The sequence below is a fragment of the Amblyomma mixtum genome, chromosome 2 (genome assembly GCF_055824585.1).
Source record: "Amblyomma mixtum isolate Tamu chromosome 2, ASM5582458v1, whole genome shotgun sequence".
NCBI classification, from domain to species: domain Eukaryota; kingdom Metazoa; phylum Arthropoda; class Arachnida; order Ixodida; family Ixodidae; genus Amblyomma; species Amblyomma mixtum.
The window spans coordinates 117,542,621-117,608,145 of NC_143013.1; the positions used below are offsets into that span (position 1 = coordinate 117,542,621).

Below are 65,525 nucleotides of genomic sequence, written 5' to 3' on the forward strand. Positions count from 1 at the left end.
CGTCAGCTGAAACAATGTGCCCGAGGTATTTCACCTCGTTTTTGAGGAATTGGCACTTAGAAGGCTTCAGCTTGAGACCAGCTCCTCTTAGTCGCACCAAAACCTGCTCAATATCGCGCAAGTGGTTCTCAAAACTGTCACTGTATATGATTATGTCATCCATATACACGAAGCACAGCTTCCCCAGAAGACCCGCCAGGATAACATCAGCGGTTCTCTGCCAGACAGCAGGGCTGTTGACCAGACCCATCGGCATTCTTTTCCATTCATAGTGCCCTGAGGGCGTGTTGAATGCCGTTTTCTCAGCATCTGCCGGATCCATTGCTATCTGCCAGAATCCCGCCGCCATGTCCACTACCGTGAAGTACCTGGCAGAGCCCAGCTGAGAAAGCGTCTCCTGTATATTGGGAATGGGGTATGGATCGATGCGAGTTACGGCATTTAGTTTGCGGTAGTCCACCACCAATCGATACGAGCCATCTGGCTTTTCCACCAATAGTGCCGGTGCTCCCCATGGTGACTTTGAGTGTTCGACAATGCCGCGATCAATAAGGTCCTGCACCTGCCGCTCCATCTCCTCACGTTGGGAGTAAGGAATCCTGTACGCACGTTGGTAAACGGGCGATGAAGTGCCGGTTTCTATCCTGTGCTTTATAACGCCACAGCAGCCCAAATCCAGGTTGGACGCGGCGAATACCTCTGAGTAGTCGTTCAGCAAACCAGCCAGAAACAAAGCGGTCATTTCCTCTTTAAGTAGTTCCTCCGCGTATTTCTTCTTTAGCTGGTCTCCTTCCTCCTCCCTACTCAGCGTATCGTGCGCTAGGCGCTGAAGCCGCGACGCAAACGTTCGCACGTCCTCCCCTACCATCTGTCCGGCGTCACGGAACCTCTGTACCCGCACATGACGTGGTTCAGTGTCGAAATGCTCGAACGCGAGCTTCTTAAATTCCGCAAATGATTTTGTGGATTTTACTTTTTCGTTTCGCCAAGCAAAATCATGAGCAGCTCCTGCCATCTTACACCTTGCCATTCCCAGCATTTGAGCATCGGACCACCCCCCCATTTTCCCAATCTCTTCTAGCATGGAAAAGAAATCGCAGACTGGAACCCCTGTCTTATCTCCCGTAAACGTCGGAATGACGCTTCCTAATGCCAGCATGCTTGCTCCGAGCGACGGCTGTGGAGTGGGAGCTCCGTCAGTTACAGACATTTTTTTTTTTTCGCTCCAGCCTTCCGGTGCCTCAAGCCTCTCAAATGGGGGTCAAAGTCCCACAATCAGTCCCGTGATTCCCCTTTCATTACAATTTTGAAGTCATGAATGTCGCAGCATTCAGAGGACATTTGCTTTTGAGACCCCACTTCTGACACCAGTGTGACGACCCCACATAATGCGCAGGTCCACACGGGACGGAGAGGCAAGAAGGCACCGTATGGCTCAGTTTAAACAAAATGATGTAATCAATAATTATACATGGTACATCAGAGGCTGGGGTGTCCGAGCTTACGTGGCGACGCCGTCATGGGGGCGATGGATGGTCTCCGGAGTTGCGATCCGTCGGTGGCTGGCAGAAGCTGCGCGCCGTCCGGCTTCGGCGCTGAAGGACCCTTTTTCGTGAACGATCTCGTCCTCTCCGTGCCTTTCGTCCGCACTCTCCAGCTATATCTGCTCCGCCGGCCACGCCCGATCTCCTGTCTTCCCGACTGGAATGTTTTTTTTTCTTCCTCCTTTCCACGGCGGCGCCCTGCGGCATCCCCGACATCCGTCGTTGGAATGTCGTTTGTCTCCCGCCGGCAGCTTTCTTCTCTTGTCCTTGTACGGCCAGGCCTGCCTAATTGGGCTGGCTTTCCCTCCGGCCGGCGCCTTTGTACCATTGTACCCCTTCAGTGGCTTGCCGCCACTGGGGGCTCCGTCTAGGCGGCGCCGCCGAACGCGGACCGTTTAAGGGGAGACAAGGGAGTAGGACGGTTGAGCACAAAGAAAATTCCGCCGAAGGTATGGGCCCTGGTATTTCACGCACGGAACGTCACACTAGGACGACGCTTGGTAGTTGGGCGTCGTCGTCGTCGTCGGTGCAGTGTGACTGGCTAGTCGGGGAACGACCAGATTGGCCGACGCGACCGTCGGCATCGGGGTCCCGTCGGCCTAGTGTGAACGCGCCTGAACTGCGCGCTGGTCCCAGGCTGCCCTAGTCGTCGCTAGGCCTAGGTGATTTCGCTTCGAAGCCGCAGTTGACGGCGCTTTGGAAGTCGACTGTGCTATAATAAAAGGCCTACTCTTCACATCGCTTTAGTGCGAACTCGAATAGAAGATAAGTTCGATTTCCACGACGCCTTCAGCAACGGAGCTAGCAGACGAGCAGCGCGCACGAAGCAGCAGCGTCGAGCTGTCGGGATAGGACAACGTCGGCGTGAGGTCGGCGCTGTTGTCGGCAGAGTGTGACACACGGGTCGGCCGACGGCTGCTATCTCGGCGACGCGACGGCGATGCGCTCGTCGGGCGACGACCGGCGCTCGGTCGGCGTCTTCGCAGTGTGACAGACGCGTCGACGGCACGAAAATCGCTGCCGCCGACCATCGTCAGACTGAAATCGGCCGATCGTCGGCCTAGTGTGAACGCGCCTTTACCATTTGACGTTGCCTGCACGCTTGGCGTTCGCTGGCACAATCTGAGCTACGTCGGGCCTGACGCCTGCCTCCTCTTCGGAATCGCTGGCCAGCGGATCAAAAATGAAGTGGTTGTCGGGATTCGAACCGCGGCGTCTCCTTCCTCGTCTGCGTCATCCTGCGATTCCTCATAATCGGTGTCTTCGCCGAAATAAAACTCTTCTTTCCGACTCGGAGCTATTCGGCATTGCGACTTCCCCTACGCCCGGCTCTCCGTGTTTACGCGCACCACGTGCGTGTCAGGCAGACGACATGCCTACACGACGTCACGGCTTTCCGGACCCACGTGACAACGCATTGTCTGGTTTTTGACGTCATGCAAGAGCCTGGCAAAACCTGGCAACTACGAACCGAAACCGAAACTGCTGGGTACAAATAATACGATTATTAATTATATAATGCGAGTTCATGCTTCTAAGATGGTGTTCCATGCTCACTGAATCGCTACGCATTATTTACAACCCAGAGGTACAACACAAACATGTGGTGTCTCTACCCCTTTAACACACCCGCCCCCTAGAAATTGACCCCCTCCCCCCCCTCCTAATTCAAATTCCGGGGAGAATCCCTGCTAAACAAGCAAAGGGGAGTACGACGGAACGAGATCGTAAAGCAGAAGGAACATCCAATCCGCCCTCTCCATTTCCGGAATGGGTGCAAAATCCAAGAACACTTCCGCCGAGCCACGACTGCGGCCTCAGCCACGTCAACTGCACTCGACGTAGACAACTACCTCCTCCACCTGTGGAAGGGCCGCAGGGGGCTCGTCAAATGCATCGTTCTGCGACCGGCTCCGGCTGCAAGGCACCCTCAGCACGTATCGCACGTGGTCGCTTCTCCACGTTTTACTGGACCCCCAAAAGCCAACTCCGAGACGAGTAGATTGGTCAGAACCTTCCTGCACACAGGACAGGGCGACGACACTGCTGTCTTGTTAGATATGCATTACATTAACTCCGGTTCGCGCACTCACTATATGGGGACTACCCCTACGAGGATGAGAGTACCTCCCTCGACGCCGTCATAACAGAAGTTTGTGCAGCTCTACAGGATGTCGCGAAGAGCACGGCGCCAGGGACGGACGGTATCCAACGACCAAGCGATTACTCGATTGGCGTCGTACTAAAATAAACCATGACAGACGGGAACCCTCCCTTGAGAGTAGAAGCGCGCATAAATTATGCTAATTTCCAAACCTGGCAAGCTCCTTGCACGCGGCACCCTCTGGACAATCTCGCTCACTTCGTGTATCGGGAAACTACCACAGTACATCGTATTAGTTCTGCTCCACACTCATCCGAAGCGCGAAGATTCTGACAGGCTATCGGATTTCGACGAAATTTCTGCGAGCAACACGTCGTGCTACAACTGAACGCAGAGGTAATTATGGCCGATCCCAGCAAAGTTTGACGAAAGTGGCCCTCGACTTAAAAGGTGTCTTTGATAAAAGTTCGAGAATTTGGCCTAGTTGGTTGCTCATCATGATGAAACGCGCTAAACATATCTGGAAACGTAACGAAGACACAACACAGCTGTAGGGCGCGAACTGACAACCGAGCCTGCAGAGCCCATTCCTGTACCATCAAGCACGAGACAAAACGTGTTGAATCTGACACAGTTGTCATGTGCTAGTGTGTATAGCGCTGTCCTGCGGAATGAAATACGTTGGACAAACCGGCCGCTGCATAAACCAAAGGTTAGGTGAGCGTGCTAACAACTGTCGGTCCGTCACTCATCTAGGAAAGCTGAGAGAGAGAGAGAGACTCTTTAATGAAATACAGAGCTGGCCTCGCATTTCTGCCACTGCAACAAATGCATGCCGCTGCTTGACAGATAACCGCTATCTTCTACATTAAAAAAAATAACAACGGAAAATTGTAGAAGCCTTCGAAATCAAAACTGCGGGGGGTGAAAAGTGCATCATCAACGTAACTTTGTCACTGTCACAAAAGGACTGAATCTGCTTAGTATGTCTAGATGAGTTTGTACCGCTGTGTAGACCTGTTTCTGACGATTGTCGATTCAGTTTTTCTGGTTTTTTTTTGTGGCACTTGTGTACCGCCTCCATAAGAGGAAACCTGGTCTATCCTGCTGTATCGCTAAGAAAGAGTTAGTGCTCGTAAATGCTTCATAATCAACTTTTGTTTTATATGTTCAACACATCCAATGTGAATGTGACAAGGCGTCCTTTGGTCGTTCTTTTTTTGGGCCGCACAATGTATATATTTTGCGAAGGCAAGATAACCGCTGGTCCTTAAGGGTAACGGAGTGGATTCCAAGAGAAGGCAAGCGTAGCAGGGGGCGGCAGAAAATTAGGTGGGCGGATGAGAATAAGAAGTTTGCGGGGATACGCTGGCCGCAATTGGCGAAGGACAGGGTTAATGGAGAGACATGGGAAAGGCTTTTGTCCTGCAGTAGGCCTAGTCAGGCCGATGATGATGATGATGTATATATTTTGACGTGCTTTCCAATAAATCTTGTTGAAAGTCAGTGCTAGTGCCGTCGTATTCCTCCCTCGTCATTGTCTTGCGTGCGCTGTTTTGTCACGATTAAAAATCAGTGGTCAGTTCGCCCTTTGTAGTGCGTCTTCGCTCTGTCTCTGTCCCTGTCTAGCGCTTTTCGCCGTGATGAAGCCTGTGATAACGTTGCGCATGAATGACGTCATCCTAAACAACATGGCTTCGTCCCACTGTGGAACTTGGAGACACAACTACACTATAGCATTCCTGGCGTACCACATGACCACAACAGGACTAGGCAAACTCCGCTTGTACACGATCACGGGCAGAAGGACGCCACAGGGGTCGGTTGTCTCTCCGACCCTCTTCAATGTGGCGATGATGAAGCTCTAGCCCTTATCCAACAGGCTTTATTAGGGAAACGGAGGCTGGGCCTCTGCAAGCTTAACGGGGTGCGACGCGGACGAGGCGAACAGACCGAGTACTATAGGGGCCATATTCTATAAGTTGTCCATTTTTCTTTGCCAGTTTCGCGTCCATTCGGTCCTCTGTCAGTGGCCACTGAGATTTACCCGTGGCTTTCAAGCATCTGGGGCGACCCGGCCATTGTGTGGTTGTTGACTGGACCTTACTATTGGCTGAAATTGGATGCAATATGCAGCCAATGGTGAGGCGCACCGCAGCGCTCTGTCAATTTCTGGCGACCGGATTTGACCGCTGGCTGCCATTGGCTGAAGCTCGGTCGCCAACCACAATGGCCAGGTGGGTTGTCCCAGAGCCTTCAAAGCCGTGGGAATATCTGAATGACCACTGACAGAAGACCGAGTGGACGTGAAATGGACAACGGAAAATGGACATCTCATAGAGTACGGCCCGAGGTGTCAACTTTATTCTATTTGGAGCGCCTCTTCAGCAGCCGGCGCCAGTGCGTCTCGAGAAAGGTGGTACAGCGCCGATGATGGCGATAGCGCCGCTCCATGGCTCCCCCCCCCCAAAAAAAACCAAAAAAAAACCAAAGAATTGCGATCAGCAGTACACCATGAGCCCTGGAACTCCTCTTCGAGGTCCTGCGGATATTCTAAACGTCCGCAGCACGTCTATCCATGGGAGTTTTAATGTTCATTGGGACGGTACCCGGGAGACATGTTTGCATCGAGTGAATCAGAGTCAAGCGAGTAACTCGGCGTTGACGTTCCTGGAGAGCCGGTTGAAAAAGAAACGAGCTCCATGTAGACTTGTTTCGCTCAGTCTACGGTGACGATGTCTTCTCGTCTGTTGATGGCCAGCTTCACAGTCTTCTCACGGCGCTGGAGGACCGAATAAGGTCCTCCATCTAAGGAGGAGTCATTGAAGGCCTGACGGTGTCTCGACGCACAAACGCATGAGTAGATGTGGCGAGTTCTCAGCTGACGAACACTTTGAGGGCCGATTGGCGCGTGGGGACACGTAGCAGGCTCCGCAAGAGCAGGCGTAGTTGCTCAATGTGTGCAGACGGAGAGATGCCCTCGCTTTGTGTCGAAATGAAGAACTCACCTGCCATACAAATGGTAGTGCTGTAGACCATCTAATCAGCCGTGCACTGAAGGTCTTTTTGATCCAAGGCTGAGGAGAACCAGAGGAGGGTCATCGGGCCAGGAAGTGCGAACTTCACGTGAGACAAGGGAGGCCTTCAGATGCGGTGTAGGCGTTCAACCATGCCGTCCGTGAGGGCCAACGATGTCGACGGGGACATATCAAAACGACAGTCGGAAGAGCGGAAAGGTTGGATAAGCGTGTATGGCGCGTCGTTTTCGGACGCTGGCAGTTCAAGATCTCGCGAGCCCAGCGACGAACATCTCGGTTGACGCTTGACAACACGTGTATTATCTGGACGCTGCCGGCCCACACAACGGTGGTGGCACATGGCCGCAGTAGTACACAACACAAACGCAGTTAGCGGGCTCACTTTCAAAGCCTACAGCGCAACACACGCGGAGGAGGTTGCCATTGCTCTGGCTCTCACTAATCCGAAGTCGAAACACATCATCACCGACTCGCGAGGCGCCTGTCGGAACTATGAGCTGGGATGGGCTCCCCCGCTTGCCCGGCGCATACTGCAATCTAGCTGCCGATCCAACTTCGCGTAACCTGATTTGGGCCCCGGACACCAGGGCCTCCAGGGAAACGAACAGGCCGATCAGGCTGCCTGCGCACTCTCTCCCCGTGCTGTGTTCCTGTCCTTGGAAGCCTACTCCCAATCAGACAATCTAGCCCTTACATTCAAACACATCACCCATTACTACAAGGAGGAGCACTGGCCCTACCCGGTTAATTTTGATGAGGAGGCGCTGACTAGCGCCTCCTCATCAAAATTATCACCAACACTGTACTTTGCCCGGCGGTGCTTAAGCATTTAAACCCATCCTTTGATGGCGCCTGCCAGTTCTGTGGGGAGGCAACTGACACCTTCCACATGGTTTCGGCGTGCCAATCAGACCAATCTACCTCTCTCCCCCCCCCCGCCCTATCCTCACCAGAGAATACTGGGAGGTGGCCCTGCTTGGCTGTCAATACCTTAGGACCCAAAAGGCCTTTGTTCAACGGACGCGGGCGGCGTTGCTTGCCAATAGGGCCCCGGATTAGGGGCTCCACTTAGTATTCTGAGGGGAAGGAGCCAATAGAGCCCTACCCCGATCACCTCTCTGTAACTATTTAATGGTTGATAAACGTTTTTCACCACCGCCACCAGAAAATCTGGACGTCACGAGCCGCTGCGTAGCATGAATGCCGAGATGGCGAGCGTTGTGCAGGGTGAGACAGGGTGGTACTCATGATTGCATATGCGCATGTACATTATAGATTTTGCGAGGAGAAAAACCGCAAAACAAGACGGGACAGAGGCAGCTGGCGACAACACAGGGCGGTCCCGTCCCGTCCTGTTTTGCGGTTTTGCTCCTCACGATATGTACTACCAACTGGCTTACAGCCACGTTCTTCTAGGTCACATTATAGATTGCCTGATATCCTATAGGAAATGAATAAATTAACTGATAAAAAAGCCGCCCGACTCCGCAGCAGCAGCAGCTGTCTAGCTCCAGCTTTCGCGCTCCGCTGTTAGGAAGCTTCGTGGTATCGGGACAGCAGACGGCTACGTGTATTTTATTCCTTAGGGTTGAAGGTTCGAAACGCTGCAACGCCAAGCACAATAGGTTGGTAAGTCGTGAATGTAATGCGATAGTCTCGGCACACTTTGCTGTTGCCGTTTGAAGAGCATGATTCACCCAGTCATGTTCTCGAGAGAATGTGGCCCTTTCTGGACATCTCTGGCGAGTCCAAAAAAAATATTTCCTACTAGCGAGTGCATTGATGGCTGATAACTTTCTTGGAGGAGATACGAGAACTCAAAACTTTTAACGCAACAGGGTTAAGTGTCCCGTTCAACGGAAAGCCCGGCGTTTTCATCGGCGGCGTCCTGAGCAAAAGTTCCCCAAATAAGCAATCTAGGGGGGAAGTGGGCCACCTAGATCACGTGGCCTTGTGACGTCATACAACCTGCCCACTTGATTGTGAGCAAAGTGCCCACGGTAGGTGGCAGTTAATTTAATGATTGGTCGTGTGACCAATCACCGAGTCTCACAACCCCATAGGTGACTGTGTTTTAAGCAGGCACCTGCCGGGGCAGTGATGCATCGCTTAACCGCTGCACCACTGTGCCAGTAGTGGTATGAAGACTCCCAGGGATCTGTAAATATAAAGTAATGATATATGGGCATTACCCCATTACGTACTGGTAAATTCTGGATAAGCTCACTTTTAAACGAAAAATTGTTTATGTGCACAATTTCTTTCTTCATATATCGCAAGTCTGCAAAGATCAATATATCCGCAAATCTTCACTCTTCAGGCTTGCATTTTTTTTTGCTATCTGCAATCTCTATAAACGCTCCCCATTGTTTTTTTATGACAGCCTTAACTACTCGATGCGAGCGATGGACAAATTTTTAAAGATTTTGCCATACATCAGAAGAATGGACCACCACGTTCAATAGTTGTATAACAGTGCTTTGCAATATTCCACCGTTGCTTCACAATTAAAATGTTGTCTTGGGAGGTGTAGGGCACGCTCGCGGCCCCACTCAAATCCCGCGCCGCTCACCGCGGGTACTCTCGACCACCCTTTCTCACGAGTGGGGCAGGAGCCTATTTAAGGAGGGTTCGACCGCCACAGCGCCCTCTTGATACCTGCCGCGAAGACCACCTGACCCTCTGCCTCAACGACACCCGAACCCCCCTGCCGCGACAGCAACCACGTGAGAGTAAATCGCTTTATTACGAAGAACTGGCACGAGTCACTGTCTGTGCGTCCTCGCGCAGAGGAATCGCCCACACATAAAGGCGCCCAACGTGCGGCTTTAATTAGCACCGATGTGGACGATTTCTCTGCCGATTTTGGGACGTGCAACCAGACTCGTGGCAGGCGCTCTTTGTTTGGGGCCACGACGGACCGCTAGGGTTAGGGAGCAGGTCAGGCGGAATGTTCGCGGGGTAGCGACGTGTACAGTGTTTTAAATTTGTTAGGTGTTTTGTGTTGCTTATGTAGTTTTCGGGCGTTTTCTGTTGTGCATTTCATGTTTGTAGATATATTTTCGTGTGTTTACAGATAGATTTTTTTGTACATGAATGCCTTTGTTCGTTTGGTTACCGTGGGCCGGTAGCCGGTGCGACTGGACAGCTGAAGCGGGCTTTCCTGAAACAGTTGCGCGTAGGGTAGACCCTCTCATTCCCCCTGTCAGTTTGAGCGAACTATGTCTCCCAAGAGGGATATTTCAGCTGCGGCCTTGGATGGCGGAGCAGCCGGGAGTGAGGCCAGGAACGCGGCAGAGCCTGCGCAAATTCCCGACGCGGCTGCCGTAATAGGGCAGGTAACGGAGATATTTGCCGCGTTAGCCCGTCAGCTCGGATCGGTGGCTAGCGCCAACCAAGCCGCAGCATCGGTGGCATCGGCGACAGCACCGCGCCCGTGGATAAATATGGAGGTCCCCTCCTTTTCCGGATATACGGACGAGAAATCAGACCACGAGTTTTTACAACTAGAGGAGTACCAGACGGCTCTGGGCGCCCCAGATGACGTGATGCTAGGGGAGGTCCTGCTTGTAGCACTCGTCGAGAGCGCGGCGCGATGGAGGCGCTGCCAGCCGACCTTCCAGTCGATGGCGGTCTTCAAAGACCGCTTCCGCGCCGAGTTCTTGCCGCCTGACTACGAGCGCCGGATGCTGGAAGAGCGGGACCAGTAGCCACCGGCCGAGTACAACGACGAGGAGCGGGCCGGTCTGTGCTCCATCTGCGGCACACTTGTTGTGCACCGGCTCAGCCATGAGGCCGGTGCGCTGCACAAAGCGCGCAAGGAGGCGGCGGAGAAATGCATGGCGGCTGCAGCAGCTTCCCCCGCTGCGCCACTGCGGCCTCTGCAGAGGGGCAGCCCGCAGGAGGCGGTCCTCCGCATCCTCCTGTCCAGCCGGCCAGAGCTGCTGTCCCCGGCGGCCGAGGAGCTCTGCAAGGCGCTGCCGCCAGGGCCCCCACTGGAGCCAACCCATATAAAAATGGTCTATAGATAGTCTATAGACTTATTGATTCTATTGACTTCCTATAGATATTGATTTTTGTCTATTCATACTCTATAGACAATCTACAGAAAGTCTACTAAAAGTGTGTGGCCGTAAATCTATAGATTGTCTATAGACTGTCTGTGGTATTTGTATTGCCTATAGACTGTTCTCTAGGATTTCTCTATAGACAGTCTATAGACTTTATAGACGGAAGTCTATAGACACTCTATAGACTGTCTCAAACTTTTTTGTAAGGGAAGCGCCCCGCTCCCGCAGCAGACAGGTGGTCAGCTGATCCAGCCTGTGGTGAGCGGCCCCCCGCCGAGTTCCTCTCCCCTCTTCCACGACACCATGGACGCCGACCCGGACCCGAAGGTCGTTGAGCGCCTACTGGCAGACCCTGGGACGGACGTTTGAGGGTGGGGGGATGTAGGGCCCTCTCGCGGCCCCACTCAAATCCCGCGCCGCTCACGGCGGGTACTCTCGACCACCCTTTCTCACGAGTGGGGCAGGAGGAGCCGGGCTACGCGGGGGAGCCTATTTAGAGAGGGTTCGACCACCACAGCGCCCGCTTGACACCTGCCGCGAAGACCACCTGACCCTCTGCCTCAACGACGCCCGTCCCCTCTGCCGCGACACCAACAATGTGAGAGCAAATCGCTTTATTACAGAGAACTGGCTCGAGTCACTGTCTGTGCGTCCTCGCGCAGAGGAATCGCCCACAGAGGGAAACGACACTGTAGCCGAGGTGTAAGAAGAACTCGGGTCTTATTATCAGCCGGCCGTCAGACCGCGCGTCCCGCTGGTCGACGACTGCCCGTGCACACAAGCACGCATGTGCTTATATCGAGATACAGACAGGCGATCGGCACGTGGCCGTGAGTTCGCGGTTTGCTTATCGTGATACAAACACTACATAAAATTATGTCCAAGAACCTTGGACTTGAACGCTATCACGTCATACCCTTAATTAAGACAGAGCTTAAGTGTCCCCTCCAATATTTCGCTGTCTGTTCCTGCCTACGCCTGCCACGGTTGCCACGCAGTTAAGCCGTTCTTCTGCTGGACACGATGTCGAAGGTCCGAAAACTGGGTCCGGCTGCTGCTGGTAGAGAAGGCCGAAAGGCACGAATGCCTTCACGCTGAGATTTCAGGGTTCGTTAAAGAACCCCCTGTCTATCCACCTCAAATCGATCCACTATCTGAAGTGTTGCCTTCTTCTACGGCAGGGGCCTCAAACATCTGATGCTACGCCAGTCGTACTGTTTGCTTTTTGTCTTCCGCGGGCCAGTATGCGTAAAGAGAAGGAAGGTGGAGAGAACCAAGGCTTAAAAAACTCAAAAAGTGAAGTAAAAAAAATGATGGTGGTGGTGGTAAAAACTTTATTGGATGCATTGGGGTGGGTTTTAGGGGAGGGTGGAGGGTTTCACTGCTCCCTTGCCTCTGTGGTAGTCCTTATTCGGGGACACCATTGGCGGTAGCCGCTGCCCGCGCTCTTTGAACCAGAGCCCTCGGGGATTCCAGGTCCAAGCAGGTGGACAGGGTCGCCCCCTAGCCTCATCTTGTTGGCTGATTTATTCTCTTTGTTCCCGTATTTTTCTGGCATGCATATATACCATATGAGCGCTAGCTGTTTTCACGGGTAACCAATAGGCCCAAATTCACGCCTTAACAAACGATATGAGTCTGCCCACGTGTCACAAAACTTACAGCACCCCAAGAAAGCTGGGTCTATGTGTTTTAAAATCACGGGGCTTAGAAATGGCCCCGTTTACAGCCTTCTGAGGTGTCGTTCTTCAGTTCTATCCAGGCTCTTAGTGGACTCTGGGAACGCCTTATCATAAGTTGGATAGCAGCATCCCACCGCTGCCCTTTAATTACGGCTCGGGTAGCGTGACCAGTTGTGATGCAGGGTAGAGTGGTTGGGCCGGGTAAGGGGCGAGGATGGATTGAAGTTGACATTTGGAACGAGAACAAAAACAGGTTTACTGACACTTTGAAGAAACTTAATTACACATTGTACAAAAGAGCAAACGGTGAAGAATTAAAAGTTCATAGCATCGACCGACTGGATGAGCCTTGTCGCCAAGGCCCAGAGCGTCCGTTCTCACTTAGGGTGCTGGTTAAATACCCTAAGGCTCCGCCCCTTCACCAGGCGGTGGCCAATTAAATACGTCGGCACAGCACAGCAAGCGGAGACACTCGTTGCAGAGTCCACGTGGGGGAACTGGCGAGGAGGAAACACAAGTCCGCAGCTTTTTCGCACTGTGGTGCAACATACGTGTCTCTCGAACAAAAACAGGTGGGGCGCGCTGGCGCCGCGGGCCGCCACTGTGGCTGGCTCTCTCCGATTCGAGCTGGCTCCTCTCAGACACGGTTTAATCCCTTCTTCCCCTGTCGTCTGTCTATCGTCGGTCGCTTCTCGCGGGGAACCAAAGGGAAGGTCGTTCGCACCGAGCCGAGTGTGGGAAGAACTCCACAGGCCACTTCCCAGCCAGTCATCCTTTATTTAGTGGGGTCATCGTGGGGTCAAACGACCTGTCGAAATTGCCGCTACTGCTGCCACCACCGTGATCATCCCGGTCGATGGAATCTGCGCCTAAATATCTCTTCGGCTGGTTTACATCCCGGTCATGACAGCCTACCTACTGAGGCGCGGATATGATTTGATGCGGATTCGGTACAGGAGTGCCGACAGAGTCCGGGAATTCACTGGAACTTCGCAGAGGAGAGACGCTCGGGGGGCTGTGTGCCCAGCCTCCTTCCTTTCTATTCCCTGGTGTCCGGACATCCCTACCGATTCCTTTGTTCTCTGAATTGAGCTATGTTGTTGCGTATTTGCTGAAACTTTGATGGAAGCGGCGCTCTTGTTCCCCATATATAATTTCCACAGTCGTGTTGAGAATCAGAGTGGCGTCGGAGTGAGTGGCTGCCAGCGCTAACGCCACTTCCTCGGATAACGCAACCTTACTAGTTTTCATCGAATCCATCCACTTGCTTTCCCTCGTGTAAGATCGCGACGGTGCTGATGCCCTATTTCGTAGGGCCCGGCTCGTTTACATAATACGTGCCATTTTTGCTGCCGTAATTCTTCTCTATAGCTCTAGCTCTGGCTTCTCTCCTGCCTTGATTGTGCTCGGGATGCATGTTTTTTGGTACTGACGTAACTGGCAGTTTGTTTCTCCGGTCCTTGGAAATACTCCTCTGTACTCTGTTGTGGGTGGCAGCGCTATTTGCAGATCCTCAAGGACTCGTCTTCCAACTTTGGTCGTTGATAGCTGCAAGATTTGGCTTGTTTAATGAGCTTCGAGTGGCGATCGTCCAGTGTGTTATGCATTCCTAGTTGGTGAAGGCGATCAAAGGACGTCTTGGAAGGGAGTACAAGCGCCTTCTTGATGGACGCTCTGAATATTGTCACGTTGTAGTGACGGCAGTCCAGCGGTCCGGAAGACACCAGAAAGACTTGCAAACGAAGCTCTTTATTTGGGCTGACTTGCGCCCGCAAAAGAACTGAATCACTCGGTGGCGGCGTAAGCAACAAGCGTGCTCGTCAATCGTCGAACTACGAATGCCCGCTAGCTGCTAGCGGCATCGTTCAATTTAAAGCCGGCAAGGAAACTTCGAGATAACAGGTCGAGATCATCTAGTGTAATCTGGAAACACGTAGATGCAGCTGTTCATGGCTGTGAACAATCGAGATTAGACCGGTCGCTTCTCGCGTCACGAACAAAAATGATAACACCCCTTTTCTGCGGCTTTGCGCGAACTAACGGACGCTACAATGATACGCGGCATTACCCCCCTCCCAAAGAAGCATCGTCTCGATGCTTTAAAATGAAAATAAACACGGAGAATGAAAACTTAGAGTCCTTTAGCGTTCATAATATGGCTTCAGGCGTACGACATGTACGACTTCCGGGAGTGTGCGGCGTCGCTGAGATGCTGTCGTGCCGTCGGGGATGACTTCATAGTCGAGGTCACCGATGCGACGGAGAACCCTGTACGGGCCAAAGTAGCGTCGCAGCAACTTTTCACTCAGTCCACGGCGGCGAACTGGCGTCCATATCCAAACACGATCAGCTGGTTTGTAATGCGTGTCTCGTCGGCGCAGATTGTAGCGTCGGGCGTCAGTGTGCTGCTGGTCTTGAATGCGAAGCCGCGCAAGTCTTCGGGCTTCCGGCTACCTTCCGATGAAGGTAGGCGGCGACGTCGAGGTTGTCTTCGTCGGAAACGTGCGGGAGCATTGCGTCGAGTGTTGTCGTGGGCTTCCTGCCGTATACCAGCTGGAATGGGGTAAACCTGGTTGTCTCCTGGACGGCAGTATTATAAGCGAAGATTACGTAGGGCAGAATGGAGTCCCACGTCTTGTGTTCGCCGTCGACGTACATGGAGAGCATGTCTGCGATGGTCTTGTTCAGACGCTCTGTGAGTCCGTTGGTTTGTGGATGATAGGCAGTTGTCCTCCGATGGCTTGTCTGGCTGTAGTTTAAAATGGCATGCGTCAGCTCCGCTGTAAATGCCGTTCCTCTGTCTGTGATGAGCACTCCGGGGGCACCGTGTCGCAGGAGAATTTGTTCGACAAAAAATTTTGCAAATTCTGTTGCGGTACCCCTAGGCAACGCTTTTGCTTCGGCGTAGCGGGCCATGTAGTCGGTGGCCACGATGATCCACTTGTTACCTGATGATGAAGTCGGAAAGGGGCCGAGGAGGTCCATCCCCATTTGCTGAAAGGGCTTAGTTGGCGGTGGTATGGGGTTCAGGAGTCCGGCTGGTCTAGTCGGAGGCGTTTTGCGTCGCTGACACTCACGGCAGGTTTTCACGTAATGGGAAACGTCGGTAGCTAGCCGCGGCCAATAGTACTTCTGCTGGATGCGGTGCAACGTGCGAGCAATCCCGAGATTCCCTGCAGTCGACTCATCATGATATGCCTGCATAATTTCTTGCCTGAGATTTTTGGGTACGACAAGAAGATGCACTGTCCTGTTGGGCGCGAAGTTCTTCTTCAGGAGGACATTATTGTGAAGGACGAAGGATGACAGTTGGCGCTTGAACCCCCGGGGAGGCGATGCGGTCTTGCCTTTCAAATAATCAACTAGGCTTTGCAACTCAGGATCCGAGCGCTGCTGCTGCGCGAAGCTGCTGGCGCTTACCAGTCCTAGGAAAGCGTCGTCGTCTTCCTCTTCCGGTGCTGCGTCTACGGGGGCTCGCGATAGGCAGTCTGCATCGGAATGCTTGCGGCCAGATTTGTAGGCTACAGTTATGTCGAATTCTTGAAGACGCAGGCTCCAACGAGCAAGGCGGCCGGAGGGATCTTTTAAATTGGCCAGCCAGCACAGAGCATGGTGATCGCTCACAACCTTGAATGGTCGTCCGTATAGGTAGGGGCGAAATTTGGACGTGGCCCAAATAATGGCGAGACATTCCTTCTCTGTCGTCGAATAGTTGGCTTCGGCTCTCGACAGTGAACGGCTAGCGTACGCGATAACTTTCTCCAGTCTGCCATTTTTCTGAACGAGTACCGCTCCTAAGCCCACACTGCTTGCATCGGTATGAACTTCGGTTTCGGCGTTTTCATCGAAGTGCCCGAGCACAGGAGGGGACTGTAAGCGGCGCTTCAGCTCGTTGAAAGCTTCCTCTTCCGGCCTGTCCCATTTAAAAGGCACGTCAGCCTTGATAAGTTGGGTCAAAGGTTCAGCGATGCGCGAAAAGTTCTTGACGAATCGCCGGTAATAAGCGCACAATCCAAGGAATCTGCGTATAGCTTTCTTGTCATTAGGCTGTGGAAACTCTGCGATCGCAGCCGTCTTCTGGGGGTCTGGGCGAACTCCATCCTTGCTTACGACGTGATCAAGGAACAGCAGCTCCTCATAGGCGAAGTGGCACTTCTCTGGTTTCAGGGTCAGGCCTGAAGACTTGATCGTTTCGAGCACTATCCGAAGCCTTCTGAGGTGGTCTTCAAAGCTTGAGGAGAAGACAACAACGTCATCTAAGTAGACTAGGCAAATCTGCCACTTCAAGCCTGTGAGCACCGTATCCATTACTCGCTGGAACGTCGCTGGGGCAGAGCAGAGGCCGAATGGCATCACCTTGAACTCGAAGAGTCCGTCTAGCGTGATGAACGCAGTCTTTTCGCGATCTCTTTCGTTGACTTCAATTTGCCAGTAGCCGCTCTTCAGGTCCATCGATGAGAAGTACTTAGCGTTGCACAGCCGGTCCAGTGTATCGTCGATGCGGGGGAGGGGGTAGACATCCTTCTTCGTAATGCTGTTCAAGCGGCGGTAATCGACGCAAAAGCGAAGGGTGCCGTCTTTCTTTTTCACTGGGACTACTGGTGCTGCCCAGGGGCTCCTTGATGGCTAGATAACGTCGTCACGAAGCATTTCCTCAACTTGCTTGCGGATAGCTTGGCGTTCTAGCGGCGATACGCGGTAGGGGCTCTGTCGCAGTGGTCGGGCGTGTTCGTCTGTGACAATGCGGTGCTTGGCAAGCCTCGTTCGTCGCACATTCGATGCTGATGAGAAGCAATCGCTGTACTTTTGAAGACGACTGCGTATTTGGTCTTGTCTGCTCAGTGGTAATGCTGGGTTGATATCAAACGTTTGTTGATGGCGTTGGTCAGATGGTTCTACGAGTTGGTCGGGTAGGGCAAATGTGTCTCTGATGTCTGCCAGCTCGTCGAGGAAAGCGATCGTCGTACCTTTGTTTAGATGCCGGTATTCTTTGGTGAAGTTGGTTTGCAACACCTGGGCTTGGCCATTTCGGATTTGGGCGACTCCCCTTGCGACGGCCAGTCCTCGATCCAGGAGTAGCTGGGCGTTCCCCTCGACGACGCCTTCGGCAGTTTCGATGTCTCCAGACGACGACACTTGATCGGGGCGGCACGCTCAATGCTTCGTCCAGGACGTTTAAGGCAACGTGATGAGTCGCTGTCGTCGCTGCAGATATGGCTTTGTCCGTGGAAAGCTTGACCGACTTAGATCGAAGGTCGATGATCGCTCGATGTTCATTCAGGAAGTCCATTCCCAAAATCACGTCTCGCGAGCATTGCTGTAGGATCAGGAAGGTTGTCGCATAGGTTCTCCCGTTTACACCAACTCTCGCGGTGCAGCGTCCTGACGGCGTAATCAGGTTGCCACCTGCGGTGCGGATCAGCGGGCCATCCCAAGTTGTTGTTACCTTCCTGAGTCGGACAGCGAGTGGGCCGCTCATGACAGAGTAGTCAGCTCCCGTGTCGACCAAGGCAATAACCGCGTGACCGTCGACCGTGACTTCAAGGTCACTTGTTCGCGTTCTCGTATTGTACGTTGTCTTCGGTGTCCGATCTCGGCTTCGTCGAGTAGTGAGGCTGCGGTGGGCGTACTCCGATGTTACTTCACTGGGCAGCGGTAAAAGCTTCAAGTCTGGCCGCGTCGTCGTCGTCGGTGTTGTCGTCGTAGTTGAGGCATGGTCTTGCGTTTTCGTCGGTGGAGGATCTTTGTCGTTGCGCTTAGAAGCAACCTCACCTCCAGAGGCTGCTTTATTCAGTTTAACCTTCGGGGGCTGGGGGAGCGTCCACGCACGGCGTAACCTCGGCTAGGAGATACTAAGCGCGGGGACGTACGATGGCGACGGGGAACGTGATAGGCGGCTCGGCGATGAGCATTCTTCCTGACGCTAAAACTCTTCGATTTCGGCTGGTCGCTGGCCGGGTCGGGGTCATGGGGCGTCGTAAGAGAACCCTCGGATGCCCAGTCTTCTGTATGGGCAGTGCCGGAGGACGTGACCGGCTTCGCCGCAGTGGAAGCATAGTGGGCGGCGCTGGTCGGGAGTTCTCCACTCGTCGCATTTCCTCGGCTGTGTGCGACGCTCGTAGGACGGGTGGGTTGGGGCGAGAGGGCGGCGGTCCAACGCAGCTGGCTGAGGGAGATAGGGGCTTGGGTCCCGTCGTCGAGGTGCAGGACGGCGCACAGCTGCGGCGTAAGTCATGGCTGGGGGCTCCATAGGCTGCGTGGTGGTCGGCGTCACACCCAAGGCCTGTTGAACTTCATCCCGGATGACGTCTGTGAGCGATGAAAGCTGGGGCTGCGTTCCCGTTGGCAGCAATCGTCGGATCTCCTCTCGAACAACTTGACGGATAACCTCCCGCAGGTTATCGTTGTCCAGGCAGTTTGCTGAGAAAATGCGCTGCTGGCGGTCATACTGGCGGGCTCGGGCATCAAGAGTTTTTTCCATAGTGGATGCCTCTTCTACAAATTCCGCGACGGTTTTCGGTGGGTTCCGTACGAGGCCCGCAAAGAGTTGCTCTTTAACTCCTCGCATAAGCAGCTTGACCTTTTCTTTTTACTTCATGCTCGAGTCGGCACGCCGGAAGAGACGCTTCATCTCCTCAGTGTATACTGCAACGGCCTCGTCTGGGTATTGTATGCGAGACTGTAGCAGCTGCTGGGCTCTCTCCTTTCTCACGACGTTTGTGAAAGTCTTGAGAAGCTGCTCCTTGAAGGTTTCCCAATCCGTAAGGCTAGCTTCCTCATTCTCAAACCAGATTCTTGCTGGTCCCTCCAAGGCGAAGAAGATGTACCTAATTTTTATGGCGTCGTCCCAGTTGTTAAAGAGAGCCACACGGTCGAACTGCTCCAGCCATTCTTGGGGGTTTGCGCCAGGCGAAGCGTCGAAGGTTGGTGGCACCCGGGGCTGGTGAAAAATGATTGGAGTCGTCGTCTGGGGCAAGCTCATGGTGGGCGTTGCTACTGGCTTTCGCTTCCGTGTAGGGTCCGGCAGAATCCCGAACTCAGGTGCGTCGCCTTGCAGACGTCGGCTTGCGCGGTGGACTGGACTAAGGCCCTGCGGTAAATGACTCAGAGGGCTGGCGTCACGGCTTGTAGGGGGTGTCCGGTACATGGAAGGCTACCCAGCACCTCCACCAGATGTCACGTTGTAGTGACGGCAGTCCAGCGGTCAGGAATACAACAACAAGGATTGCAAACGAAGCTCTTTATTTGGGCTGACTTGCGCCCGCAAAAGAACTGAATCACTCGGTGGCGGCGTAAGCAACAAGCGTGTTCGTCAATCGTCGAACTACGAATGCCCGCTGCTAGCGGCATCGTTCAATTTAAAGCCGGCAAGGAAACTTCGAGATAACAGGTCGAGATCATCTAGAGTAATCTGGAAACACGTAGATGCAGCTGTTCATGGCTGTGAACAATCGAGATTAGACCGGTCGCTTCTCGCGTCACGAACAAAAATGATAACACCCCTTTACTGCGGCTTTGCGCGAACTAACGGACGCTACAATGATACGCGGCAATATTACGTCTAATTTCTTGTCGCTCTGGTCCAGTTTTAGGTAGGACACTGCATATATGTTATTCTGCATGTGACAAAAGCCTGCACCAGGCGTAACGTCTCCTTTTCCAAGAGTCCACCGTGCTTGCCAGATACCCTCCCAATCATCCTATAGTCGGATACAACTTAAGTCTGCAGTGAAGCTCCGCCCACAATCAGCCTCGTTGTACATAATTCCTCCACGACGGAAAAGTAGTCCGCTGCTTAAGCGTTTCTTGTTACCTAAACAAGAAGCTTATCACAAGAAAAAAATTATGAGCTTTATAATTTTGATGCATGGATTGTTTGATATAGTCAAACGTAAAAAACTGATTTCGTTTACTGTTGCGATTGGCCAGCGGAGTAATACAGAACGCCGCGGACCGCGGTCCAGTGTTAGCAACTGCAGTTTTTTTTAAGTTGTATTCTACTATAGTGATTTGTTCGCATTTGAATTTTAGTCTGTTAATCGCTATGGCTTTGTTACGTACGTTGTTTATTTGTAGCATTAACACGCAGATGGTTTCGGCCTCCGAGGCCTGAGTTCGATCTACGTATAATTGAATTTTACTCCGATTTTTTGTCCCTCGTGATGTGAAGGAGTTCCTTTGCAATCCTTACGATTTGTAAATGCGAGAACAAGTCTAACTGGCTCACTGGGTCAGTGGACACATATAATCACGCTGTGTATGGCCGGTGGCGTCCACCTACAAAAATTTAAGCCATTCCTTTTCTCAAAACTAGCGGAAGGTATAGACTCCGATGATTTTGAAGAAGGACACATAACACACCACCGGATGGTGGTGGTGGAAAAAATTATTTAAGGCTAGTTACAGGAGTGGGGATTGGCCTAGTTCTTGTAGACGTCCCTAGTTCTAGTAGATCTCCCTAGTTCTAGTAGAGGTCCCTAGTTCGGGACCGCTGTGGCTTCCGGGGCAGCTCGGGCCCTAGCCACGAGAGCTCTCTAAGGTGCAGCAGCCGAGCAGGGCAGCCTCCCAGCTCTCTCGGGTAGGTGAGGGGAAGGGGGGTAAGTGGGGTTAGAGGGGAATGCCCACATCATGTGGTACACGTCCGAGAACGGGTCAGTGGACACGTCAACCAACCGCCGCGGTGGCTCAGTGGTTAGAGCGCTCGGCTACTGAGCCGGAGTATCCGGGTTCGAACCCGACCGCGGCGGCCGCCTTTCGATGGAGGTGAAACGCAAAAGGTGCCCATGTGCTGTGCGATGTCAGTGCACGCTGAAGAGCCCCAGGTGGTCGAAGGAACGGGAGGGAAAACTTTATTTTACTCTAGTGCTTTTTTTCTGCGGTTTTGGGGCATCTTCAGAGACGTTCTCTCCTTGGTTGTATCCCCAGGAGTCTTCTCTGTCGACGCCGTCCACCTCTAATCAATGGTCGGTTGCCCGCATTCCAGGGCTCCGCTGGCAACTTCCGCCCTTTGAGCTTGCTGTACCAGACCTTGTTGGTCTTCACAGCGGTCGCTGGACAGCAGAGTCTCCCAGCGCTCCGCACTCAGGTTTTGTATTTTGGGGAACACGTCTATGTTCTGGCAGGCCCATGTAATGTGGTATAAAGTGGGTTTTTCCTCGCACCAGGGACATTTGTCCTCGTATATCGTAGGGTGCATTTTGTTTAGTATATGTAGGTTAGGGTAAGAGCCTGTCTGTAATTGTCCCCAAGTGACAGCTTCCTCTCTGTTGAGAGATTTGTGCGGCGGGGGATATCGCATTCTTGTGCCTCTATAGTTTTCTAGTATGGCCGAGTATTCCTTGGGTGCTGGTGCGAGTTCCGCGGTCACGTCGGATGCTCGGAAAGTAATGTATCTTCGAGCTATCCTGTCGGCCTCTTGGTTCCCTGCCACCGCCGTGCGTCCCGGTACCCACAGAATTTTGTATGTGGTCTTGTCGTTTTCTTCTCCGTGGTTCTTAACTCTGTCGCTCGTTGCGAGGAGCATTCGGAGCGCTTGACGACTTATCCTGCCATTCTTGTAATTTCGGCAGATTGTTTGAGAGTCCGTGAGTATTGTTAGCGACCGCCCTGTTCTATAGCCCTCCGCCACCGCTAGACCAACGGCTATTTCCTCGGCCACTGCAGCTGTGCAGTCTCGCATAGTTGAGGTGGTCATTTCGCGTAGAGACGAATAGACCACCGCGGCCACTGCGATTTTGGAGTCTCCTCCTCTCCAAGACGCGTCTACATACACGGCAGTGTCTTGAGAAGCGTTGTTTTCTCGATGCATTCGGCCCTCGCTTCTCTTCTGCCTCGGTGGATGTTGGGGTCCATGTTACTTGGTATGGCGCCACCTTGAGGGACTTGCGAAACTCGTGGGGATCGTTTCCGTTCTCGCCATTTTTCTCGCTAAAAAATTACCAAACAACAGCCACCGTTCCTCCGAAAGCAACCTTCTTAAAACTGCAGGCAGACGCTCATTGGTTGAAATGAGAGCCAGGATCGAGGGCTGCGTCGTGCACTCACCCTTCCCCATGGTCGAGATACCTTGCTGCTCCTTCTACGCCGCCGCCAAAGAGGCACTTCTCAAAGATCCGGAGAAGCCAGCGCTGGTAGGTGAAATCTATTAAATCTAAAGCACGTTCATTAAAACGAGGGAACGCACAAAGTCACGGGTTGACCCCCCCCCCCCCCCCCAAAAAAAATAAACAAGGTGCTTACTTCATTCACTGTTTATATTGAAGACGCCAACACTGGACTAAGGAAACCTTTAAGGCGTTGTGTTTTCTTATGTTTTAATGCAGTGCTAAGCTTAGTAAGTGTTCATGATTCCTGTAATGTAGTTAATGCACATCATCAGAGGGCAGTGAAGAGGTCAACACTGCACTAAGGAAACCTTTAAGGCATTTTATTTTGAAATGAATTTAAGCCCACAAGAACACGCACACAAGAAGAGGAAACACACAGGACTAGCGCCTGTACTGTCTGTTTCCCCTTCTTGTGTGCATGTGCTTGTGCGCCTAAATTCATTTCAAAATAAGCTATGCACCGTCTAGCCCAAACAGAAGTTTTGTTGCATTAAGGCATTGTGACTCATTATGCTTTCCTTTTTATGCAGTGCTTGGCTTAGCAAGTGCTCACGATTCCTATTATGTAGTTAATGCACATCATCACACTGCAGTGAAGGCACTGTAGGCTACAAGGCCGGTCCTTTAAGGACTGACCAGTATTCAGGAAATGAGTAGGCATAATAAAACGCAGGCGGATGGCGCAGTCATGGCGACGCGCAGGGAGCTCTTCGTGCGCATGCAGCGCTATGCGGCGGGCTTTCAGAAGTGCGGCTTGGGTCCTGGCCACCGGGTCTGCGTCCACCTCTCGTTCAGCGTCGACAGCTTTGCGGCCATGTGGGCATGTGTCTTCGCAGGGGCGAGTGTAGTGCTGGCAAAAACATCCCTTACCGAACGTAAGTGAATCGTGCATCGGATCTTAGCGTAATCTCATCGGCACTAATGAACGAAAAATGAGCGGAACGTAATTAGTCTTTGGTGTGGGTTGACAATTCACCACTTTCTTAGCGTAACGAGACGCGTGTTGTTGATAAGTCAGCAGCAGGGCGTCACCACGTCTATTCTTTTGGGTCCAACGTTCTCGCACATGCGATGGAGGCTTACACGAAAAGGCATGCAGCATGATATAGCCTCCGGCCCGGCCATTACCAAGCCCGCAAAAATGTGCATCTACTTAGCTTAAGGAAAGGTTGCAGGGCAAAGCCATCAAAAAGATAGTAAATTTATCGGTGTTTCTGAGTGAGAGAAATGAAACAAAACGAAAGCACGTAACAGAATTAACTACCGTCTAACGCATCAGATCACACGAGAATTATGCTTAATTCGCGCCTAAGCGGTCGGCTCTCCCTTGGAAGGCCGTTACCATGCGTCCGAACTAGGATAATGTAAAGGGCGCAGGGTTTCCCTGGCTGGGAAGTGGACATAAGAAAAAAAAGCACAGGGACATCTAATTCCATTATGCGTTGGCAAGGAAATAGCAGCAGCAGCTGTTGATAACTGGAGGTGACGTCACTTCTAGTCTGATGACGTCGCTTCCGCCCAGCCAATGGGCGAATTTAATGACCGACGACGCATTTACATGCGATAGCGTTATAGCTGTCGCACCAAAACCCCGCCGATGTTCGCTGTCATGAATTCGCTTATCGGTCGAAAGAGGTCACGTGACCAGTAGCTATCGGTCGCCGTAATCACAATAAACACAGGTACAAAATTACAGATTGACAGATTACTGGAAAAAGAAATGGAATAATGCGCTACGAGGCTATTCGTACAAAAGGAGAAACTAAATTAAAAGTTTATGAATTTGCAGACTACCGACGAAAGTATTTTCTTAACGTAGCACGTTAAATTGTTTTGTTAGTTGCACAAGCAGTCTGAACATTATGGTGTTGTACCAAGAGTGTCCCTTTAGCACCACTTAGTCTGCACACTGTCGTATGCTCAGTATACAAGGGCACAATGTTTACAGCTGATAATATCCTGCATAGCCACAAACATTATCAATCATTTACTTCAGTATTATAGCAGAGAGTTTTTTACAAAAATCACAGGACGGTTACAAGTTTGTAACGTGAAGAATTCAGCGTTAGCTGGCATGTGATGGCGAAGAAATGGAGACATATTAGAGTTTATATATTAGAGTGGGTACTCCAGCTATTAGGCTACCGCAGCTGCGGCCTAGAGGCTACAGCGTCTGTCTTGTATGCGGACGGTGCTGGGAGGTGCCGGAAGTGTTGGGTGGCAGGTGCTGGGCTTGTAGATGGAAGGTGCTTTTCTACCGGTGGGTGCCCGGCGGATGGTTTGCGGACGCCGACGTTAACGGCGTAAAACTGATGAAAGATACAATAGCACCTGACGCAATATAAATCGGTGGACTTCTAGCTGGTGCTGTCATCAGTCCCGATCCAATAGCTTGAATGCAAACAGACGCAGGGGTAGTAAAGGTCATTCAGCTGTATCTCATCGAAAACACCCGCTGCTAATCTGAAAACAGCATCTACGCGCGAGCCAGCCGTATCGTTACCCTGCGATGTAGCGTGGACAACCTGTCTGAGGGAAGCGATTCGTGTATTTTCTATTGGCATGTGAAGGTGAACTACGCTATCAACTCAGCGACAGCGACAGCACCCATGTCTTGACAGAGCCCGCTTTTGCTGAGAAGGCCGCAAAAGCAGCGGCGTCTCTACAAGTCAAGGTAAGTGGAAACAATGTAAAGCATGCATAAACGTTTACCTATTGTAAACACTATCAAAAAAGAGTAGAGAAAATTTCCACTGTCGCAACATATCTTTTGTTTTAGGCCACACCTTGTAGATACAACTGAAATTCTTATAGTAACAGAAGTGTCTGCAGTATTAGCTGTTCCTTGTAGTATAGCCAGAACCAGTTCTGTCGTGAGAATATGAGGCCTCGCAATACCGCAGAAAAGCTTGTCGTTACAATAGCACAAATCGCTTTTTGTCCTATTCCAGGCCTGACTCTGCCGTATCCTTCAACTGGGAATGCACCAAATGAGTCTTTCCAAGAATATTTTTTCTCTTTTACCTTCGCGACTACCGTAAAACACATGACTCACCAAAATACTTCAATACTCATGATAAGATAACATGGTACCCTTTTTCACATCGGCTGTTTAGGATAGCTGTTGAGCATTCTAGACCCAGAATATCAGATGTGCTCTGCGTAAGATTTGATTTAGGGAGGAGTGTAGAGGGCTAGCATGCGCCATGTGTGTTTATTCCCCCCTCCCCCCTCCTTTCTTCGCGGCTAAGGAAGGGGGGCTTCGTCGTTGAGCGGGCCCCAAGGAGATATGTGGATGCGCGCGGTCTCATTAGGAGCGCCCATCTTTCTGTCGCCTTTGGTGTCGCCGCTGCAGAACCCGGAGAGCCCCCGGCGGGAAGGGGGGGGGGGGGGCTGCGAGGAGAGCGCAAAGCGGGCAGCAGCCAGAGAGGGAGCGGCCGGCTCACCCAAGCCTCCCATTGTCCCCTTTCGGGGAAGGACGCGTGTTTCTCGCCGGGGCCGCTTTGTGCCAGTGCACAAAGAGCCAAGAACCATAAAAAGGTCAACGCCGCCGTTTCATCTTACGCCGACAGCTCACCGCGGCTTGACAAACACCACTTGCGGCCCAATTAAGCTTCGAACGAAGCGGGGTCCGGTGCGTCCGGATGAATGGGAGCTGTGGGCGGCGGTGCAGCTGGCTGGCGTCCGGTATAGCCCCGAGGCTCGACGACTCGGTCTGAAGAAACGGAAGCGCGCAGAAGACACCACCGGACAGAACGAGCACAGCCACCTGCTTAATTGGGGACAGTGGCGGCCACTTATGTCGCCGCCCGGACCCCGGAGGACAACTGGTGGGGTCGGCAGTCCATTGTGATCCGACTCTTATCGGAAAGTGGATCTGCGCTCCCGGGTGTTGTTTGCGACAGTCGCAGCTGGGTTGGGGCCGAGAATTGCCCTAGTGCCGGGGAGCGTCAAGGTCACGGGTACTGGGGAGACTGACGCACCCGTGGAAGTGTTTTGACATGTTGTTCTTATGCGTTTTGCTTTTTCTTCCTTAGGGGAGAGAGTTGGTCTGGTATAGTGGAAGTGTTTTGCTATGTTGTTTGTAAGTATTTTGCTTTTCTTTCCATAGGGGAGAGAGTTTGTTTAGTACGGTGGAAGTGTGGGGCGGGGCGCGTAACCCAGGGGGCCAATCCGTATGTGTGTGAATTCTCGGAATGTACTATGTTTTAAGTGAAAATGATGCCCTTTTTCCAATATGTACATTTGAGAGAGAGTTATGTGCCTTAAGGAAGTTGGAGGGCGGGCCACACGGCTAATAACCAATCGTGTTAAGAGCTTGACACGATTGGATGCTGATGAATGTGGGTCGGGCCCATGTGTCTTCAAAACTGGGTCCCGCAGGCCGGAAAAGGGGTTCTGGGCTACGGAGATAGATGTAACGCATCTTCGGCTATGCCGAGTAGGGGCCTCCCCTAAATGTTAGCCAGTTCCATGTCGTTGTTGTTGTGCTCACTGCTCAACTTGTATATATATGTAAACTATATAAAGCTTCAATTTATATCCCCTGCAAGTTCTCTGTTGTTTGCAAGTATCATCTCCTATAGACCTTCAGCCTTCAAGACATTCAAAAGCCGTCTACGACGGGGCACCTCTGGTGCAAAGGAAGGAAAGAAGAGGAAAAGAACCTATTCGCTTTTGGTAGAAGAAAGAGCGAAACTTTACTGAGGAGTCTCTAGTGGCTGCTCTGTTATTCGCGTCATGCAAATGCGTTACATAAGGTGAGGCTGCTCATTGGAGCGTTGCTTACGTTTCTCGCAAGATATGGCGCTCTGGGTCTTGGTTCATGAAGCTTCTCAGCTAAAGAACGCAAGAACACGGACCCCTGTTCTGTTTACTGTTCTTTCTATATGTCTCTACTCCCACGCTGTTTACTCAATAATTGTCTCCTTTTTATGTTTGATGTGAGCTTCTAAACTCTCTCATTAGTTTCTTTTTTTCATAAGTGTTGAGATTTATTAGCTGCTCAGTTATAGCGATAAATACACTAAATATATTGCGCCGCCGCGGTGGCTCAGTGGTTATGGCGCTTGGCTGCTGGCCCGAAAAACGCGGGTTCGATCCCGGCCGCGGCGGCCGAATTTCGATGGAGGGGAAATTCTAGAGGCCCGTGTACTGTGCAATGTCAGTGCACGGTAAAGAACCCCAGGTGGTCGAAATTTCCGCAGCCCTTCACTACGGTGTCCCTCATAGCCTGAGCCTCTTTGGGACGTTAAACCCCAATAAACCAAACCAAGCAAAACTAAATATTGTAACAGGATTTGCGGGGAAATAACTTAACGACAGCTAGCCAAAATGCCGGTCCGAGCTTCGATCATCAAGCCAGCAATCTCGCGCCGCGCGCTAGCGGTGCGACTGCCGCCGCTGCTCATCTTCCTCTTTACAATCACCCCCGGGCTGAAGGCGAGGCCATCCTGGCGAGTCAGGGAGACGACAATACACACGGGTTATAGTACAGCTTCAGGCGTGAGACATGAACAGTCTCGCGGCTACGTCGGCGTTGATCTGTGGCGGGTGTCACGGGGTCGACAACATAGTTGACCGGGGAAGTGCGCTCTACGATGCGGTAAGGTCCGTGGTACTTGGGGAGAAGTTTGGAGGAAAGGCCGGGTGTGGTAGACGGCACACGAAGCCAGACGAGAGAGCCGGGTACAAAACTGTCAGCAGTGTGGCTTGTGTCGAAACGGAATTTTTGACGCCCCTGCTCGCCGGATGTTAACGACCGAGCGAGCTGACGGCACTCCTCGGCATGCTTGGAAGCCTCCGAAATAGTGGTGCACTCAGACTCGTCGGGCCGGTAAGGAAGTACTGTGTCGAGCGGTGAGGAAGGTTCTCGCTCGTAGAGAAGAAAAAACGGCGAGAAGCCGGTGGTGGTCAGCGTGGCGGTGTTGTAGGCCTAGGTGATGAACGGCAGGATCCGGTCGCAGTCGGAGTGGTCGGAAGACATGTGCATCGACAGCATATCGCCCAAGGTGCGGTTAAACCGTTCCGTCAAACCGTAGTCTGAGGATGGTAGGCCGTGGCGGTGTCGTGAGTGATCTTACACTGTTTGAAAAGAGATTCAACGACCTCGGACAGAAAGACGCGCCCACAGTCGCTCAGCAGTTCCCGGTGCGCTCCATGGCGAAGAACGAAGTGATGCAAGATGAAAGAGGCAACGTGTGGTGCCGTAGAAGCAGGAAGAGCCGCGGTTTCGGCGTAACGCGTGAGGTGGTCGACGGATACAAAAACCTAGTGGTTGCCAGCAGCAGTGTAAGGAAGGGGCCCGTAGAGGTCAATCCCAACTCTGTCAAAAGGACGGGAAGGGAGATGCTGCATCTGGCCGACTGAGTGGTGAGGAGCCGGCCTGCGACGTTGGCAGTCAGGGCACGAGCGGATGTCCTGTCTAGCGGGTGTCCTTTGTGTGTGTGTCTTGGTGTTGTGTCTGTTTCTTACTGCTAAGAATATGATTCCTTCAAGCCGTTACCAACTAGCCCAACTTAACGAGCGGACGTATTTGCGGAGGTAGTTGAACATACCGCGCCAATAATAGCGGAGACGGAGCCGCGTGTACGTTCTAAAGGCACCGGCATGACCAGAATCATCTTCCTCTTTACAATATATTATAAAATTACGTATATTCTTGACTAACTGCAGCCCGCGTCAGTGCCCGTATCTAAGCCTGTCTCTAGAGAAAGCTGCTGATAAAACAATGTTTTGTATTGTTCACAGCAACATGTGCATAAACAAGTTGAATATTGTCAAAATACAAAAAAAAAATCGATATAGCTGACATGTGCAAAGTACCTATTTTCGAGCATTCAGATTGCGCTTATTAATATCTTGTAGCCGCTAATATATTGTTCAGTCCTGATAGTGCTATCAATGCCGTAATTATTCTTATATACAGGGTGTTTCACCTAAGACTTTCTGCAATTTTTAAAAATAAGCTATTTGAATTAGATGCGCGCTTTTTCTGACATAGCATTGTCAGTGGTGTAGTACATCATAATGCAGCTAAGACGTGCTAACTAGCAGGTTTATTAACCAATATTTAATAGTGAACTTTTAAACTATTACCGTTAGGCTCCTTAATTATTGAGAGGCATGTAGCCCACCGTAAGTAATGTTCATGTCCGTTTTTAAAATTTTGAGAACGCGATTACCCTCGGCGCTGTGGCCCAACAAATTTTGGCTATCTCGACGAGTTAGGTTCACTGGAGAGGTTGCTTTGCCTGCAAGCTTCTCAAACCGCATGTATTTTGGCGCGATGTAGGCGAAATTTGTTGGGCCACAGCGCCAAGGGTAACCGCGTTTTCGAAATTCTAAAAACTGATATGGGTATTACCTACGGTGGGCTACATGCCTCTCAATAATTAAGGAGCCCAACGGTAATAGTCTAAAAATTAACTATTAAATATTGGTTAACAAGCCTGCTAGTTAGCACGTCTTAGCTGCATTATGATGTACTACACCACTGACAATGCTATGCCAGCAAAAGCGCGCCTCTAATTCAAATAGCCTATTTTTAAAAATTGCAGAAAGTCTTAGGTGAAACACCCTGTATATTAAAGTAAAGTATGAAGTAATGTATCGTAAAGTATGGTATAGAATAATATACAGTACAAAGTATATAGCGAGTTTCGTCATTCTAAAGCGCCCACAGAGTGCATGTGAAGATGAGCCGCTCTACCAATTCGATTATTGAAGTGGAACCAAGTGCGCTTGATGGAGTCTTTGATAAAATCTAAAATAAAAACACACTTATGAAAAGAGAACGGGGAATATCTAAGTGGTGACCAGAATAAAAAGCCCCCGTGGAACGATAGTAAACAGAAGAATAAAGTGATTAACTAGACCTGAAAGTGGAATGCCAGCGTTCCTACTATTATGGCGTCCACATTCGGCTGGCTACTATGTAACAAATAAAAACGAAATAAGAAGATCATATAGTGTAAGCCATTGTGCTAGAAATTCAATATAAATCCGTGATATTAAGTTTAAAAACAATGAATTTGATGAGTATTGAAACATTATCATTTGGCGCTATACTGAATTCATCTTAAGGCAAGCTTTATCTAATGCCTTATCTTCTGCTGTTTTGCATACCATTCAGAGGACATTTGGGCTGAATCAAACTAGCTTGTTGCCTGTTATTTAGTAAATTCTTAATAGCATCTACCATTTCGTGACCTTTATTGAAAAAGGATTTAAATGCTCTTAATGATTTCTAATTAGCTCTGATGTGGGCTCGTTCCCGCCGTGATAATTTTCATGAGATTACCAACTACCCTGCGACAGTTAACTGAAACCTAACGTTTCGAGTGAGTGACCAACGTAGTCAGGCGCTGAATGAGTAACAGTGTATCTAAACGTAGTAGGATAATTAACGCCGCGCAAGTTTTGCGATCAAAGGCCCTAGCGGAAGCCTGATTTTACAGGGTTTTCTTTAAAAATCGCAAAATGACATCCGCATTAAGAGTGGGATTAGGTTGCACGTTCATAGCTATCTCTTGTTACGCAAAAACGATGAAGTTAACAGATTGGTGGGCCGGCACTCCGCTATGCACCCTGGCCAATCCCCCGCCGTGGGTATGTGCCATTAAGCCTGAGGACATCATCATCATCATCATCATCAGCACCAGCACTCTGCTCGGTGCGTCGGGCGCCTTTCGAATCTGTCACTCAGGTAGTGGATGTTACTTCTTGGGTGCAGAAATTCAACATCCCTCTTTTTCATAATCGGTCTTGCAACGAGATCATTTGTTTTTGTTGTTGCCTTAGTGGCATCAACAACAAGAAAAAGAAAAGGTCTCGTTGCAATACCTATGATAAAAAAGAGGGATGCTGAATTACTGCCCCCAAGAAGTAGCATCCACAACCTTGAGTGACAGATGCGAAAGGCGACCGATGCGCCGAGCAGACAAGAGAAAAACTTTTTTTTTTTTGCCCACTGCAAATAAATAAAAATGTTACAACAGCACGAATGACATAAAATGGTTATTTATCAAGTTTTCTTCAAGTTCATAAAAGTGGGATAATTCGAAAGAGTAAGAAATGAACAGAACTGCGGCAGGAGACCATGTTGTGCGCATTCGGCTAGATAAATCAACTTTTTTTCCACTTCTTCGTAGGGACTCTTCGCCACCGGTCCAGCGAAAGGCTTCGTGTCGACAGCTGGGTTTAAAGACCTGGACGAAGTGTCCTTCCAAGAGGTGCCCATCCCAGACCCTCGAGAATGTGTGCTCGCCATCTGCTACACATCAGGCACCACCGGCCCCCCAAAGGGGGTTGTCATTACACACTACGGCTTCCTGGCAAATATCGCTACTCAAAGGTGTGCATACGGAGGCATTAGGCGGTAGGCATATGTAGTCTTTGTAAAAAGATTAGAGCCCAGGGGGCTTGCTTCTAAGCCTCGCAGTGGGACTCCTGCAACATTCGTGGTAGTCCTACCCGTTGGAGGAGGCAGGACCAGAAATCTTCTTACCTTCAGCAAATTTGGAGCGCTGGAGATGCATTACGAACCAGACAGTATGCTTCAGAAGCAAACCCCCTGGGCTCCAAACTTTTGACAAAGGCTGTACCAGATGGGAACTTTCACAAATGCAACAGCAAACGGGAAATTAAGCCGGACGTAACTTAATTTGTTATCAGAGGTTCCTGGTGTTTGCAGAAAGAAATTGGCTTAAACAAAGTACGCGAGGCACAATTTTGTTAGAAGTGCGAAGACACATGTTTAGGGATGTTGTCCAGAGATCGACGTGCAGTTGTAAGCGCACAGATGTGTTTATTCAAGCAAGAGCGCCTCATGAATTTGGCATGCAATTGTTCTAGTGCGTCAGATGTATCCAAAATTGACGGGCGAAGCATGCTGGCGCTCGACTGTGGCCCTAAATCACTCGGACATCCGCACAGTTGGATTTCAAGGTTGCTCTAATTCGTACGTTCGTGGCATCATATGTCTTGCACATCTTAATTCCGTTAACTTATCAATCGACGCTGCAACAAAGAAGTAGAGGCACAAGTGTTACGGTACTGAAATGACGTGTCTTATTTGTAATGCGATAATTGCGGCCGTTGGCAGCCCCCGAAGCATTCTGTGATTGACACACTGCTGCGGACGCAGTATCGTTGCGAAACATTGACACGAGACGGACGATGGTGTGTAATACTGCTGGCCAGCGTTCGCTTTTCAAGTGGTACTTGCCAAGGTTAGGGCCGGTGTCACCGCTTGGACAGTGACGGAAAAGAAAATAACAAAGTGCACATTGCTGCACATGACCTTGCCAAGAAAAAGTTCGGGGAAAAATCTCGCCATGTATAGACCCCGTTTTAAAATGTCGTAGCTGAACTGCCGGATGAGCAGAACGTCGGTGAAAAGGGGCACCTGTCTCCCCATTCCTCATCTCAGAATCTCCTACTCCTTCTTAACCTACACTCTAAAAACTAACACGTCTATATGGGAGTAAAGATACAGTAGAGTAAGCTTTCCTCTAAGCAAATAAGGTAGTGTGCTAGAGGACAGCCGACTCACATTTTGCTCTTTTCAGCTTAGAGCGTATTTTGACAACGTCAGAATCAGGCCAAAAGGTCTTTTAGGTCGCACATCAAGTTTATTTTTCTTCATGCTGGCTGATAGCTAGCCTTGCACGAAAATGTATAAGCTCGACGTTTAAAGTGACGCCTGCAGAAGTGAGAAGAAAAAATTCACAGACGATTACGATAGCTGGTAATGTGAAATTTGAGCTACTATCTGCCACGGCTGGCAGGTGGCGTGTTAGGCTGCTGGTCACCCTCCGGTATCTTCCCGTTGCTGCCACCTTCCGGTTGCCCATTCCTGCGCTCCAGCCGTGGCAGGTGGCGTTTCGCTCTGCTACCACCTGCCACCACGCCATATGTCACACGCCGTTGCACGCCAACTGTCAGGTAGCGTGCAACGCCGAATACGCCGACAACGGCGACTATGACGTAGAACCCATGTGCAGGCTCCTAAGAACTGCGCTGTAAAAAGAAACGATCAGGCGACAAGAAAGGTAGTGCACAATGCTAGTTGATTTGCCTGCAAATGTTCGGAGCAGCTTGAACGGTTCGGCATGAATGGCGGAGAATGGAAAGGAACAAGAGACACGTTTGTGCACTCAATCTCTTCCAGATGACATCCATGGAGTGTATTTGCACTGCATGCATTCAATATACAGAGTAGATTTCACTTGTCGTGCGTGCCGGTGGCTGCCGCTGCTAGTAAGACCAAATACATTCTCTTCAGGGCAAAAGGTGTAAAAGCTCCTGACAACCTAAACTTAAACTTTGAAAACACTCAGCTGAAACAATGCTCGCAAATTCGTTTTCTAGGTGTTCTGTTTCAAGAAAATCTCTCCTGGAATTCGCATGTTGATAAGCTTCGCAGTGATCTTTGTCGGGCGGTTGGCATTTTAAACAAATTGAGATATTATCTCCCGGCGTCCATAAAGCGGCAAATATACTATTCATTAATACATTCCCGTTTAAGCTACTGTTCTCTTGTATGGTTAACGACGACACAAACAAATCGAGATTCCCTCCTTGCAATTCAAAAGCGGGCATTACGAGCTATTGGGAAAATACAGTTATTGCACAGCTGCCGGCCTTTGTTTAGGTCTTATGGAATATTAGAAATAAGTAAACTGCACACATACAAACTATGTCTGGAAATATTACGCCAGTACAAACTAGACAAAATAACCTTCGAAACCACCTATCAGACTAAACGTAGCACATACGAACTTCGGAAACAATGTATGGAAACACCTCGTGTACGCACAAATTACGGTTTTCAGAGGTTAGGATGGCAAATTCCTGACTTAATTAATCAATACCCTATTATTCTGGATACTGCACGCAGCACTCCCTCTATACGTAAATACAAAATGTTAATTAAAGCAATGCTCATAAATGAACCTTAAAGATGAAAACTGAACGTATACCTACCACTAGTGTATGTTTCGTAAATACTGCTATGGTCGAATTGTGTTTTAAAGTATGCTGTTTGTTTTTACGCCGAAAGCCTGTGTTTTGTAAGGATGTCTTATATATTGTGTAAAAAATATTGAACGTGTGTTCTATTATGTAATGCTCTTCTTGATTTTTGTAGCCAGTGGTGCCGCCTGTCATCCGGGTGGCGTGGCCTCGTCAGGCAATATATGCCTTTTGCCACGTCACCCAGCTGGGCAACCTCTTCGTTGTCTTAAATGAATTCTGAATGAATGAATGAATGAATGAATGAATGAATGAATGAATGAATGAATGAATGAAAAATGAATCATCCTCAAAGAAATTACCTGGATGGGCAACATAAAACAGACATTGGAGCTGATAGCTCGTCGCCAAGATGTTTTCGTTGTGTGACGAAGCTCCTGTGGTCACAGATGGATGGGTAGACAGTTGCGCATCTTAACAACGTTCTGCACGCTGGGTTCCTCAGCAACGAGATTTTCCGACGAAATCAGGGCATGCCAAGCTAGGCCATGGGGCTTGTTCTTGTGTTCTGTTCTTCACGGTCCGTTTAAACCGTTCAAGCTAGCCCGAACAGTCAGAAGCCAAACAACTAGCTGAGACCAAACCCATACTGCAGTACTTTTATTGTTCGCTCATTAGGGCTAGTCTCTTCTTTGTTCGACGTGCACCTTCCACCTCGACCTTATACGCTGCCACATAACCGTCACTTTACGGCACATCAGGAAAACGCGTCGGTGCGCAACGTAGAACACCTGTTTCACCTGGTCAGCATGTGCCATGACACTCGGCAACGTGACGACGTGACGTGAAAGAGAGATTGTCAAGGCTTATCATATACAGAAAGCTGGGGCCACGTGCATTAGCACTTCGTCGGTAAAGCTCAGCGCCCGGGAACTGGATTTTTTAGACGGTCATTTGTAGATTGTCATATTAGATATTAGGTTTTTATGTTCTCAAATTTTGTTACTTGTGCTGGGTGTGATAATGAACTCGCCTGTAGATAAATCGTGACTATGTTGTCTTCCTGTTGTCTTGTTCGGAATATGATAATGTACTGTCATATAAACGAAGCTGTTTTCCGCAATAAGCTTTGTTGGTAGTTGGCGCTCTTACTGTCCGTTTCTTTGTGTCTTTTCCTGTGTGTGTGCCTTTTTGCGCCGTTATAATTTTGTAATTTTGTGACGATGATTTTGGCTCTTTGACCGAAGTCCTGTGTGTCAAGTCCCTCAGCTGCTTCATTTTGAAATACAATGAGATTGTGTCCCGCCGTGTGCCCTGTGTTCCTTGCTTGCCCTAAGTATGCCACCTCTCAAGCTTACCCGAAAACGTCCAAGAAAACGAACTAGCGTCGACCCCAACCCTTCTTCGGTACCGGCACTTGTTTGACGGAGGCATTTTTCGTTCATACCTTCACGTGATTTCGCAGACCGTGTCTTTCCTACGACGAGACTGACGTCGTAATCATCGCGGCACCCATTACGCATGGCTCGGGTTTCAACACCATCACTATGGGCGTTCTTCTGGGTGCGACTGTCGTCATGTGGTCGCCAGACGCCAATCTGCACCGAATCAGCGAGCTCGTCCACAAGTATAAGGTACCGAAACACAACTCTAATTTAAACAACCACTCCACTGATCATTTTTACGTAGTGTTATTCTCAAAGTTCTCAGCTGCGGGATACGTTGCATGATACATAAACGTGATTTCGAGATGTTCTAAATGACATTCTTAATGTGTGCAGGGCTGGGATGATGCACACAGCGGTGTTGTAGATCACTGGACCTTAAGATGTCTTCACGAAAAGAAAAGTTGCAGATGTGTGTTGTGCTTGCATTAAGGTTGTAGGCCGTCATCTCATGGCTTGCAGGGCTGAAAAAATGATAGACAGGTAATATGAACAGTGTTGTTGGTGCATCAGAAAACCCATGAAAGGAACAAACTCTAAAACGATTTTACGTCAAGAGATGCCCTCGCTGCCCTGATAAAAAACAATGCTATCAGCACGCAGTGGATTTTCTGAACCAGTTCATCGGGAGTAAAATTATGGCGCAACAACATCCTACTGCCGCGAAACTTTGGAAAGTTTTAACTCATACCCACTGGAATGCAGCGTTATCACTTTGTTCGTGACGCAGGACGCATCCAACCAAGGCCCGCTTGCATGAAATAAGACTGAATTTCAAATACAAATTATGGTTTTTGAGAAAAGTAATTGGCGCAGTAACTGTCTCACTGCTTGGTGGACTCCTCGTCTGCGCTGTAAGAGAAGGGAGGAAGGTGGGAGTGAAAGAAGAGAGAGGAAGGTGCCGTAGTGGAGGTTCCCGGAATAATTTCGATCACCTGGGGATCTTTAACGCGCACTGACATCGCACAGCTCACGCCCGCCTTTTGCATTTCGCCTCCATCGAAACGCAGCCGCCGCTATCGGATTCGAACCCAAGGCGGGGAATAGACCTGAGACGCAGCGGATGATGCTTAGAATCTCTGGCTCCAGACAGGCCGCCATTGGAAACTGAACCTGGCAGCTTTTAACGCTGGAACTTTATCCGTTGAGTTTACTCTAGCAGTTCTGTTAGAGGAAATAGCGGGTATTAAATGGGGTGTCACAGGGCTTAGTGCAGTTAGGAGGACAGATGAGGCGTATACAGGGCTAAGGGGTGGGTCGTATGCTATCATGGATTAGCGGACAGACGAGAACTAGGTGTGGGATTCCTCATCAATCAGGATAGAGTTGTAAACATAGAGGAGTTTATAGTATTAACGAGAAGTGGCAGCTATCGTAATTGGGCTTATTAAGAGGTACAAATTGAAGGTGGTACAGGCTTACGCGCCAACCTCCAGCCATGATGACCAAATTGTCGAAAGCTTCTGTGCAGATGTCGAATCGGTAATTAGCAAAGTAAAAACGCAATACACTGTGCTGATGAGTAACTTCAATGCAAAGGTCGTAAAGAAGCAGGCTAGAGACCAGGCAGCACACGACTATTGCATAGGCTCTAGGAATAGCAGGGGGGACTTATCAGTAGAGTTCGCAGAGATAAACATTTTAGGGGTAATGAATACCTTCTTCCACAAACGAGAGAACAGGAAGTGGAGATGGAAGAAGTAAAGTTCAGGTTCTTCTTCTTCCTTGCACCAGAGGTGCCCCGCCAGAGACGGTTTGTAGAACTGAAGACTGAAGCGTTCCTTCGCACCAGGGGCGCCCCGTCAGAGACGGTCTTACGATGAGTTGACACGCAGGGATCAAGGGAAACTTAAAGATTTATATACAGATATTTACAGCATATACAAGTTTAGGCACTGGAGACATATTAAGCAGCAAAAGGACAAAACAACAAAAAGGCGAAACTGGCTAACACTAGGGGAGGCCCCTACTCGGCATAGCCGAAGATGCATAGCATCTCACCTTAGCGCAGAACCCTTTATTCCGGCTCCGGGGCCCGGTTTTAAAGACCTAAAGGCCCGGCCCACATTTGGTAGCACCCAATCATGTTACACTGCTCACATGATTGGTTTACCGAGAGCATGGCCAGCCCTCCAGCTTCCGTAGGGCAAAACGCCCTTTCCATTGCAAAATAAAAGTAGAAACAAACACAAATACACATTCGTGCCAGCACGTGCACGAATCGGTACCGCGGGGCGGGGGACACCCGTACTTCCCGGCGCATTCGCGAGCGGCCGCGTTCCAAGAAAGGAGACGCTTCGCTTTGAGTGCCCCCAGCCGCGTTCCGATGACCCCGCGTATGCTACCGATCCATTACAGAAGAACCCCAATGTTGGATTAAAAATGAGAGAGACTTCATACTATGCCCTCACTCTTGCATCGCGCAGGATGTGGAGGTCTTCGGTGAGGTGCGTTGTAGCGACCAAAGGATGGTAAGGTCTCGAATGAGCTTAGACTTAAAGGAAGACGCGAGAAACTAGCTAAGCGGAAGCTCATTAACGAGTTACTGGTAAGAGAGAAAGCAGAGGAGTTTACGATACCGCTGCAAAATAGATATTTGGTTTTAACTCAGGACGACAACCATGATGTCCAAGTAGTGAACGATAATCTCACAGCTATCATTACGAAGTGCGCAGTATAAGTAGGCGGTAAGATGATTCGGCAGGATACCGATAAGGAGACGAAATATCTCATTAAGAAACGCCAAAGCATACAAGCATCAAAGCCCCCAGAGAGAATAGAACTGGCAGAGCTTTCAGAGTTAATAACCGCGAGGTAACCGACATAAGGAATTTAAAATGGAGGGAATTGAGCAAGCACTAATAAACGGAGGTAGCCTAAAAGCGGTGAAGAAACTAGGGATAGGCAAAAATAAGTATTTTGCGTTATGGGACAAAGAGGGAAATCTCACTAGCAATATAGATAAGATAGTTCAAGTAGCCGACGAGTTGTACACAAATCTACACAGTAGCCAATGTAATCAGAACATAAATGAGATAGGAAGCATCTCACAGCAATGGGGTGTCCCACCTGTAACGATATAGGAAGTAAAGAAAACCCAATAGAAGCAATGCAAAGGCGGAGGATCAGCTAATAGCAGATCTTTCGAAGGACGGAGGGGAGATTGTGCTAGAAAAACTAGCCACCCTGTATACACAGTCCCTTATGACTTCGAACGTACCAGGAGTTTGGAAGAACGCTAACATCATCTTCATATGTAAGAAAAGAGACGAACATGACGGCCACTCTTTTATGGGGAGAGAAATGGAATCCATTGCTGTCTGCCCAAGTGGCTAGTTTATTTGTTGTGAATTGTGCTTGTGTCTCGCATGTTGAAATGTCGCTTGACGGGCAGACTATCTGGAGATCGTCAAAATAGACTGAGTACACAACTGATTTCGGGATTACTTTGGCTAAGGAATTCATTTTCACGACAAAGAGTGTTTTACTCGAAATACACCTCTGAGGTACCACATTCTCTTGAACAAAGTTCTTTGAGAGGGTTGAATTTAGGCGTACCTATATGAAAGGAATGGTTCCATATGAAGTCATTCAGGCAGTTCAGCATCCTTCCGCGGATGCCAAGCTATGCCAGGTCGCAGAGTCTCCCAAACCTCCAAGTTGTATCGTATACTTTTTTGAGATGGAAGAAGATAGCAATACAGTGCTGTCTGTGTATGAGAGCCTCTCGGACAGTATTTTCGAGGTGAAATACACGGTCTGTTGTCGAGCATGCCTTTCTAAAACCGCAGTGATGAATGTCGAGAAGTTCCCGATGTTCAAGCACGAAGGTTAGCCTGATGCTTAGAACGCTTTCAAAAGACTTGGCTAGGCAGCTGGTAAGAACTATTGGTCTGTAACTACAAGGGGATCCTGGCTAATTTTTATGTTTCAGGAATGGCACTATAATGGTTTTTTTTCCAAGATTCCGGAATTTTTCCTAGTGTCCATATTTTGTTAAAAAAATTTGAAAAGAGCTTCAACAGAAGGTTCAGAATGATGGGCCAGCATTTCGTAATGTATTTCATCTGGCGAACATACTGTTTGCTTACAGACAGAACTGTTCATTTTTTGGATTGTAATTAGTCTATTGAATGGTTCGCCTGTGGGACCACTTGTTGGAAGTCCGTGTCTCTCAGCTGTGTTTATGTATTTTAAAAATGATTCTGTGTTGTGTGAAGAACTGGATACACTTGAGAAATGTTCACTTAATATGTCTGCTTGTTCCTCTGTATTTGTTTGTGTACGAGAGGCCGTAAGAAAAGGAATTGTGAAAGGGGAGAAGTTGCCATCTATCTTACGAACTTGGTGGCACATTTTTTTGGATGTGATTGAACTATTTACGGACGATCTAGTTTTGCCAGAAAACTTTGTCAGCATTACAACGAATCCGTCGTGCACTTGCTCTCGCTTTTTTTTCGCTTCTCTACATTGTTATACCACACCCTGTGGTTCTGTCGAACCACTCCCGAGGAATGATGAATAGCTAGGCATGCCCAGTCCAGTCCCAGCTCCCAGTCAGCTATGTGGAGCTTCTAACGGCGTAGTTTGTTTGTGATGGTGATGATGTCTAGTTGGTCAATACAAGTAGGCGATCGCTTCCGTAGAAGTTGTTAAAGACACCCTATTTAAAATCCATAAAAAAACACAGTGAACTAAAAGACGTCTATGCAGCTACTTGGAGAACAGTATGTGTTTTGCCTGTATGAAGACGGCACACTTTATTTGGCAGAAAAAAATCTTCTATAATACGACCCCTAGTATCAGTTTGCGCACGTCTCCAAAAACCGGAGTGAACGTTAGAATCCCCAACTACCAGATATAGCTCTGGCAACTGCTCTAAAAGTGCCTATAATTCGTGAAGTGTAACTGTTTGGTGTGGCTCGAGATATATAGAACATATTGTGATTGTTTTAAAGTGAATAACGGTGACTGCAACAGCGTCATACTTTGTTTTAAGCTTGGTTTCGTTGGTTGCAACACCGGTCTGGATAAGAATTGCAACACCTCCAGAGAGCCTATTATCTTGATTTCGGTCGGAAAGACTTTATGCTTCTTTAAGGTATTCTACAGTTTGAGACCTAAGTTGGCCTCCATTGCCTATCCGCTATTTACTAGCGTAATCGCTCATAGTCAAGACAACCTCAGACTTCATTCAATCAAATGATCATGCAGGCTTTCGTAAAGGATACTTAACAACAGACTCTATTCACAATCTCAATGAGGAGAAATGTGTAGAATATAACGAGCTACTATGTATAGCTTTCATAAATTGCGAGAAATTATATGACTCAGTTGAAACCACTGCAGCCATGCAGGTATTGCGGAATCAGTGTGCAGAAAAGCCTTATGCAGAGATACCGGAAGATATCCATAACGGCCTCACAACTACCATAGCCTTTCATAAAGTCAGCAATAAAATTCCAGTAAGGAAGGATGCCAGGCAGGGAGACACGATCTCGTCAATGCTGTTCACCGCCTGCTTACAGGAGGTATTCAGAGGCCCGGTTTGGAAACAGTTGGGGATAAGAGTTAATGAAGAATACTTCACTTTAGTAGTCTACGACTGGCTGGTGACATTGATGCACACACAACACTCATCCGTACACGCACGCACGCACCCCCCCCCCCCCCCCCCCCCCCCACACACACACATTACAGATGTTTTCACGAAGAACGCTATACTGCTAACGCAGCAACAGCAAGGCTACCGAATTCCACTTCACTGGTTCTTATCTGTTAGTTTGGCCTCTCCATACTTCGCTTAGTCACTTTTGCTTTCCCTTAAAATCAGAACAGAAGCTAAGGGGAGAGGGGGGGGCAATTCCATTTGGTGCTCTATTGTTTTATTGGCTCTGCAAAATTGCAGTAGTACATCTTCCCACCTGACTCACTTTGTCTTCTTTATTGTTCTAATAAATGTTTTTGTTCTAATAAACTCTTTTATCAATGTGATAGTACCGTTAATATGTACAGGTACAATGTAAAGTTCCTCCGCATGCATTTTTCTCCTCCTAACATCATTTTTTTTTCTTGCTTTGCACCATAATTGGCGGAGGTTAACATGTTTCCTTTCTTTCCAGGTAACAGCTATGTGGTTCATGGGGACGCGCTTGATTTCTCTGGTGGCCGAAATGCGGCAGACGGGCAACCGCCTCGCAGGCGTCCGCCGCATCGGTGTCTGCGGCAGCGTATTCACGGACGCCGCCCGCAGCGCCGTGCTGGCCGCCTTCAGTGACGTCGAGAGCGTGACAAACGCCTACGGCATGACCGAGTCCATGGGCTACATCACCTCACCTTCCCTACAAGGGGTCAGAGGAGCCGACGTCGGTTTTCCCTCTCCGTGGTCGGAGATAAAGGTGGCCACACGTTATACGTAATAGCACGAAAACCCCACTTCCATGCGGTGTCCTCTGCTTTTGGTGTTGGGAAAGCAGATGGCGTACGAAAAGCGCATTCCAAAAAAATTCAAGGAGGCACTTAAGACAACTTACGGGCGTTAAATGGCAACTGAAGCGGTTTTAGAATTCAATGAGTTTTAGGTTGCCGAATGTGAGAAATGTGCTGGTGAAGTCTGCGAAATCATTTTGCTCTAGCATTTGAAATGGTGGCGTAATCGCCGAATAAAGTCGTCGTCGGCGCTCGGCTTCTCTGAAGCGCACAGCGACGGGCAGAGGCCCCGATAATGACGTCACGTATGACGGCACTACGTTTCCAGCGAAGAAACGGTTATTCCATGGAAGAAAACCGACGCCATTGAAGCTCACAATACATTGTTTGGCGCCATCTGACGACGCACAGCAGCATGTAGGCGTAAGCAGCGTGCATTGAAATTCCGGCAACAATGACGTCACTGCCGAGTTTCCTCGCACTCTTCCAACGTAGTGAGGAGAAGCCTAACATAGTCGCGGTTTTAATCGACGATTATGTCACCATTTTTAATGCTGGGGCAAAAATACTTTGCACGGTTCATCTAGAAGCTTGATGTATTCGAATTCTTGAATAACCTCTAATTCTCAAAAAACCGTTTCAGCTTCCCTTTAATGCGAAAGAATTTGTGCTTGCATTATGGCGCCATGTACTGGGCCAGCGTCGTACATTGCAAGGGGTTTTTTCAGTGGGTGCCGCATGATGGCGCTACGACTTGCCATTAAACGACAGGTTAACGACGAGCATTAATCGACAGGTTAAAAACGCGGAAGTTAAAGATTGGATTAATTCAATCGAAAAGAAACATAGTGTAGAACTATATCGATACTGGAAAAGGCAGATCAGGAAAGAATTTTCTATGATAACTCAAGAGGAAGTGCCCTACTTTTTGAAGCTAGGTCAGGGTGTCTTAGAACACGCAGCTACAAAAAGAAATTTGACGAAGAAGATGACACATGTGCAGTGTGTGGTAGATCTGTGGAAACAATTGAACACCTCATAATCAAATGTGATGGTATCCATCCGGATGTCGATGCAGGCACAGTCACTCTTCCTGAGGCCCTAGGGTTTAAAGATAACAATGGTCATGTCAAAATAAAGGATTTTTAGCGCAACGACACAACACAAGAAAGACAACAACACGGGCGCTTACTCCAACTGTTTAATCAAGCGTCAGCATACGAAATCTATAGCCCTCCCAGCGCATGCGCACGCGTACAAGGCACCCAGACACACCATGCATCAATCTTATCACGCTAGGTGCGACAAAAATTTTTGCTCAGCTTGATACAGAAAAACAGAAGTGTCACTAACACAGCTCAGACCCGCATTTTTTTATATGAAAGGCTTCCAGAATTTCACGAGCCGTCTGATGTTTACCTCTGCCCAAAATCCTCACCTCCCAGAACCGTGGTTTGCAATTGTTGCAAGCCCTACAGTGCTCAACAAGTCGCTGGCCTTCATTATTTTCAATATCTTTTGCGTGTTCCCTAAGTCGGTCATTCACGCATCGTCCCGTCTGTCCAATATAGGATTTTCCGCAGGATAACGGAATTTCGTAGACCACGTTGGTGGCACACTTCACGAAACGCTGGCCATGCCTCTTCTGGCAGCCGATGCCAGATGCCAATGGTCATGTAAATAAATCTGCAGTGGAAGTTAGCAAAAAGTGATTGGAGTATTGGTGGCTGAAAAGCAGAGATGTGGCGTAAGGTTAGAAGTGTAGGAAACCGTAGGTAAAGATGATCGCGAATCTTAATGAGAATTGACAACACTGTTGAAAAAAAAAATAAAGAAAAGCTGCACCCCGTTCCAAAGGGGGCGCTCCGATCCGTCCGTCCGTGTGGCGCAGTTGTGTTGATTTGCAACTGTTTTCTTCATGGTTTGGGCATAGTTCATGTACATAGATAATTGCTTCATTATAATAAATACCGTGCTTAAAAAGATGGTGGGATGAGGGGGGGGGGTTGAATGTGCGTAGGATCAACCGCCTGCCCATGGCTTCCTTTCCTCGAAGCATGCGTGTGTCTCCTGGAATTTTGATCCGCTGACAAAGTGAGAGTGGATGCTGGTGTGATTGTGTATGATGGGTTGCGTGATGTGACCTGGTTAAGTCGTACTTGAAGCCTGTCAATGTGGGTGTACTTCCATGCAGTAAGCAAGAAAAAAGTTGCTGCGCAGCGGAATCGCCCCCATCTCGCACGCCACAGGTCTGGGTTCGATTCCCGCCTAGGCGGTATTCTCTTTTCTTCTTCGACATTGACAATTCTTGCCTTTTTGGATTATCGATTGGATTGTAGAATATGGTTTGGCTTGTTGAAATATCGATTGGAATATTGATTGACTTGTTGTATGGCTAAAGATTGGATTGTGGATTGGCTATGGATTGGTGAAAGCTTGACACATTCCGTCAACACCACCCATGAGCTATAAAAGGCTTTCGCTTCGGACACACCTACAACCACAACACTCTCTTTCCCTCATAACTTCACCCTTCTCCTTTTGTTTTCTTGTATACTTTGTTTACATTTATCTGTAGAATCGACTACTGCACGGTGTTTCTTTCCTGTAAAACCCCACCACCCCATTGTTGCTGCCTGTCACTCAGGCTTTCCCTTTCCTCTCATCCCGTATATAATGCAGCTGTAATGAGGGGCCTGCAGGTTCTCGCGCAGTACACGCGAAACATGGTCAGGTCGACGTCAACAAATTTTGAATATGTCATAGCATTTACGTAACTTGCTGTGCCAGAAGAAATTTAAATAGCAGCACGAGTACTTGGATCCAGAATACTAGGCTGGTAAAGTTGGCCAACGCGAATGTCAAAATAAAGGAATGTAGTCTTGCACGGCGAGTCTAATGTCCCAAAGGAAGCGTGCTCAGATTCGTTCCTTACAAAGGCTATCACATGAGGCTTATGCCGTCATACCAAAGTCACCAGTTTGGTAACGGCAGGAAGAAAGGCTTCTGTAACTAGGGGCCCTTACAACACATAAACACCGCTGAACAGATCACCGAAGGTCATCGTAGAAGCCCTCCTTGAAGCGGCTTATCGTTTGATAAAGTTATGTCCTGACGGAAGGAAGGTCTTCTCGGCTATTTGGTCTTCACAGTGAGGCCAAGTTTATTTCGTAATTTTGATATCAAGCTATTCGCACTGCTGTCATCGAAGAGCCATCTTTCACCACAGCTGTGACCTAAATCCACCGCAGGTTGTTGACGTGGTGACGCGGAAAAGACTGGGCCCCAACAAGACTGGCGAGGTGTGCTTCCGCACACCAACGATGATGAAAGAGTACCACAAGAGGCCGAAGGAAACTGCCGCGCTCTTCGACGAGGAGGGCTGGTGCAAGTCAGGTGGGCTGCGAATTTTGGTGGAGCGATGATCTTAATATTTTACTATTGGTAGCGAGGAAGTTGCAAGGAAATACGTGTACTGGGCAGGTCGTGACCAGAGATCCGAATCACGAGTGTGAAATAACTAGAAGAATAAGAATGGTGTGAAGCGCACTTAGCAGGTTCCCTCAGGTCATGAGTGGCAGTTTGCCGATATCCCTCAAGAGAAAACTCTACAACAGCTGTATCTTACCGGTACTCACCGGTTCTCACCGATACTTACCGGTCAGGCAACAAGCGCGAGTAAATGACACCCTAGTCGAAATGAAGAGGAAGAAATGGGCTTGGGCAGGGCATTTTATGCGAAGGCAAGACAACCGATGGTCCATAACGGTAACTCCAAAAGAAGGCAAGCGTAGCAGGGGGCGACAGAAGTGAGGTGGACGGATGAGATTAAGAGGTTTTTTTAGGATAGAATGGCTGCAGCTGGCGCAGGACAATGTTAACTGGAGAGAGATGGGAGAGGCTTTTGCTCTGCAGTGAGTGTAGTCAGGCTGGTGATGATGATCAGGATGTCTGCGCAGTTGCACACTAAGGTATGGTCGTCAAGAAGGATTAGTGACTTCGTTCCGCGATTCTCAGAAATCATGAAAAAGAGAACTGAATATCTGACTGCGTCAGATTCCACACAGTTGAGAGCTGTGTAGCTGCGTGTGTCCGGAAGAGCGCCAATTGCTTGTGATACAAAACAGAATAGTCACCACAAACAGCAAAAAAAGACCTAATCTTATAATCTCCGCACTCCACTGCGCATAGTGTCCGGTAGAATATATATTCATCATCATCAGCCTGACCACGCCCACTGCAGGGCAAAGGCCTCTCCCATGTATCTCCAATTAACCCTGTGCTTTGCCAGTTGACGCCGATAGATTTTATAGTACTGTCTTGCTTTGCGAATGATTTGTGCTATACAGAGTAATAGATGCAGGATACGAGCGCTCCGTTGAAGAGGGCGATGCCGCCGTAAGCTACACAGTGATCTGTCTGGTGCTCGGCTTCTTTAGGGTGAAATGGTTGGGAAATGGGTCTTTGACCCCACCTTCGGTAGAAGAAGAAACCTTGTGCCATGGCGCTCTTTGGCTCCAGGTGCCCTTGCGCCACAAAAAATTCATCATCATGAGTAAGTAGCTCTAACAAAGCATACTTCGCCATCGTTACTGGCGCTCTTTCAACCCCTCTTCTGGGTTCCTTCAACTGCTTTCTGAATTAAATGGGTCAAGAAGAGCCACTGTTCGTTTCGACGGCGCTATGGTGGCTGCATTAATAGTCACCATAACGACGCCTTTGGAATATAAACAAACGCCCAGGGTTAAGCGACGATGTCTCAAAACCACGCTGAACACTGGAGGAGATACTTAAGCTTCTCCCATGGCTCCGACTTAAGAGTATGACGCGATCGTGTAATGGGTAAAGTCCCGTACATGCGGAAGGTCATTCTCTACTTTGCATTCAGAGATCCCTGGGAGTCCTCATACCTCTGCTGGCGCAGTGGTACAGCGGTTAAGCGTTGCGCCACTGCCCTGCGATGGAAGGTGCTCCCAGTGGAGGGCCTTGTAGAGCCCAGGTTGCACTTTCCGAGCAACCAATAATTAATTTAACGGCCACCTGCCACAGTGGACAGTTTTCTGACTCTCTGGTGGGCGCGTTGTGATAACGTCGCAGGGTCACGTGACCTAGGTGGCCCCTCTGCCTCCTAGGTCGCTCTCTGAGGGCAGCACCTGCCAGAGCCACGCTCGTGATTTTTCGCTCACAACGCCGACAAAGCCGACAGCGGATTTTCTGAAAAACGGGGCCTTTAAGGCGTTAAAATTATTGAATAGTTACCATTCACACTATAAACTTTCAAAACAAAGGTAACTTCTGCATAAAGCCAAGTTTTCAAGTGAGCTTATTCCACTTTTGATGACACTTAGGTGCGGTTGACTGAATTTTGAATGCAATGACATTCTGCTCCCTCCACTAACAGCCCATGTTAAAAATAAAGAGCGATCGCAAACGAAATAAAAATGGTCTATAGACTGCCTATAGACTTCTTATCGACTCTGTTGCCTTCCTATAGATATTTTCTTTTGTCTATTCATAACCAATAGACTGTCTATAGAAGAAGGTCTATTAAAAGTGTATGGCTATAGATCTATAGATTGCCTATAGACTCTAAATCATATGTATTGCCTATAAGCTAGTTTATAAAGTTTCTCTATAGAGAGTCTATAGACTTTATAGACAAAAGGTTATGGACAGTCTCTAGTCTGTCTAAAGTAATTTTTGGAAGGGGAAACAAAGCACAGATCTTTCCCATGCGCTAAATCTCTCATTTCCGCACTGTCGAGTATATTGACCTGCATCGTCAGTTTTTCAGGCACTGAAAACAACGTCGTCACACTTGAAATCATCGGGAGCAATGCTCGTTTCTCACTCTTGTGCAATGACCCAATGCAGGGGACGCGGGATACTACGACGAAGACGGCCGCCTTTACATCGTCCAGAGACTGAAAGAATTGGTAAAGTGCATGGACAACCAAGTTGTACCCGCGGAGCTTGAAGAACTGATTCTCCAGGAACACTCAGGTTGCATATCCGAAGTAGCCGTAATTGGCTTACCCCATGCTAAGTACGGAGAGGCCCCCGCTGCTGCTGTGGCGCTCAAGGACCGCTGTGGGAGCAAGTGGGACAATGCACATCTCGCCAGGAAGATCAAGGCCACCATCGCAGGTTTGAAGCAGTGCGGAATTTTGTGCGCGCATTAGTGAACGATTGCACTTTCTATTTTTATTTGCTGAGGATCATTCCACATAACTGTCAAAGGCATTGAACGCCCAAATGCTGAGCAGCGTATTTCTTGTGAGGAAATTATACTGCAAGTAGAGGTCGAAATCCGCAACAAATCCGGCCAACAAGCTGAAAATCCCTTTCTGTTGCCTTTCTGTGATTACTATTTTCGGCGCCGACTAGCAAGGATGTGGCAACGGCTGAGCCAATTAGAAAGAGTGAAATAGATCCAAAATATTTGAACCGAAACTGTATGACAGCGAGATCCAGGTGTCAAAATCGATTAACCTGTGCAGTATTTCGTCATAAATAACTCTGAGATACAGGACTCCATGGTAGAGAAAGGGTGTGGTAGATGGTCCTTGGCGATCACAAAATGAACAAGGGAGGGGAAAACCTCAGGTTGCTTGAGCCAACGTTTCGACAAGAAGACTTGTCTTCGTCTGGGCAAAGCGTTCATCATTGGCAGGGCCTTCGCTCCGAGGAGGAAGGCCCCGGGTGGGGGAACGAAAGTGGTGTGAGGGGGGATGCGTGTCAGGAAGGGGAGGGAGGTGAATCTTGATTCGTTAAGCTGCTATAGTGGAAAAACTTATATCCGGGGGGTGTGTAATGAACAAAGGCTTTGAAGGGGCTGCGACAGGGGGGAGGCCAGGGTAACATAAGTGTCCCTTTAATACTTAGTTCCTCGTGGATCACAGCCAAAGATTTCAACATTATGAATGCACAATCTTTTTTACAGGTCAGTTTCCGAGTTATACTGGTATTTTCCCCAAAACCTCGGAGGGTTTGGAAGGGGGGGGGGGGGGGGTAGTCGTAATGCAGACATGACCAATGTTGAAAAAGGACGTGACTTCACAAAGGATCCTCTATACAAAACAATCCTTTACTTTTACAGTCATTATCTCGCTCCTTGCTAACACGTACGTTAGTCAGAGTTATGCCTTGCTTCGTTGTTACTTAGGGCGTCTGCACATCAGTATTGTCAAAGGCTTAAAAAATAACTGCGCACACACAAGGCGGGATATGAAAGGGAACACAGAAATGCGCGCCTGTGTGTGTGTCCCCTTTCGTGTCGTGTCTTGTGTGTGCTCAGTTATTTTTTTTATTTATTCATACTATCAGCTTATGCCAAGGCATGAGTTGCGATTGTTGAATAATAAAAGAACAATTTCCAAGAGTATGAGGTACCAACACCCCCAATTGCAACGCTAGTCATAAAGATTGTACGCAGTTGTGAACAACACTTCGACATTGGAGCCGGTACAAAGGTTTCAACTCATTTTTTTGATTCTGTAGTCACTGCCCGTCTCCAGTGCCTTACATTACTTTGCTACAGTTGTCGATTGTGCACCAACGGGCAGAACGTACTTACACGTCTGTACAGCATGCATATACTACACTAGCCATCGCCTAGCTCACATTTTGGATTTGTCATTCCTTTCCATTGTTTTTTACTTTTTTTGCGCGCAAGCAATTGCATGTGCAATATTCTCGGACAAAAATTTTGAAAAATTTGGAAATTGTAAGATACTCTTATACAGTAGGATACAACTTAAAGAGAGCAGTTGCCAACACTGGGCCATAGTGCGCGGCGTTCTGTATTACTCCGCTAGTCAATCACAACAGCAGACGAAATCGGCTTTTTAATGTTTGATTTTATTAAACGAGTCCGGTGTCAAAATTCTCGAGCTTATAATTTTTTACTTGTGCTTAGTTTCGTGTTTAGGTAACTAGAGAAGTTTTAACTACGGACTACTTTTTTATCAGGGAAGAATTCTGTGCGGCGGTCCTGAATGTTGGCGGAGCTTCACGGCAGGCTTAGGTAGTACCCGACTACAGAAATACTGAGTACAATGGTCCTTTCTTTTGGTATGTAGAGAAATTTTTCTTTTAAAGTGTTTACATTGATTGCATCGAACAGTTCAGACTGCCATAAAAAAAACCAACGGGGAGCGCTTTTTTTTCTTTTTTATTATTAATTTCCGAAGCCAGTATACACACAGTTGGTTGGACCTATAGCCTTTAGGGCTAGTAATAGGTCGACATGCTAAACAAGCACAGTTATACTTGCAGCCCTTATGATCAGAGGACACAATCACAGCGTACTTCAGTACCGTATTTTCCGGTGTACAAGACGCACCCTTGTATAAGACGCACCCGCCATATATGCAGGCTGTCATTGAAAAAATTGGTACATAAGACGCACCCGTGTATAAGACGCACCCCAATTTACCCAGTTAGGCTAGTGAGGCTTAATTAAACATGCTTATGCGACCATCGCAAAATGCACCGTCCGTGTGAGAAGTTAAGCAACGCTAAGTGATCGAAAAAGGCAACACTCACGCCATACCAGCCCACGTTCTAGCACAAAAGAAAAAAAAAAGCGAAAGAACTCTCTTTACGTCCATAACAATTTATTTTTACATAAAACCTTCAAAGTCTTCATCTTCCGATGCGCTATCGAAAAGACAACACGTCTGAAGTATTCTCTTCGCACTACGTACTTGCAAAGGGTGACAAAAAAAAAACATCGGCTTCTCTTGGTTTGTCTTGACAATGCCGAGAAGCGCGACTGTCGCCACCTTTTGGCATTTCACATTACCTTTGCTTGGGGCCTCCGAAATGGCCGCGTGTTTAAGATCCCGGAAGTGGTCAACCCCGCCGTTTCATGATAAAGTTCACCTAAAAAAGTTGCGCACGGCGGTCTCCGTATTGAAGTATTAACCATGTTACAACCGCGTTATTGGTAGTAATACTTTTTCGGTGAAAAAAGCTTGAACATGAACCTGAGTAACTTCTGAACTCGCAAAAAAAAAACGGAAAATTCGAATATAAGACGCACCCTTGTATAGGACGCACCAGCAAGATTTTTGAAAAAAAAAAAAACCGTGTCTTATGCACCGGAAAATACGGTAATTAACAAGAAAAGTTGAAGAGCTGAGCTACAAAACTGTGCTGTATGGTCGATTAGCTCACAACACAGTCAGTGTAAACAAACTGTCTAAATCAAATCACACAATCTCCTTCATTCCTACATTTCCATGAAAATTAAGAAAACATGTTTTAAAGATGGAGAAATTTTTTTATTTTGCTTCATTTGGGAGTTCATTCCACACATGGGCTCCGTTATAGTCCATATTCGTTATATTCCTTTATATGACGATTGCAAAAACATTAATAAAAAATACAAGACTGGCGTCGGGAGATCTGCGGATATATTGATTGTTATAGTAAAATCTTAGATTATCCGAAAAAATTGCCTTCATAAAGGGTTTCCTGCTGAAAACTGGTTTTGTCCAGAATTGCTGGGCATGTGAAAGCAAAAGGTAGCATCAAATCTCAGATTATTTACTAGCATTGCGGCAACATTTAGCAGTCCTTAAAACGTTTAATGTTTTTAACACAACACACTGGGGTGAGATGACGGCTTCCAACTATGATGCTGAGGCCCTACGGACCCAACTAAATAAGTATGGGGGTCGTCGCCGAGCGCATGTTGCTTAACCTCGAGTGGTAACGAGAGCATAAGTGCAGTTTAGCAGCATCCAAAACATCGGCATCACATTGATACCACAACATTATATTTGGAAAACAAAAAGTCCCAGCTATGCCAAAATACTGTTTCCATCTTCCATTTATCTCCTGGCAGGTTCACTGCAAAACACGATCATGTCGTCGTAACGCATCGTTTATGTAATTTTTTTCATTCCTTGCAGATAACCTGGCCGCCCACAAACAGCTCTACGGAGGCGTCTTTTTTTTCGATTCGCTACCGAAAACGGACAGCGGAAAAGTCAGCCGCACCGCACTGGCACAAGCATGCGCGGCTAGAAGCGCATTATCGGCCGACGAACAGTAGTTGTGATACGGTTACTGTTCCAATCTTCTTATGTTATGCCTTAGAATTGTGTTGTCTGTTTCGCAGGGCTGACCTGTATTGAAGTTACTACAGGATGCCTGTGAATCAGTGATAATAATCGCACTGGGCTGCACAATAACACCAAGCGCAATGACAATTTCTTCTGCTTCTTCGGGGTTGATGCACATGTAATAGAAATTAGGAAGTTATTTGACCACAGACATAATGCAGTTTAAATATAGCATGCAGCTTCACTAAATGGGCGTTGAGTAATCCTCCTTGTCGCTTTTGAAGGAACAATTTTCTGACTTTGCGTCTTTCTGGGTGATATTACAGGTGCATATTCACTGAGGACAAGTTCTTCTAATTATTGATCTCAGCAAAAATTGATTGTTTTTTCTGGATATATTGACTTTGTGCAGCAGTAAATAAAAAATAATTTATGGCTGACAAAATGAGATTTCTTATTGTTATTCTCACCACACGATTTAAATTCATGGCATCAACACCCAGAACCACTGATTGCCGCTGTTTTGAAGTTAATGGTCGTGTAGCATAGCCCCCGAGGACGTCGCAAAAAATTTGGCATCAGTGCATGCCATTTACTTGCGAAATGGGCCGGTGATGGCAGCATCAGTACAACGGTATCAATACAGTTGAACCACTTATAACAAAACGGTTGATAGCGAAATAATGGACATAACGAAGTAATGACGAATCCCCTTGGAAGCTCGTTCAACACGGGCTACAGCGAAGCTATGCCCTAGCTTCGTTATTGCCGGGCCCTTTGAGCTTCGTTATAACGAAGTTCACTTGTATTTCCTTTTCTTGGTAAATAAGAGGTGCCGTTATGGAGATCTCCGGAATAATTTCGACCACCTGAGGTACTACGGCTCACTAGATGAGCGTCTTAACCACTGAGCCGCCGCGGCGGGTTCCGTTTCTTGCGTATGGCCTTTTCTAACTTATGAAAACTTTGCTTTTGGTGATAGCGGTCTTTTGGACGTTAGAATGCGGCACCCTATCAATACAAACCGACTTCAGTTAATCCTCCGTGTCGCTTTAAGTTAGGTGATGCCGAAGGCTGCCAGCCTCCTAACATTCAGTGAATTCCGAGCACATTTGCAGCTATCGCCGCCGCCCTGTTGCTCCTCTTGCAGGCATGGGTTCGCCAATAAGTAGTTTCATTTGAAAGTGCTCAGCCGTCTTCTTGCCGGCCTCACTCTTGTCTCCCCCAAATGAAAATATGGACTACGCTTACGCATTTCTTTCACTCTTCCCTTTCCAGTCCAGAAGCACTGCAGATTTCCCCCTAGCCCCAATGGCATGCCATGGTTTTTTGCGAAGCGAAAAGCGTTATCCAGTGCAGCTGTGTTCTGATCACTCTCCATGACTGGACACAACTCCTGGCGACATCCAACCACTCACCAGCGAAAAGGCGGCTTCATGAAATGCCGCGAAGGATGCTCTCACAAGATTATGACCTCACCGGGTCGTCTTTTAACTGTCCGTCCACAACCTCGTGACTAAAAGTGATACTGAAAGGACTGAGGTAACTGGTAAGATGTATGTAAGGTCGACGGCCGTCCGTGTACGGTCGTGGTCATGCAAGGCTCCTTCACGGAAGTGATAAGGGAAGTTTACGGTCTTGAATGCACGCCTTATCCTGAACTGCGAAACACGAGAACGACGGCCAAGAGCCGCATTTAAAGCTGTTACTTGTAAGCGCCTTGACAGAAGTTTTGCATAGTAAAGTCGCTTATCGCGATTATAAAGAAAGGATTACTGCACCTTGCATTTGGACTCCTTCCCTACTCTTTGCTTCACCGAGGTATTCCCAATACTGAAACCTTCAGACCTAAATTTTCTATGCAGTCGACCTGCTGATAAGCTAAGTGATAACTAAGTGTCCAAGTGTGAAAGCACTTCTTCACGAGGTCTAACCGGCTCACCGAGTTTGTGTGAAGCTTGACCTTGAGCGTGACATTAACCAAACCTCAATAAATAAAAAAAGTTAATATTGCCACAACTGGGATTCAAACTCGCGACGGCGCAACAGATCAGCTTTGCTGGCCACTGCGCAAAAGCACTATGCTATCGCCATAGCCGATCACGCTGCGTGTTTAACTGCAACAGACTTTCGCACTGTGCATTGCACATCTTTGTCTTCATCAACTTATACTACTATCGAACAAATATCATAGCCAGAATTGCCGATGACCTAGCAAATTGAAACCATTAGCCAGCCAAGCTGAACATATGCTTTCAAACGTCTACTCGGTTTAACTACGTTAAAACCCTATTACTCTTTTTAGCATAAACAAACCTCTACTAGCTCCTGTCATCGGCATGAGTAACGGCCATGCGCACGGACGTTTGTGTGTGTGTGAAAAAACTTTATTGAGCTGGCTAAATCGTCGTTAGTTGGGTGAGCCGTCATTCTAGGATACCTTAGTTTTGCAAGGTATTCTTCTTTCAAACTCTGAGCAAGTGGAACAGTGCCTCATCTCCTGCCCATTATCCTCGTTCACAAAAAACGCGCTCTTTTCCAATGAAAGCTGTTATCATTGAATAAAAATGTGTTTAAAACTGATATTTTTGTTATGATTTGTATGTTTTTGTACGCCCACCTCTTATCTAGTCATCTTGTGTCATTAAGGGAATAAAAATTAAAGAAGAGACTTATAGTCGCACAAAAATAGCCCTGAACTTTTTTCCGCGGCTGAATCGATCAAGAGAACCGTGCATATTGATTTTGATATTGACTGTAATGATAAACTATTGACTGTAATATTGACTACTGGTTCTGGTTAATGACTATGAAGCTTCGAAACCTACCCAAGAAAGGGAGACTGGAAGATTTTCAATAAGCGAACACTAGCATCTTCTGAAGTATAATGTCAATGTCCGCTGGTAGAAAATTTTCAAATCATCATTCGCAATGTCAGTGAAAAAAAAAGCTAATGGCGTGTTGCTGGGCGATCGGAAACACTGGAGGAAACACTGGGGGATCTGAAAATAATCGGGAAGCGAAGACAGCTATTCAGTTGTATATTTAAGTGGCCAAAAACAAAAACAAAAATAAAAAAGCCAAGTGATAACGCGCGCGCGAGTGCACGCCTGTGGGTCCTAATTCAAGTATGACGTAGACTGAAAGGAAATATGCACGTCTCTTTTCTCTTCAAAACATTTTTGTCTTTTTCATTTTTGTCTCGGGCACTCGGTAGCACTAAGCGCTACCGAGTGCCCGAGTGTTACTGCACTCTTTTTTCTCCCCATAACCCGCTCACAACTTAACACACCTCCCATCGTAGCCTATGCCTTTCATGCTTCCCACAAGCGATGACCGGCTTTCCTGACCCGAGTCTCAATAAGCGGCTATCGGTAGAAAGAGAACGAAACTGAACGGCACACGCGATCTTGTGCGGCTGTTGTCACGCGCCGATCTCGCGAGTAGAAGAAGAGGAGAAGATCTTGGCGGCCGCTAAGGCAGCGTCTTTCTACTAGGCTATCCTTAATCGTTGTTCCACGCCGTCTTAGTCTGCACGACATCGACGACCACGGCATCCAGCGTCCACGAGGGCCGGTGCAATGGCAGCTTCACGTTCCTCGGTAAGTGCTGCGCTTGCAGTTGTGGTCGGGCCTCGGCCAGTGTGTGTAGTGCATGCGTCGCAACGAGGTTTACGGCGGTATGGATAAAGCACCGTCGGCCTTGTTGCATTCTCATACTTTGGGCGGGCCATTACTGGCATCGACGTCACAAAAGAAGACAATGTGCCTCGCGTAGCAACAAAAAGACATCATAAACTTCATTTCTACCACAGCAGTTTTTATCTGCTGTATAGCGGACCGTGCCTAAAATTATTTTTCTGGTCATTATTCGTAATCATAAGCATCTTTATTTCTTTAATTTCACATAGTATAACACTACTGCGTGTGGATGTTCCAGGGCCTGTCACATTGATCACTCTTACTGCGCTCGTTACCCGATGGACTCACCTAGTGAACGTACTGCTTCATCGTTCCGTCCTTAGAATGGATTAATTAAGGTGTATTTTTTTGCACAGACTGTTGAATTATAGATTAACTTAGATGGCTCTATCCGTTCATTGCTCACTAATCAAAATTAAAAAAAAATAAGTGCCTAACCACTTGACAATGTTGTAATGAAATGCGGCGTAACCCACCACTGCTATATTTGTATAAGAAACAGCAGTATCTGTGAATAAATAATCGAATGGGAGGACCCAGATGCCCGACTAATGCAATCACATTGTCACTTTGCCGGCCTGTAACTACCGGAGTTGACCAAGTTATCATCACATGAAGTTTAGGCTCGCGCGTGCTGTTAGTGGCCGCGCACATCTCAGTCAACTGCGATGCAAGAACTTCGGCCTCAGACCTGCGGGCGCTGTAACGGGAAGCCCGTTTTACAAGTGGTACCGGTGCTTGGTCTTTGCTTGGCAAACATTTTCGATGTTCTGAACTGAGTCCACGTTTCTGTGAGACACCGTTTCGTGCAGCTCGACGCAAAAACAGAAGTGACCGGAGCTATCTCAAACTTGTCGCTGGATGGATTTCTCGCGTGGAAAGACAAGTAGCTTGCATTCCTTCTTCATCCCACCAAACTATATCTGCGTGGTGTCGTTTCAAATATCCAATAGTGACAAAGGTGCGATCACACTCGTCCACTTTTGTGATCATCCAAGTGCTGTTTTAAACAAGTGATAAGTAAAAAACAACTTGTATTTCTACCCGTGTAAATTTCAGCCGAATCTTAGGTATTTTCTTCCTTTTTACAAGACTTCGCAGTCAATGAAAAAGAGCAAGGAATCTGCGTCGGGCAAGTCATTCGAGGCCTCCAGGAAGCAACCGTTTGATCGCAGCAAGACGACGTCGGAGCTGCAGCGGCCAGTGAGCAATATGGGTCCAAACTTCCGGAATCAATTATATATTTTGCAGGTTACAACAGAACGCCTGTAAAACAACAACTTAGAACATCAAGAGCACTTCAGTGCATTTCAGTTATTAGTGTCGCATCGCGGCAGAGACAGCGCTCTCAACTTCATAAGAGAGAATGCTTAAGATTTGCCACTTCACTTCTGGGAACCTCAGTTTTTGAATAGAGCTGCTTTCGTGGTACGAATTTATGTACACTAAAGCCAAAGTGAACCTTTCGTGGTGGCGGGATATTAAGCGTACTGCGATTCTACGAGCGTGCGAGCGCCATTGCTGTCATATTTTCTTTTACCACGAATATAAGCTAACACCCAATTGCATATTTCACAGTTTAATACTAAGGTGGTAATAAGGGAGTAATTACTCATTGGCATCCACCCGAGCGCAGCCATACAGCTACAAAGGAAAGCTATACAGCTTTCTCAGAAACTTCGCAGTTAAAGAAAAATTCGTCCTGGTCCGGGGTTCGAACCCAGGACCACCGCTTCACCGGAGCAGTCGCTCTACCAATTGAGCTAACCAGGACGGCAAGCTTATGGTAGGGCGAGATCGAATTGATCAATAACTCGAAGTGGGAACAGTGTTGGTCAAATGTTTTGCCGTCCTGGTTAGCTCAATTGGTAGAGCGACTGCTCCGGTGTAGCGGTGGTCCTGGGTTCGAACCCCGGACCAGGACAAATTTTTCTTTAACTGCGAAGTTTCTGAGAAAGCTGTATAGCTTTCCTTTGTAGCCGTATGGCCGTGCCTGGGTGGATGTCAATGAGTAATTACTCCCTTATTACAAATCTACTCCACCTTGGGGGTTTCCCCTAAAACATTTGACCAATACTAAGGTGGCTGCGAAAGAATAGGAGCAAAGAGATGGTGGCGCCGCAACGCGACGCAAGAGGAGGCTTGTGACGTTAAGGTTCCAGCAAATGGGCTTTACTCTCTGCGCACTGAACAGAGGTTCGAGAAATCGGGCGCAAGCTGCTACGTGGCTTGCTGCAGCAACAATTTTTACCGTTCACTACGTTTTTCTTTCGTTTTTCGGCGCGGTCGTGCGTCCGTGACCAAAGAGGCAAAGTGTATTCTGTGGACATCTACTTCTTTCTGGTGTTGTTGCTGCTCAATGTCGATTTTACCAGCGCGGCAGTGCTAGCAGAAAACTTTCGCGTCTGGTGTGCTGGGAAAGTAACGCGATAGCAACGCCTTCTTTATTTGAATGCCAAACACAATATTTGCCTCGCATTAGGATCTCTTTGTACGCCTGTATGCATTTACTAGCTACTATGTGGCGCTATTGGTGCGAGCAACGGATGACATCATAATGCGAGGTGCTCGAATAGCTGGTGAATTTTCAGAGCGCTCTAAGCAATCGTCGTTAAAGCAAAGTATGCGCTGGCGTTCATCGGTGTTCATGCGGCAGTGATCGTCCTGTCGCCTTTTTTGTGTCGCACAGCTTTACAGTTGCTAGCACGTGGTCATGTCGGCCCATTATGTGACTGATTATTCCATAACTCTGTTCCGGATTGTCGAAACATCGAATTTCCAAATAATATACTCTCCTCCCTCGTTTCTGAGTGGACATTTCCCGGAAGCGTCTCTCCCAAGGATAACGCAGGAAATTGTTCGGGCATAGTTCATTATGTAAATGAACGCTAGAATTATTCGTATGTGGTAGAAATTAGAATGTAAGTAATTTTGTTCATCTTTATTCAGTACAAAACACGGCAAAGGATTAAAAGTATGGACGACACAGATACTCTCTTTCAAAAATCATTTATTTCCTTTCTTGCATGAAAAGAAGAAACCCTGAAAACTACCGCTCTCGTCTGCTAGACGAGTTGTTATCGCAAGGTTAATCCAGTAAACCGGACGAATACCTTGCAGCAAATGGCAATCCCAACAAAGATGCTATGGCAGAAAAACTGATTATTTTTCTAATAGTAAGGGTTCTTCGCAAGTTATCTCTGAGGCTGCATGAACCATGGATCGATGACCACCCTCTTCTTTCTCGTTCTAGTCCATTCTGCCAAGAGCGCAATGTATAAGATTTTCATTTTTCCCTCTTTGTTGCCAGATTTCAGCGCATCATTAATGACTGATGGTCGCCGTGAAGGTATATAAGGCGCTGTTTTATTATCATGAACAGAGCGACCGCATATTTCCTTTCGAACTGCCTGTTTGTCTTTTCATTACAGGTGCAGTGTGAGGTCCTTGTTTGAACCAGTAGTTGAGAGATTAACACGGTCAGCAAGCCAATGTAAACAGTTGTCTGTCGTGGACCGAATTATTCGATACGGTAATCGTCTTTGCGTTCTTGAGAAACGTTTGGAAGAGACCTTACAGCGCTGCTCAGGCTTTTCTATCAAAACCAAAAAAGAAGCCTCGGTTTAAGAAAGGCGCGCTGTAACTTTATTATTCGAAGAGTCTCTCGGCCGATGAGGTTGTCCAGGTTTACAAGAATCAATTAATGTACGAGTTGGTTCATTACTTTTTGAAGCAAGGCTCATGAGACGGTACAATGACGGAGCGTCCTGCCCGTGTCCGTTTCTTCCATCCTTGTACCGTCTCGTGCGCTTTGTTTCAAGCGATGGACTAGTAGTACTTATGATTTAACTAACGTCGCTTTGACGTATTGTTTCTCAAGGGCAAATCTCAACTTCAAGTCCAGGCTTCCGCTACACCACCTGTTGCACCGGGGACTTCGACAAAGAAACGGTACCTGGATTTTCTGACGAAGAGGACGTCGTCTGTAAGTAAAGGCACTTCGGTGTGCGATTGATCAACTCATCTTGCCCTTTTTCCGGTGCGAACAGCGCTTTCACACTATTCCACCAATAAATGTGTGGCAACGCAGTGAGACGACTCCATGCAGGCATTCGGTAACGAACGCACTTGTCGCGGTTTAAAGATGACCGTCAGGAAATCGACAGTGCGACGAAATCGTAACTGCCAACTGTGAGATTTAACGGAGCTGGAGTGAAATGTTTCGGATTAGTTTAAGCTACTTAGCGCTATTAACGTGCGCTGACATCGCACAGCACATGAGCATGTTTGTATTACGCCTCCACTGAAATACTGTGGCCGAAATTTAACCCGCGGCCTTGAGGTCAGCAACCAAATGCCAAAGCCACTGAACCACATCGGCAGGATAGGTGCGTAGAACTGAAATATGCGTCTTTTGCTCGGAAATAAATTCTGTATTTGGAGAGAAGAAATCAGCAGTGGTAAGGGTATTAAGGCCACTGCGTGACTGCTGAACTCAGTCGCTGCTTACGAACCGTGGTCCTGTACTATTTATCGTCGAGTCTGTTCCTGCGGGTGTTCCACTGAGCAATAAGCATGAAACCATGACCAAATCCTGATAATGGGAATTAGTCGCGCTACACTATAGCGATACAGTGTTATCGAGTCTCGGGCACCCAAATGCTACATGTTCTAAGGCAGGGTGGAACGAAGGTTTAATTCGCGCTGCATACTCTGAGGGCAGTCAGCGCCAGGAAGCAGACCTTCCGTCGATAGGCTTGCGTTTTTCGCTATTAGCGTTTTTTCGCTATCGTCAAAAGTGTCTCCCATTTATTTTCTAAAGTAGTCTTTACCGCTCGATGCGAGCGATGGAAAAAGTTTAAAAGAAATATTTTGCTACGCATCAGGTGAATGGACCATTACCATAAATATTTTCATAACAGCGCCTTACAATTTTTCAATATTTAAATTTTTTGATCCATAACGTTAGACATGAGTCAGCGAAATCACTTGCAAACGCGAGCAATAAGCATGGGTCTGATATCGACGGGAGACCTTTGTTTAAGACCGTACTTAAAAATATTAGCGTCGCATACATAGCGTCCAGCGCTTTTATAGCACAGCAAAAAACTAAATGCGGCTATTTAAATCAAAATGAACGTGCGAAAATCATCGATTGCCGTCAAGCAAGCGGTCAAAAAAGACCCAGAGAAGATGCGACGGTAGTTTCTGCACGATCGTATGACGGTACCAGCGATTACCCAGCGCTTTAGGCCTAAACATGATCCAGAGAACTTCTGAAACCTGATGATGTCACCAGCTGGTGGCGTAACTACGATCCTGCTTACGATACAGCCACGCTGGGTACAGCCAAATATTTTGTTTAATAGAACGTTAATTCTTACGGACTAGTTGGTTCATTGTTGGAGATGTCAAGACTGCTCGAATAGGACGAGAATGAGATGTAGTTAAGGTAATAGTTAAAAGCAGAGAAGAGTTAAGAGAAGACAATGTAAAGTTAAGACTGCGTCCGTGCTGTCGTATTTGTTTGTTTGCCTCTTGTCAGATTCGCGCAGTCTTACTTCCTCATGCATTTCATCGTGTTACAAAAGGCAATACTCGTGACATTCAGTAGTATATTTTGTGGTGTATTTCAGGGTAGCCAGACATCCGCGAAAGCTACCGAGCGTGACAAATCGTCAAGCCCACCTCGCACCAGGTCCAGGCGGCAGGTAAGACACGTAATCGCGAAAAAAATTGCGCAGATCGGTTAATAAGCCTAGTGTAGCAGAGAAAGAAAGCGAACTTTTGCGAACTCCAGGAGCAATAAGGACATTTTTGGGATGCACAGTGCGCTGCGAAAAGAGTGTGGAACCAGAAGGGAGCAAAGTATTTCCTCGTAGTAATCGGCAGTATTCGTGCACAAGAGAATTTTCTTATTCTGGTCCAAGCTTTTAAGCACCAGTGAGCCCACTTGTCGACCTTAACTATGCCACTTCTGAGGTCAGCTTTGGTGACAAAGGCTGAAATATTATTGTTTCAGCACGTGGGTCACAGGTTTAATCAAATAACGACGAAAACTGCTTTAAGCGACATACCAGCAAAAGTACGGCGAAGGATTAGCAGTACCTTGCAGAAAAGAGTTAATGGAGATAATCAAGAAGGCAGTAAACAATGCAAAATATTGAAACGATAGAGGCAAACAAAAACAACTACCCCCATAAGGGGAAGCAAGTACACGATAGAAAATCAGGAGATCCCAAATAACTACAGTTCTTTTCTTGTCGATTCCACAGATGGGAGGATAATATTTGTAAGAGTAGGAAGGAAGATGGGACTCCGGAGAACAAACAAGAAACAAAAGGGGAGCCGAAGTCCGCTAGACAACGTTTCGACAAGACGATTGGTATTCGTCTAATATGCGAAGACAAGTCCTCATGTCCAAGCGTTAGATAGCGGACTGAGGCTTCCCTTCGGTCCCTGCGCGTTTTGCTTTGTGTAAACATATGCAGGCCTATTAAGGCGGAAGCCTTTAATGCCTCATCGTTGTAAGCAGGAGTTGTCGACAGAAATGTCACGCTTTTCAATTGGTCGAAACGGTCGTGACGTCACTGAGCGCGAATTTCAAACGGAGTCAATTGTACTTTGCCTAGTAACTATGCAACCAATTAAAGGGATGGTATAGTGATGCTCCAAGTAAATAAATAAAATAAATAAAAACGAGAAGGAAATTGGTCGAGTTCGGAAACTGAACCGGGGTCTCCAGAGTGCGAGACGCGCACGCTAACCACTCCGCCACGCTAGCTCGATGGTTTGGAGCGAACAAAGGCGCTTCTAATGGATACGGTGTCTTCGTTCACTCCCATTTTCCTCCCTTCCCTTATGGCGAGGTTCAGGTGTCCACCGAGATATTCCAGACAGATACATTTCCTTCCCTCAAAAACCAATTTACCGACGAGCAAGGCGTAGAGCCGAACGGGCGATAACGTTCTATGGACTCCGTTGCAAGACGCTGTCGCGTTCCAATCTTAGAGGCGAGGCTTACCATCTTGACTACACATCAGTGACACAAGCAGCAACACCGCGCTTAGGGCTTTCGCCTCACCGCACTTTAGGTCAACAAAGCGCCCCCCCCCCCCCTCTGAATTTTTTCACTGCAATGTGATATGCCTCTACAATTTCCCGAAAGACCGGGATTTTCTAGCTAATCAAATCATGAGCATCTCAAACTCATCGATAGCACCCGCAACTGCAAGAGGCGGCGAGTTGCTAACGGCCGTTTTCGCTGATAATATTCCACCAATTCCCTATGAAAGCACGTGTTTAAATGTTTCAATTTGTCCGATATGCACAGCCTCCCAAAAATAAGCGATATGCGTTATTCAACCACTCTCGACAAGTGACAGCCGGACACATCGTAGTGACAGCTTTTTGGGCGCGCTTGAAACAACCGCAGCATCGTACCTTTCAGGGGCATTGTTTGTCTTAACAAACTTTAAGAACGTGCGGCATAACGGCAGCTTTCATTATTTTGCAGGTAGATTCGTTGTTCGCTGCTATCCGTCCGCTGTGATGTCAAGACGAAACTTTGTCAGTACCGCTTATAGCATAGCATGCAGTTTCAGTGCTGTTCTTGACTGGCTTTATGTGAATTTGTTTATTGTTTATTGGTCTTTCATTACATATAATGGAGAAGATAAGGCAAAAAGCTGAGTACGCAGCTTGACTAAGGCTTTATCCCCTCAAAGGCAAAACAGCAGTGAACACAGACCGAACGCCGATCAGAAACTAGTAACAAGGAATAATGAATACAATAGTTACAGATGTACAATAGATTCAAGTATCTGCGCAAAAGAAAAACAAACTTCGGTTAGGAGCAAACACAAAATGCAGTGATAGGCCAAGTCGACAATGTACGCAATGAAGAAATTATGGGTACGGAAGGAGCATGAGTAGCACAGCATATTATGACGTGAAGCAATGAAGGCACATAAAAATGTCTAGCACATCATTTGACATATGAAAACAAAGGAAAAAACGGTTAGGTTCTTATTCGCTGAGCATTGAAAATAGCGATAAGGACACAAAAGTATGGTACAGCTGCACATTGCTTAAGATATAGAAATAATAAGGACTGAACTAATTAGTTCTATATCTTAACTAATTTGCTGAATGTTATTGGCACTACATGCACCGTTTGGAAATTGTCTGATACATCTAGTAGACTGGAGCGTGCGTGTATGCGTATATTTTATCTGGATGTCAAGATACCGCAGAAACCTTACAATCGTAAAATCATATGCGGCGGTCATTGTCTTCTGTCATGCACGTAGTGACGTAAAAAATTCGTAATCGTCAGCGATAGTCGTTCAGATTCAAACTATTGTACGAATCAACATTCCAAATGAATAAGTGACAAAAATCGAGAATTTTTTCTCAGCCATCGCCGCAAGCAGTAAGAGATCACAGTTAGAAAACGAATCGCATGATACGTCCGCGTCCACAGCGCGTCCAAGTCACGGCAGAAGTGGAGTGGAGATCAGAAGACCGACTGACAGAAGTGCCTAAGGGTGATTAGCCCGCAACAGTTTAAATCGTGTCTCTCTAGTAGGAGAATGTAATGTTGCAGGATTTCCCCGTACAAATGAACTTTAAAAAGACGTGACGAATTGCAAAATGAAAAGTGTATTGCGTACTCAATTCTGTAACACACTGCTAAGTATTTTTCGTAATGCGAGCGAATAAAAAAATTTGCTGGGGTTTAGCTTTGGTTAAACCTGGTAGGTTGTGTAAGCATCCGTAGCGTTCCATTCGGGATCATCACCGGTTGTAGACGATTCGGTTTCGATAGAGGCGCGGTGCACCCGTCTAGCAGCGTGTTGAGCGCGCCGTTTAGCAAGGCGCTGTTCGCGTTCTTCATCTGTCTCCGAAGCCAGTGGTCGTTCCTGGCTTCGTCAAGCCGACGCAGCCTCCCTCTCTGTTTGTCAGGGCCGGCAAGCGAGCGAACGCATTTTAACCCCCCGTTCTCTAGCCTCCTGTCCACACACCGCAGCTGGCGAGAGCGCGGCGAGGGCAGCGCCTCAAATTGGCAGCGGCGCGGCTACAGCTGTAGTGTGCCGCGCCTCGCGCCGCCCTTCAAGGTCAAACGTGCCTCGCGGCCGCCCCGACGCGAAGGGCTGAAGCCTGTCGTAATATTGCTTACGCAATAAAATGCTGAGCATTGCACGCAGTCTCCTCAGAGAACGCTGTCCTGAATTTCTTTTTCCTGCTCCAGACAATTGCCGACATTCTGGCCTACATTACACCGCACCGTTCAAGCTCATTGAAAAAGCTCCAAGCTCTCAGGGTAAGGACTCTGTGCATGACCCATTAAGGCTT

General features: G+C 48.1%; 1 protein-coding gene across 1 annotated transcript; it reads left to right on the forward strand.

The window, feature by feature from the left end:
* The first annotated feature begins 22,445 nt into the window (after window positions 1–22,445).
* LOC149360704 (uncharacterized) lies at window positions 22,446–52,457 on the forward strand. The gene is made up of 9 exons (XM_089567896.1): window positions 22,446–22,568; window positions 23,218–23,419; window positions 25,115–25,218; window positions 31,697–31,899; window positions 35,986–36,154; window positions 42,088–42,363; window positions 45,646–45,790; window positions 48,269–48,541; window positions 52,315–52,457. Exons 1-9 carry the CDS (start codon window positions 22,446–22,448, stop codon window positions 52,455–52,457), a joined length of 1,638 nt encoding a protein of 545 aa, XP_089424022.1.
* Window positions 52,458–65,525: the final 13,068 nt, after the last annotated feature.

Coding starts and splice junctions, on each gene's coding strand:
- LOC149360704 (XM_089567896.1), top strand. CDS start 22,446: ATGAGAGCCAGGATCGAGGGCTGCGTCGTGCACTCACCCTTCCCCATG. Junction 22,569..23,217: donor ATCCGGAGAAGCCAGCGCTG/GTAGGTGAAATC, acceptor AATAAAACGCAG/GCGGATGGCGCAGTCATGGC. Junction 31,900..35,985: donor GCAAATATCGCTACTCAAAG/GTGTGCATACGG, acceptor GTGATTTCGCAG/ACCGTGTCTTTCCTACGACG.